The sequence below is a fragment of the Jatropha curcas genome, chromosome 8 (genome assembly GCF_041381405.1).
Source record: "Jatropha curcas cultivar XTBG-Jc1 chromosome 8, XTBG_Jcur_1.0, whole genome shotgun sequence".
NCBI classification, from domain to species: Eukaryota; Viridiplantae; Streptophyta; class Magnoliopsida; order Malpighiales; family Euphorbiaceae; genus Jatropha; species Jatropha curcas.
The window spans coordinates 9184639-9256727 of NC_143158.1; the positions used below are offsets into that span (position 1 = coordinate 9184639).

The 72089-nt window shown below is 31.3% G+C and overlaps 3 protein-coding genes and 2 long non-coding RNA genes across 6 annotated transcripts; 3 read left to right on the plus strand and 2 right to left on the minus strand.

Annotated features, from left to right (window-relative positions):
- Positions 1-13113: 13113 nt before the first annotated feature.
- Positions 13114-30492, plus strand: TOC64-III (translocon at the outer membrane of chloroplasts 64-III). The gene is made up of 13 exons (XM_012233165.4): positions 13114-13501; positions 14314-14466; positions 14757-14881; positions 15563-15688; positions 18190-18372; positions 18500-18644; positions 22539-22707; positions 23936-24070; positions 24209-24409; positions 25106-25233; positions 25315-25366; positions 27934-28003; positions 29936-30492. The coding sequence occupies exons 1-13, from the start codon at positions 13299-13301 to the stop codon at positions 30016-30018; spliced, it is 1773 nt and encodes a 590-aa protein (XP_012088555.1). The 5' UTR covers positions 13114-13298; the 3' UTR covers positions 30019-30492.
- A 2746-nt stretch (positions 30493-33238) lies between these two features.
- On the plus strand, positions 33239-36022 carry LOC119370143 (uncharacterized). Its single transcript, XR_005177716.2, has 2 exons — positions 33239-33567; positions 35501-36022. It is a non-coding gene; the product is annotated as an uncharacterized LOC119370143 (long non-coding RNA).
- Positions 36023-36169: 147 nt separating this feature from the next.
- On the minus strand, positions 36170-37908 carry LOC105645346 (hypothetical protein). The gene is made up of 7 exons (XM_089724979.1): positions 37756-37908; positions 37589-37681; positions 37285-37500; positions 37047-37199; positions 36883-36936; positions 36647-36784; positions 36170-36562 (listed from the first exon to the last, which is right to left on the minus strand). The coding sequence occupies exons 1-7, from the start codon at positions 37906-37908 to the stop codon at positions 36170-36172; spliced, it is 1200 nt and encodes a 399-aa protein (XP_089581105.1).
- Positions 37909-43869: 5961 nt separating this feature from the next.
- Positions 43870-49623, minus strand: LOC119370167 (uncharacterized). 2 transcript variants are annotated; one of them, XM_089724607.1, is made up of 4 exons: positions 48817-49623; positions 47963-48047; positions 44199-44493; positions 43870-44109 (listed from the first exon to the last, which is right to left on the minus strand). In XM_089724607.1, the coding sequence occupies exons 1-3, from the start codon at positions 48957-48959 to the stop codon at positions 44407-44409; spliced, it is 315 nt and encodes a 104-aa protein (XP_089580733.1). In that variant the 5' UTR covers positions 48960-49623; the 3' UTR covers positions 43870-44109; positions 44199-44406. The 2 variants fall into 2 exon arrangements, 1 of the variants encoding a protein (XP_089580733.1); XR_005177743.2 differs by lacking the exon at positions 47963-48047 and having other exon boundaries at positions 43896-44109; positions 48817-49619.
- A 16584-nt stretch (positions 49624-66207) lies between these two features.
- On the plus strand, positions 66208-67220 carry LOC105647167 (uncharacterized). Its single transcript, XR_001047516.4, has 2 exons — positions 66208-66782; positions 66918-67220. It is a non-coding gene; the product is annotated as an uncharacterized LOC105647167 (long non-coding RNA).
- Positions 67221-72089: the final 4869 nt, after the last annotated feature.

A 72089-nucleotide genomic window follows, 5' to 3' on the forward strand; every position in this document is an offset into this window, starting at 1 on the left:
TTGGTTAGATGTGGAAAGGACCTAAAACTATGGGATAGAATTGAGTTCGGCCATGTCAATAATACTTTGATGGATTTTTAGTCTCAACTTAAGATTTTACAGGAGAGTGCCCAATCTATTGAGAATGTTGCTAAACAGAGGGAGATAGAGTTGCAGATGAAAGAGTTGCTTGCACGAGAGGAGATTATATGGTCTCAACGGTCTAGGGTTCAGTGGTTATAGGAGGGCGATAAGAATATTGCCTTCTTTTATTCGAAGGCTGACTTCTGTCAGAAAAAGAATGTCATTGAAAAAATAAAAGATGATGATGGGAGAGCTTTTGAAGAGGAAGTGGACATGGCTAGGGTCATAACTGAGTATTTTGTTTAGCTATTTTCTTTAGCAGAATCACAGGATTACCAGGACGTGCTAAACACTGTCAATTGCAAGGTCTCAGAGGAGACAAATAATCAACTAACGAAGCCCTTCACTCATGAAGAAGTCAGGTATGCCCTTAAACAAATGCTTCCGTCTAAATCTCCTGGTCCTGATGGTATGTCTATTTTATTGTTTCAAACTTTTTGAAATACTGTCGGGTATGATGTTGAGAATAAAGTCCTTATCATCCTGAATAATAATGCTTCTCCTGAGTCTATTTATCATACATATATTGCTCTTATTCCAAAAATTAAAAATCATGAACTTACTAAAGATTTTAGACCTATTAGTCTTTGTAATGTAATTTACTCCGTCATATTATTAGCCCTACTCAGTCTGCCTTTATCCCAGGTCAGCTCATTACGGATAACACCTAGTTGCTTTTGAAATATTCCATCATATGAAAATTAAATCTAGGGGTTGTGGTCAGTTTACACTTAAACTTGATATGAGTCAGGTTTATGACAAAGTGGAGTGGAAATTTTTTAGGGGAGTTATGCTTCATATGGGTTTTAAAGTTGCTTGGGTGGAGCTTATTATGAGATGTATTACTACAATTTCTTATTCCTTGTTAATCAATGGTGAGCCTAAGGAAAAATTTTTTCCAAGCGAGGTCTTCGCCAATGAAACCTGTTATCTCCTTATCTGTTTCTTTTTTGTGCTGAAGTTTTTTCAGGTTTGATTTCTAAAGCAGGGAGGGAGGGCAAGTTGCATGGTATAAAAATTTGTTGATGAACACTAGTTATTTCTCACTTATTTTTTGTGGATGACAGTTTGATTTTTGTTAGAGCTATGCTTCTGGAGGCTAAAATAATCTAGATAATTCTTTAAGATTATGAACGAGCTTCTGGCCCAAAATTAATTTTGACAAGTCCGAAATTTCATTCAGCAAGAATACGACTCCTGATCACTGTGATGATATAATGCATTATTTAGGAGTCTGCGGAATTCAGCAACAGTTAAAATATCTTGGTCTTCCTGCAGTAATTAGTCGAAGTAAGAAGATTGTTTTTTAGAGTATTTGTGACAGGGTGAGCATAAGCTGAAGGGATGGAAGGAAAGAACTTTGTCAAAAGGTGGAAAGGAGGTTTTAATAAAAGCTGTAGCACAGGCCATTCCAAATTATACCATGAGTCGCTTCCTCCTTCCTTTAAATATTTGTAACAAAATTGATTCTCTTGTTGCAAATTTTTGGTGGGGGCAACAACGTGATGAGAAGAAAATTCATTGGTGCTCGTGGCATAAATTATGTGCGGTAAAGTAGATGGGGAGTATTGGCTTTCCGGATACTCATGCCTTTAATCTTGCCCTTCTTGCCAACCAATGCTGGCGTTTGATTAAAAACCCTAAATCTCTCTTATCTAGGTGCCTTAAAGCGAGACACTTTTCGCGGACATCTTTTTTGCAAGCACAAAAGGGGTTCAGGCCAAGCTATGCATGGCATAGCCTAATGGAGTTGAGGTGGTTGATTGAGCAAGCGTCTCGTTGCTTGATAAGGAATGGGGAACTGGTTGAGGTGTGGTGTGATAGGTGGATTGCTGGTAATAATGGTTTTAGAGTATGTTCTTCAGTGAATCGGCTTGCTGCGAATGCTCGGGTGAGTGAATTGATTAATGTCGATTTATGTAGTTAGAATGATGAGCCGATTGATGATATCTTTGTTCCTGCTAAAGTCAGTTTAATCAAAGCCACCCCGCTCAATCGTTGTCGCTGTAATGACGTTTTTATTTGGCATTACACTAGGAATGGGCTGTATTCAATTAAAAGTGGGTATCATGTGGCATTCACTACTATTAATTCCCAAGCTCGTCCATCAGGTTCCCAAAGGATTGATGAGTCTCTATGGAAGAAAGTTTGGAATCTCCAGGTTCAACCAAAGTTGAAGCACTTCCTTTTCAGGGCTCTAAAAAATTTACTGATGGTCTCTCTTTCTTGATTAAAAGGGGGATTGTTGTTGACCATATTTGTGAGTTGTGTGGCGAAATTGGTGAATCTGTGATTCATGTGATTAAGCAGTGTTCGATGGCGATGCAAGTCTGGAAACTCAGCCCCTTCTGGATTGATACAAATTTATTTATTGCTGATGATTTTTTTGACTGGTTTAAAGCCATTCTGACAGGTTTTGAGGATGCTCAGCTCCAAATGTTTACAGCAGTTGCTTGGGCAATCTGGAAGGCATATAACTTGCTTAATTTTCAGCGCAGAAGGTTTTTGTTCCTCAAGTTTTGCAAATGGGGCTAACTGTGCTTTTTTATTTTCAGTCAACGTGCCAACTAAGCCATACTGCCAATGTTGTTAATATTTTAGCCCTGATCAATGATAGGTGGATGGCCCCTCTTATTAGCGTGGTTAAGATGAATACAGATGCGTTAACTTCAAACACGTTAGGGGATGGTTGGGGTTTTGTGATCAGAAATGACAAAGGTGAGGTTATGGGAGCTGGGTGTTGTGCTAGTCCGTTGCAGGTTGCTGCTGAACAAGCTGAGGTTGTAGCAGCTTACTTTGGTCTATTAAAGGCGTTGGAGATGGCTTTACTCATATTATTTTGGAATCTGATTCTTTGATCATGATTTAGCACTTCCATCGCAAGCTCTTCCTTGACAATGAACTTGGTACCAGATTGCTTGAGCTTGAGTTTGTTTCTATAAGCTTTGTTTCTTTTTCTTGCTTTCATGTTAAAAGGGTCCTTAATGTTGTAGCTCATGCTTTGAGTAAATTAGCTTTTGCTTTTCCTTTAGAACAGATGTGGATTGAGGAGGTTCTACATTTCATCAATCATTTTGTTTTGTCTGATATTGTTTCAAATCCTTAATGCAATTGATTTTTTCCCCTCAGAAAGAGACCAAATATTTTCTTACAAATAAGAATCACATTCAAACTTATCAATTAATTCTTATTATCCTACAAAAATTAATTCTCGCCTCTTAAATTCAATTATTTCTAAATCTTGTAAAATCCAATCGTGAAGTTCAAATTGAAGTTATGTCTATTTATTTTTTGAAAAAAAAATGAATAAATAAATAGAATACTAAATTTTCATAATGAAGTAATTTATATACACAATACTTTTTATATGCTTTTGACTTAATATATAGAAATATAGATTCTTTCAAAAAATATATATAGAAATATAGTAGATGTAGAGTATAAAGAGATACAATTAGATATTGCATCTATTTATATTTTTAATTTTATATAAACTTAAAAAAATAGATATGATTAGAGAAAACAATTTATATTATAGATGATATTATTTAAAGATAAATAAAAAACAAAACACAGAAAATATATTCCATTTGAAAAATAGAAAAGTAATCCTGAAATTCACATAATTCTTCATAATATCTATTAATTTTAAATTAAATAAATTAGAGAAGATGTATATATAGATAAGGTAATATAGATAAATTTACCAACGGAATATAGATAAAATTAAAAAAGCCGTAAAATTAAAAATATGTTAAAACAAACAGGATATATATATATATAATATATTTCATCACATTCATCATAATTATAAAATTATATTTTTATGACAATAATAGAAATAATTTAATCTTAAAAAAAATAGAAAGCTTACTAATATTATATCTCAATTCGGTATTTTTTGTTACCCTTGCTTGCTGTTGACATTATTCCAAAAAGCGAGGTGTTCAAAGTTATTAATTCTATGTCTCGAATGGTTTTGGTTCTATGAATAAACACGTGTAAATATAAATGGCGGAATACATAAATTGGAGAAATTCTTAGATGAACCTAGTCTATCACGTCAGCCACAAACTAAGCCAATCAATTAATGTCATATCATCTCTTTTATTTAAGTCATTCCACGTCAACAATTCTTAAACCATTCTAACTGGATTTTCTAATTTGTAACCAAACAGGAGATTATGAAACAAGATTAATAAGAAATAAAAAATTTCCTGAAAAAGTTGAGCAAGGAATAAAACAGAAAAAAAAAATGATGATTAAAGTCTCTTTTTTATTATTGCTTAGGATTTTTTTTGTGAGTGATCCCCAATTAAATCTAATTTTTATTTCTTACTGGAAGAAAGTTCAAAGACCAAAGACTAAATACCAGTTCACGCCTTGAAGGAATAGAGACCAGTTCAAGCCCTGAACGAATAGAGCTCATCAGCGACTCTGTGTGTAATTCTTTGAAGCTTTCCTTACCATTCTCAACCCAAAAAAAAAAAGAAAAAAAAACAAAAAACAAAAAGATATGGAGATGAGAGACACATGAGATCAAAGTAAGATATAGAGTAGGATAAGAGATTCAATGTCGATGATTTAAGAATATGAAAGAGGGGGTGAGAGATAAGAATTTCTCCGTAAAAACGTGTTCAGCAGTTCATAATCTCTTGTTTGGTTATAGATTAGAAAATCCAGTTGGAATGGTTTAAAAATTGCTGACGTGAAATGGATTAATAAAATGGATGATGTGGCATTAATTGATTGGCCCAGTCTATGGCTGACGTGGTAGACTGGGTTCACTTAAGAATTCCTAATTGGGATATAAATGGTTTTGGTTCTATGTCTCAAATGGTTCTAGTTCCATGAATAAAGACATGTAAATATAAATAGCGGAATACATAAATTGCCTTTTGAATTTTCACCAAAAAGCCTTGTGGCCCCCTCTATTTCCAAAGTGTACTTGTGGCACCTTAAACTTACAAAATTGCTAACATTACACCCTCATTAATCCAGTCAGCTATGCATGTGAATTCCAATTCTTTGTGTGTGTGTGTGTAAAAATATTCCTAATTGGGATTTTAAAACATTAAAAAATATTTTTTATTGCTAAATTAATTCATATACCATTACAACTTAATTTTTCTCTCTCATCCAATTTCATCTCCACAAATTCATATTAAATTTAGATACTTCGAAATGAAGCCAAACTTATCCCTCCTCTTATCTAAACAATTAGTTTCAAATGTAGAAACATTGAAGTTGCAGGTTTGGAATATTAAACAACATGAATAACCAAATATGGAGATCTAGACAAAAAGAAATCAAATATGAGCAATGTAACAAATCAAAAAAACTAAAAATCAGAAATATTGAATTAACACATAGAAGAAAGCTATATATAAATGAAACAAAACTAAAAAAAAATAAAGAATTTACAAATCTGTAAAATAGCAAACCCATATATCAGAATTTTTCAAATATAAAAGATAAACCCATATATCATAAAATAAAGATCAAATGAATAAAAACTTCAGTTGATGCAACATATAGAAGCCAAAATTGCCTCAATTCCATAAATTCAAAATGTAACAACAAGAAATTTTTCAAAATAATTAATTAGAACTTCTAAAATTGAAACCCATTGCAATAGCTAGAAACTAAAATCATATAAAATATCTCAAAAACTAAAATTTTTTAATGGGTATGGTAGATAATCTTTTGTGGCTTAGAATTGAGAAAAAAAATTAACGTATTAATAAGAAAAAGAAGAAAGTGAAGCTAACTAGCGTACTTTAACTCCTCTCCCCGTGGTCAAAGATTGAAACAAGAAAGAGGTGATGGCAATGATCGAATTAGATTATAATTCATTTGAAGCACATTGATCATAGGAGAAATGAAGGAGGTGGTAGGAAAAGTGGAGGAGATGATGTTGGGGCTGACAAAAGTTGAATGATGAAGGGATTCTTTTAGCACACAAGAAATATCTGCAAATGAAAAAGAAAATTTAAAAAACTTCAAATGAAAAAAAAAAAAAAGTCTTCTCTTTTTCCCGCATGAGATCCAACGCAGCAAAATTATTTGCCACTTTGAAAGCTAATTTTCCACATCACCTGCGTGTGTTGCGCACAACTTGTTTATCACTCTGATCAGGGGTGCAATTGTTACTATAACACAAGTTCAGGAGGCCATAAGATATTTCTAAAGTATAGGGGCCACAAGACTTTCTTGTGCAAATTCAGAAGCAAATGATGTATTCAGCCAAATATAAATAGATAAATAAATATAAACCGGTAAAGATGGGAAGATAAAAGAGTTAATATTACCTTTAAAGAGACTGAAAGGAGAGAGAAAGAAAGAAGAAGAGGGCCAAAAACTTATAATACTAAAACTTAACACCAACATTAATAATTAAAAACTAAATAAACAAAGAAGCATTAGCAATCATGGATTGAGATATTTGAACTTGAAACTTTGTTACTTCCTTTGTTTATTTTGTTTTCTTCTACAATTAAGCCTTACTTATATGCCTTACTTATATGCTCAATTTGTTTTCTTCTGCAGTTGTGCCTTACTTATCTAAGTTCTTTTCTAGTATTGAAACCGTGCATAATGTATATAATGCAGTAGCTAAAATATTTAAGAATTTTATATGTAGATATAAAATGAATAATGATTAGATTTCAAATTTTAATTTAAGTAATTTGTTTGCATTTAAGTTTCAAATATTATCATGATTATTAAATATATATTAATTAATTATTATTTGAAAACATTTGGAAGGATGATCCAATGAAAATAAAATTCTGAAAAAAGAAAAAAATACTTAAAAATTAGAAAATTTATAAAAAAAGAAAAAAGGGAAAGCTCAAAGAACAGAGTGCCAAGTTAGCTTTGCATTGATTTTTTTTTTCTTTAGGATTATATGTATATAATATACTAGTCCTAAACCCCCGAGATGTGCGAATTATATAATTTTCTATTTTTTTAATTAAATTGAATGTAATTTTCAAGAAAATTATTTTAATTTATATTTGTGTTGCTTTAATTTAAATAATTTATTTATGTACTTTTGATTAAATGATGGAAGGTAAAATTATAAGTTCTTTTTTAAATTCTGAAATATTGAACTGAAATACTAATTAGCAAATTATTGTCATTCAATTGATATATTTAGTTAATTATTTATTTTTTCTTTGAAATTCTCATATATTCAAATTAAATGAAGTATAAGAAAATTTAATCTTAATGAAATAAATTTTAGGGAATTAAAATTAATATTTTAATTCTATTTATTAATCTAATTATATTATTTAATTAATTTTTATTAACTATGACTCGGTTATAACTCCATTAGTTTTTTTAATAGAATAAAATTATTTAATAAAAAAACTTTATATTTATTATAGATTAATTAGAATGAAATCTTATTAGTTAATTGTAAGTCCATTATTTAATAAAGAACATTTATTTTTTATTTAAATATAAAAGATATTAATTATAATGAAAGAATAAAATGTCATGTCATCACTTTCATATTCTAATATGTTGCCATATAAACATTTAGGCCTTAGAAATTATATTTACATAGATAGATAAGTAGATAGATAGATTAGCCTTTTTATAATGTGCGTTACACGTTGATTATACTCGTTATTTGTACTCATTCAATTTTTTATGTCATTGCTCACTTTTACTTATTATTTATACTCATTTTTATTTTTTAATATTAAATATTGATTATAATTTTTGTCTTATATTATTTAGATTTTTTATAATGTGAACAAAATTTCATTTGAGATTAATGTGAATATAATGGTTTATTAATAAAATAAATGTATATAAATATACACACTTAAGTTCAATTTATATCGTAATTTATCTTAACTTCATAACTGTATATGTAAAATTCTATAATATACCTAATAAATACGTTTATATATATATAGCATATTATATTTTTTCAATTTAAAGTTTTTAACTGTTCGTCATTCTACACACATATGTTCATTTTTTTTAAAATAAATTTTAAAAAGTAAAATTTAAAATTTTAAAGGCTTAATTATGTGTATTCTATTTGAAAATTTATTTTTTAAAAAATATATCCAATCAAATTATGCAAACACAAAGGAAAAAATATTATACAAAAATAATCTTTATCTTTTATCTCTCTCCTAATAAAATATTTTAAATTATAATAAATAGAATCAAATATTTAAAATAAGTAAATTTTCAAATGTCTCGTTATCTTATTATTAAAAAATAAATCAAAAAAATAAAACTTAAAATTTTGAAATGCTTAATTATCTATATGTATTTATTTAAAAAATAATTTTAATAAATTATATCCAATTAATTAATAAAATATAATTTTATAATTGGTCATAACTAAGGTTATTTTAGGATATTCAAATTTCATTATGGGCGCTATCGAAAATCTTATCATTCCCTTCTATTCTGACATTTATATATAGTACTAGTCTTTTTATGACGTGTGTTGCATATTAAATATACTCATTATTTGTACTCATTCAATTTTTTTATGTCATTGCTCACTTTTATTTATTATTTATATTCATTTTTTAATATTAAATATTGATTATAATTTTTATCTTATATTATTTATATTTTTATAACGTTAAAACAAAATTTCATATGAGTTTAATGTGAATATAATGCTTAATTAATAAAACAACAATGTTTATACATACACGCATACTTCAGTTCAATTTATATTATCATTTATCAAAAATTTATTATAATTGTACATGTACAATTCTACAATATCATTTAATAAATACATTTCAATATATATAGATACATAGATATAATAATATAACTTTAAAATTAAAACTTTAAATTGTATCCTCATCCCATGCATACATATGTTCATTTTATTTAAAAATAAAATTTAAAATGTAAAAAACTTAAAAATTTTGAATGAGTTAATTATGTATATTCTATTCCAAAATTTATTTTTTAAAAAAGATATCCAATCAAATTATACAAACATAAAGAAAAAAATATTATAAAAAAAATATAATTTTTTATTTTTTATCTCTCTCCTAAATAAAATATTTTAAATTATAATAAAAAGAGAATCAAATATTTAAAAAATAAAATGTGAAAATTTTCAAATATCTCGTCATCATATATAGAAATAAATTTTAAAAGATAAAACTTAAAATTTTGAAAAGCTTAATCATCTATATGTATTTATTTAGAAAATAATTTTAGTAAATTATATTTAATCAACTAATAAAATATAATTTTTTAATTGATTATAATTAAGGTTATTTTAGGATATTCAAATTTGATTATGGACATAATTTGATTATGAACACTATCGAAAATCTCATTATTTCCACATTTATATATAGTATAGATAGATAGATAAATAAGTGGTTATTTTTAATTCATAAATAGATTTTAATGATGTTGACAATTATTCTTTACATTAATTTCAAAATATTTGAAGATAAATACAATTACAATTGTTCATTTGCTGAATTAAGTTGTGTTAAATACAACTAATCTATATTTATATTTATATATCTATATATAATCTTAAAAAAAAAAACTTTACAAGCTGACTTGGTACTCCAATGTTTGAGTATTTAATTTTCTCTTTTGTTATAAATTTTCTAAATTTTTTGTAATTTTTGAGCATTTCTATTTTCGTATCTATATATACCTATATCTAAAATCTAAAATTTTGAATAATTAACATTTTAAAACTTTTGAATTATTGAATTTAAATCTTTAAAAGTTTTAAAGTTTTGAATTAAGAACTTTAAAAACTTTTGAATTTTTGTCTTATCTACATACCTATGTATCTATGTATATCTCTTCCAATGATTATTTTCACAATGGTTTTCTTCTTATATTTTTGTTGTTTCTTTCGATTATTTTGTTTTTAATTTTATAAGTTTCGATTGTTTTTTTTATTTTCATGTGTATATTATTGTTGTTTTTCAGATTTTGATTAGCAAAAGGACGACAATAAGAACTCCAATCCATATATTTTACACATCTTTTTTTCTGACTAAAGTAATGTTAATTTAATTCGCTGATCTCTTTTTTCCTTCTTTTTCTTTTTTAGAATTTTTTAACTTTTATGAAATGATATGTATGCAGAAAGAAGTGGATATAGAGACAACGATAGGAACATAGAAAGGAAAGAGATAAATAATTCTTATTATTTTGATAACTTTTTTTTTTTTTTTTTTTATCTTTGTGCAATTAGTTGTATGGTGTTGAGTATGTTTATTAGGAGTTTTTTTCAATTTGTTTGTATAGTTTTTATGCTTATGAATGAAAGGTCAGTTTTTATGTATTATTATTATTATTTTGCTATTTCTTTTATTTGTTTTACTTGCTAGGATATGAGGTAAAGAGAAATATTAAACATTTACATCATTGATTTAATAAATACATGTAACACCCGCACTAGATGACGTGCTAGCTTGAGATGTTAGCTTACCTTAGGCAAATATCACATTGGCTAAGTACAAGGTGAAAGTGATGTATATAAGAATGGGCAAACGACCTGTTGGGCTATTGAGTTGGTTCTAGCCCAGGAACAAAGCCGTGCGGACCTGAGTTGGTTTGGCTCAAAGCAGACAATATCTTGCTAGGTCTAGACTGCCACAGACTTGGTATCAGAGCCAAGCATTGTCCCTCTGGCTAGTGGTGGGGCAAACCTTAGCGAGAGAGCTGAGTCCCTAAAGGGGTGAATGTAACACCCTAGGCGAATCCCACATCGGCTAAGCACAAGGTGAAAATGAAGTATAAGAAAAGGCGAGCCTTAGACTAGAGAAAGGCCTTTTGGGCTATTGAGTTGCTCTAGCCTAAAACAAAACCGTGCGGGCTTGAGTTAGTTCAGCCTAAAGCGGATAATATATTGCTAGGCCTAGGCTACCATAGACTTGGTATCAGAGCCAAGCCTTGTCTCTCTAGCTGGTGGTAGGGCAATCCTCAACGAGGATGCTAAGTCCCTAAGGGGGGTGAAGTATAACATCTGCACCAGATGAGGTGCTAACTTGAGATGTTAGCTTACCTTAGGCGAATCCCACATCGCTAAGCACAAGGTGAAAGTGACCTTTTGGGCTATTGAGTTGGTTTTAGCCTGGGAATAAAATCGTGCGGGCCTGAGTTAGTTCGGTCTAAAGCGGACAATATCTTGCTAGGTCTAGGCTGCCACAGATTTGGTATTAGAGTCAAGCCTTGTCCCTTTAGCTAGTGGTGGGGCAAACCTCAGTGAGGACACTGAGTCCCTTAAGGGGGTGAAGTGTAACATCTGCACCGGATGAGGTGCTAGCTTGAAATGTTAGCTTGCCTTAGGGGAATCCCACATCGACCAAGCACAAGGTGAAAGTGATGTATATAAGAATAGGCAAAGCTTAGACTAGCAAGAGGTCTTTTGGGTTGAGTTGGTTCTAGCTCAGGAACAAAACCGTGCGGGCCTAAGTTGGTTCAGCCCAAAGCAGACAATATCTTGCTAGGTCTGGGCTGCCACATATTTGGTACCAAAGCCAAGCCTTATCACTCTGGCTAGTGGTGGGGCAAACCTCAGTGAGGACCTTAAGTCCCTAAGAGGGTGAATGTAACACTCTAAGCGAATTCCATATCGGCTAAGCACAAGGTGTACAGTGAAGTACATAAGAAAGGGCAAGCCTTAAACTAGAAAGAGGCCTTTTGGGCTATTGAGTTGGTTCTAGCCCATGAATAAAACCGTGTGGGCCTGAGTTGGTTCTGACCGAAGCGGACAATATCTTGCTAGACTTGAGCTGCTACAATTCATTTAAAATAACAAAGGGAGGAAGCCTATAAGATAACATTTGATAAATTAAAAAAAATAAATATATTTAATAAATTAAAAAGAAATTGGGATACCTAATATTCTTATCATTTAAATTTTAATTTTATTATCTAAATATTAGAAAATTATATCGAATGATTATATTTTAAAATTAATATTTGTTTACAATAATTATCTATATCTATATTCAATCTTGAAACTTTTTATTAGATCATTTAAGATATTTTTTTAAGTTTAAAAATTAGTAGTTATTTAAAATCATTATCTATATTGATATTTGAATTTTTGATTCTTTTAGTTTTAGATTCAAATGTTTATTTTTTTTTGTCCATTTATTATAATAATTTTATATTTTATATCTATATATCTTTATTATTGTCTTAGCTTATTTGCAAAAATCCTAGAGGTAGATGAAACTTTTGTACTTTTGTGTATGTCTTTCAAATTTATAGTTTTGCAAAACAATTTAACTAAAATGCATTGTATGTGTAATATGTTTACTCTATATATCTTTTATAATATTTTTATTTGCTTTTTTTATTTTTCTCAAGTTGTAGTATTTATTTTTTCTATAAATATTTATGTTATATGTACAACAAAAAAACAATATCTAATACAATGTACGATAATAAACAACCTACAGAACTTGGTTATAACGTTAGATAATTAATAACACGTTCAATGACACTTCATATAGCTTTTAAAGATATAAATAAATTACTTAATTCATGAATTTTAATAATATGATGTGGTTATTTTTTTTATTGATAATAAATTTAATCAATGTAATGAATTTACTTGTTACCATTCATTTCACTTTTCTTTTTTTTTTTTCCAATCTCTATAAATTCTACCATTTCTAATTCACATTTTCATACATACGATGCTCATCCTCACATTCAAAAATTATGGATGTATTCTCTACTACACATTTCTTTTTGTTCATTTCTTTTATTAGCATAATATACATATATATATATATATATATATTAAAAATTTTTCAAGCAAAATATTTGAATTTTTTTCTGAAGGGACAGTCTTAGAATTTTATTAAACGTGATAGTTCAAATATTAATTCAGGAAGAAGATGGAAATATGTGGATATTGTACAGGAATGATGATGCAAGATACGCGTAATGGAAGGACCAAAACTTAAATAACATAAAACGAACCATTTCCTTAACCCCTAAATTTTTTTCTTAAAAAGAAAAAGAAAAAATCGGAGTTTCCGTCTACTCTTGAATCCGCCAACGTTTCTCTTGCATTATCTATAAGCTTCCTCTCTCTAGAACTCAGATTCTAGGGTTTGGCACTGGTTTTTTACACCCACAAAAATTATTGTCTCCATTAGCGAGGCAAGTAGCCAAACATGGCCGCTAATCCCGCTAATCTATGGGTGTTACTGGGTCTCGGTATTGCTGGAATTTTGTTAATGACGAGAAAGTTGAAGAAAACTATTCGGGAGGATTTTGGTGCTTTTGTGGAGAAGCTTCAGCTCCTTCCTCCGCCACAGCCCGCCCCTCCAAAAGCTCCTCATCCCCTAACTGGCCTCACTTTCGCCGTCTCCGATGTGTAAGTCCTTGTTACACTTATCTTTTTCGTATATATGGTTCAACTATTGTTATTCGTTAATAAAATTATGAGAATACTGTTTAGTTAATTATATATGAGCACATATAGCTGCCAGTTGGCGTTAATTCTTTGGTCTCGGGTTCTGAAGTAATCACTTCTCAAGCTCGAAATGGTGTCTTGTTTTTAATTTGAAGAAAAATGGAAATGAAAAATGTGAATTTTGATTTCTTAGACCATGCTTTTGCTGCCACCGTATTTAGTGAGCAAGCAAGTTGAAGTTTGTCCCTGTTGAATCCATAAACGGATTAGATAGCGGAATTCTGTGGAGTTTTATATTGCTTGTAAACTTTATGACCACTTGCAAAACTTGTTAGCTCAAAGTATTAATAAATTTAGCACTTTTTTATTTACAAGAATCGTAAAAGAAGAGAAAAAGCTGAAGAATTGGTCTTAGAATCTTTTTCTCACCATCTTCACTAAAGGAATTTGAGCTAGGACGTTATTTCTTATTATTATTTATTATTTATTTATTTTTTTTGGCACTGAATGCAATTGAAGAGTTGGACCTTTACGACTCAATGTTTGAGTGAAAATGTCCCTTCATTGGGTTGTAATAAACTGAAAACTTATATTATTGGAACAAATATTTGTTGCAAGCATTGAGTTGGAGTTGTGTAGAAACAGCATGTTGGTGAAAAGGGTATTATTTCTTTTGTTTAATTCATGAACGAGTACATGGTTCTGCTGAATGTGGTGCTATCTCTTTATAATCGTCATTGTTCCTTCTAAATTGACTTTGTTGTGATTCTCAGATTTGATATTGAAGGATATGTGACTGGATTTGGTCATCCAGATTGGGCAAGGACACATGAGGTAGCTTCTAGGACATCTTCTGTAGTTTCGGTACTTGTTGAAGGAGGTGCCACTTGCATTGGGAAAACTGTCGTGGATGAACTGGCGTATAGGTATTTGATTGGCTTGTCTTCATTTCTGAGCATGGGTCACTATTGTCAATATGCACTCATTAATTGACTGCAGATAATAGTTCACCTCTGTGGTTCATTAGTTAACTTGTACTTGGAGAAATATTTTCATAGGATACCTTTTGGTGGACATGCATAAATACTTTTCTATTTCTGCTTTTCCCTGGTTGTGGTGAAATAGTAGCTTCACTAATACCTATGAGTTTACTTTTGTGTTTGCTTTTTTGTTTTAATGTACGTCCTTTTCTTTTTCTGTAAATGCTTTATTTCAGTATCAACGGAGAAAATAAGCATTATGGTACACCCACCAATCCTGCAGCACCAGCACGTGTACCTGGTGGTTCCTCAAGTGGAGCTGCTGTTGCTGTAGCTGCTAATCTAGTTGACTTCTCTCTAGGTGAGCTTCTTATTTGATGTTTGAGAGCTTAAAAGATAAAGTCTTACAGTATAATTTACTTTGTTATTCTGCATTTTGATGTATACACATTTAAAATCATTAAACGTGGATATCCAACCTTTGTCTGCTTAAAACTAAGTCTTATGGCATTTGTTTTTTCTTGTTCTATTGTTTTATTTACAGACCTATAAATTCATTAAACTTAGATATCCAAATTCCAAATATTATCTTGGGTTTATTACAGCTTTGAACCTTAATCCCAACTTTCTTTTCTGCTGTTCACTTGCCATACAGTCATTAGACTTGTATATCCTTGATGGATTTGCTCTAGCAACTTCAGCCTATGATGTAACTTTGAAGCTGGTCCAGCTGTCTTTGTTGTTTTTAAATTTATTTAGAGCGGGTCAATTATTTAATGAGTTCTATTTTTTATCCTTTCATAAAATCTGAGTGGATAGCTGGAAAGCATAAGCCACCATATAATGTTTGTTTGGTTGAACTGTAAGTTGCCTGATACAATCTTTTCCTCTTTGTATATTTGGCTAGATTGAAAACGAAATCTGAAATCATTAGCATCGCCATAATTTTACTGGTCATTTCAGTGTGAAGTTTCTATTCTTTAATAAAGATATTATTCATTTGGGCTTGTTTTGTATACCTCATACAAAAATTTTATGCCAGGCGTTGATACTGTTGGTGGTGTGAGAATACCTGCTGGATTCTGTGGCATTATGGGATTCCGACCTTCACATGGCATAATTCCACACTGGGGAATTATACCTGCCTCTGCAAGTCTCGACACTGTTGGTATGTACGGATAATAGTTTTTGTACTATATATGCTAAAGTGCAAACATATGACTGCCCAAGTGAAAGTTGGGATGAAGAATTTTGCATGCTTGAATGGATTTGGTTGAGTTTATAGAGAGCATTATTGGCTGTCCTATCCATGTTTCTCATTATAATACCAAATATCATGCAAATTTTACTGTTAATTGAAAATTATAAAAATTTTCACTTTGAAGAAGAAAGGTAAATTGATTCTTAATTTGCTTGATATGGTGTATGCTCATATAGCATCCCAAGTGAAAATACAATATAAAATAAAGATCCATGTTGAGCATTGCTTTTGGTTCTGGTATCCTAGGGGAAAGCAGGAAAGGACAATTCAGATAACCTATACATTTAACACTCTAATTTGAGCTTTTCTTGGGATTGATGAACTGAAGTCCTGTACTGTCCATCTGGATTGATATGCATTTGAATGCTGGTGGTTTTAATTTGTGTTTAAAGTGAAAATCTATAAAAAATTAACATGATATGAAATTAAAATTCATGTTCATTTCAAATGACCACCAATCAAATTGGACCCACAGGTTGTTTTTGGATTTGAAGTTTGATGTCCTAGAACAATTATTTTTTGAAATAATTTTCTTTGGCTATTATCCTTAAGAATATTTTTAAAATGGCTCATATTTTGTATGTATTTCAAATTATCCTTTAAGCACATTGAATCCATATATCCATGCACCTAATCTCCTATCAATAATTCTACCAAACTAAAGAAAATGTATTCACATGTTTGGTTTGAACATGCATGTTTACTGGGAATATACTAAGAAATTATTTATTAGGATTTGTTTCATAAGTTTTTTATTGGAACTGCGACATTTTATGTTTGGTGCAGCTACCAAGTTTCTGGGAAGTATATTGTGGATGCAATAATGTCTTAGTAATATCTCCATTGCCTTTGTACTTCCTGATGAATCAGATACAATATTTTATTCCCTGGAAGCTGGAGTTCGTTGGCCTATTTTCTGTATAAAGAGTCCTTTATAAGAAACATTGAGATTAACATAAATTCAGTCACCTTAACTTCAAATCCAACTTGTCAAACATACTTTATATTGATGGTTATTTATTCTACTGTCCTGCTGCCAACAGTAACTATAACTTCTTTTTTAAAAGAAAAATTTCTGTGAAGTTTCATTTAATGGTGATCATCAGTACCGGTATCAGTGTGTTAGGTGTCCCGGTTTTAGGATCAAGTTGAAGGTCTGTAAAGTGTGAAATCAAGAATAGGATTGGTTTTTTATTTGATTTTCTGCTTTTTTTTTTTTTTTTTTAACCTATATTGAACAATTAAAAGTTCAAGAGCTCGATATGATATATTTCTTCAATATCACAAAAGAACTGATTCTTGAGGAATTAATGTTGCGGAGATGCTAATGGTTTGATGGATGTGTGGTTAGACAAGGTTAGATAAGATTAGGAATGATCACATTAAACAAAAGGTGCAAGTAGCAAAAGTTGGAGATAAAATGAGAGGACACCTGAGATGGTACGATCATGTATTACGTAGACCCTCCATATACCACAGTTCATAAATTAATACTTTAGTAGTGAAGGGTGCTAAAAAGGAAACGAGTTGACGTAAAACTGCTTGGAGGGAAGTTGTCGCAAAGGATTTACGGTCTTTTGATATTAGTTAGGATATAGCTAAGAATAAAACAGAATGGAGACAAAAGATTTATGTAGTAGATCCTAGTTAGTTGTTGTTGCCCATTTTATGCTTTGTTCTATTTATTAATTTATCAAATGATTTTAAAATTTCCTTTAAAAATTTTTTTATACAAAAAGTATTTTCAAAATTCTTTTTTTGACTTATACTTTGCTTTGCATTGATATTAATTTGATTAGAGCAGATATTGGAAACTAAGGATTCATGTAGCCAACCCCAACTAACTTGGAACTAAGGCTCCGTTTTGTAATGCTTAACGTCTCATTCCATTTTCAAAAATATATTTGCACTCTTAACAAGCAGTAACTAGTCTACTTCCCCATTACTAAATACATAACAAAAGAAAAAAAAACTAAATAGTAACTTTAACAACTGATTCTGTAAGAAAAGATGAATGAACTGTGCTGCTGCTCTACTTTGGCTGAAACCCCTTCCTTTACTTGTGCCCATCTGTGCAACTGTTGATAAATTTGCTTAATTAGGCTACACTTGGGTGGGTTGCCTGCAACAGACCTAACACTCTCACTTAACGTATATCGGGAATTTTGTTTACATTATGAAGTCTGAGTTCAATACAGATTGGAGTAACAACATGCATTAACCTATGAGATAATTCTATGAAATGGATCATCACCATGGTTTTGTGTAAGATCAAATTATTTATGAACATTGTTGTTTCTCTTTTGACTTTTTAGTTTGTCCATCTTTACTTGGATACTTAACAATGCCTGCATTATGCTGATCCGTTGTGCTTGTATTTTATTGACTGTCTGAAATAATTATTGCAGGATGGTTTGCTAAGGATCCAAATGTTTTGCGTCGTGTTGGACATTTGCTCTTGCAAGTGCCTTTTGGAGTTCAACGAAATCCAAGGCAAATTATAATAGCTGATGATTTTTTTCAATTACTAAAGATTCCTGTAGACAGGGTCGCCCAGGTGGTGATTAGATCCACTGAAAAGCTTTTTGGAAGTATGCCTTACTCCTATGTGTTTTGGTTATTCAGTTTTGTGCGAATCATTATTTTCTTGTTGTTGTTTTATACAAAATTTTCAAAAATATGTAATTTGGCTGAATTGTATCTCGTGGAATTTTTCAGGACAAGTATTAAGGCATGAAATTCTAGAGGAGATTCTCTTCTCTAAAGTTCCAAGCTTGAAACAGTTGCATGACAAGAAAAGCAATGGTGAAGGTAGACCTTCTTCAGTAAGATTGCTTGCAAATATTATGCAGCTTTTGCAGAGGTGAGCATCGTTCTTTCATGACCAAGTTATCTCTAGAAAACAGTGATTTGCAATAGCTATGAAACTCTCTTGCTAAGTTTTTTGCTTTGATGGGAATGATAACGTTCTATCACTGCTTGTGGCTTTGTTGTGTGTGGGATAGGAATTCCATTGACTAGGAATTGAACATTGTTAGGTAGGAATGACAGTGGGTCAAGCATGGGGTGGGAATGCCATGTCTAAGGGAATGGCAAAGGCCGGACATAGTCAAGGAGCCATTCCTCATCCCCATCCCTCCCCTTAATAAGGGGGGTATCTAGCCCATCTCTGTCCCTCTATGAGTTATATAAACAATCCTAGTTGACATATGAGTTATGGGGTATCTTCGTATAGAGTTTCCATATTTCATATGGAATGGGAGTCACAGAAAGCAAGGTTTAGGGCTGCTTCTAAATCTATATGCCTGTGCTTGTAGAGCATTATAGTTCAGTCTTTCAGTCGACAAAATTCTAGCTATTTCTGCTCTTGGTTTTGAGTTGTATTGTGCAATTCTAACTCCAAGAACTGAAGCTTTCTTAAAGGAATGAATTCTGTATCTTGCCTGTGCGAGGCTGGCAGTTTATTTTTGTTTGCTTAGTGTGCTTGTTTTTCTGATAAATTAAAAATTGGATTCATTGAATAGTATTTTAGAATGATATAGAATAGCTAAGGTTTGATATTAAAGTTTTGAAAGATCAAATTGAATGAGATTTTTATCATATTGGTTGCAGAAATAAATGGGAAAACAAGATTCAATTTCATTCCTATTCTTCTTTATGTATCATAGCTAAGGTTGTGTCAGCTTCATAGTTCACACTAGAATTACACCATGAAATTTCAGAGACGGCTAAAAGCTTCTATAATTATAATGAAATTAATAATTCATTTTTTTATTGAATATCAAGCCTCAAAAATATATATTTGTACAAAAAAATCAAAGTAATCCTATAAAGGACATAGACTCTCAAAGTAAAACAAAAATTTACTGCTTTGATTAGATGAGCTATAAAAGTCACTTATAATGTATTTCTTCACACAAGATTTGGACACTTGATCTCGCCCATTTGTAGCAAGCCCAAAAATTGCATAAATATCCCTGTATGGTCAACGAAAATGTGATTTAGTTGCTTACATGTGATCATTGTGTACTTTGGTTTGTACCATACATAAAAAGCAAGGGTGTGGCCAGAGACAATTTTAAACAGGGCATTACAAACAAAAGAAAAATAGCAATGCATAGTTGAATTAGAGGAGCTTGGCTATATTTATATGATCATACTGCTTTTGTTATGTTAAAGGGTGAAATTAAAAGTATAATCAGACTAGCAGTTTACTATAACGCACAAAAATTTTTTTGATAGAATAAGAGTATTACTTGAATGATAATTGATGGACGTGTAGAAACATGGAATGGATTGGATAAGAAATGAGTGTGCAACCATTGGCAAGATGTTTTCATATCCAGTATAGACCCATGTTTCAACTGGTGTTGAAAAGTGAGAGCTTGAGTGGTACGAGTAAAAGTGGAAGAGTAGACAGAAAATGGTATTGATTAATTTAAGGTATTGGCCTTGAGTAGATTTAAGAACAGAAGTAAGTTGAATAGCATATAACAATTGAACTGAGATTGAAATTTGACTTGCTTTGTATGTAGCTAACAGCAGTAGAATACTAATGTTTGGTGAGTTTATGGTTAGATGTTCCTGTTAAATGTAAACTGATGAATATAACAACTAAACCTTAATGCCAAACTAGTTGTGGCTATACAAATCCTTTCCTTCCCTTCCGTTTTATTCATAATTAAGTCCACACAAATGTTAGGAAGTATTCGAGCTTTTGAGACAACTTTTCTACATGTGACACTAGGTATACCTCTTCTCAGTTTAGCAGTATCCACCATTGATGCATGGCGCTTACAAACTGTAATACATAGGAAGTCTATATAGGATATGGCCAAACAATCATAGACAGACTTATCTCATTTTATCCTCAACTTGCGCCACTTGCATTTTTTGCAAGCTTATGTTGAATATCTATCATAAAATCCTTATTTCTGCAACATTTATCTTACTCCTGTGTAATATCACAGGTCTTACGTCCTTTTACAAAACTTGCCTTTCACTATGTTAGATATTTTCTTATCACATAGCACACCTGTAACAATTTTCCATTCATCTATCCTATTTTAGTTCTATGGGTTACATCTTCATCTATCCTATTTTAGCTCTAGTGGTTACATCTTCATCTATCATGCCATCCTTTTGAAATAAAAGTCTAGATATTTGAATTAAATGAACTTTAAAAAATACGTTTATTGTTTAAATTACTTTATTCAGTACAGAGGCTACATTTGTTATATATATTTGTTTAATTACTTTATTAGATAAATAAAATTCAATACATTTTTTTTAAATGAAAAATAATGACATATTTTAATAAAATAATAATTTATGTCTATAATATACATAAGCCAATATTATTGTAAATTATCCTATATTTTTATTGTTACGTGATTATAATTTAATTATATTTTAATAAACATGCTAAAGTAACAAAAAAGGGGCAACCTAGTGCAGGAAACATCCCAAATGTATGTGCTCTGGGGAGGGTTGGTGGTTGGTGGTTGGTGAATGCATCCTTTCCCCCAGCCTTTTTTAACATAATATTAATTGCTAAGACATGGTTTCTGATGCATCTGTCTCAATTAAAAATTGAAATACTTTCTCCGTCCCAAAATAATATTCTCACTTCTTTTTCACACAGATTAAGAATGGGTAGTTAAGTTCAACCATAAAATTTATCCTTCTTTTTCCATATATACCTCTATATTAATCATTTTTTGATGATTTAAATTTTGGAATTGTTTATAGACTTTTTCAATAAAAAATTAATATCCTAGCACTTGTTTTAATTACTTTATATTTATGTTCATTACGTTATGACGGAAAATAGGAAGAATATGATATGAAATGTTTCTTCTCATTTTTAAAACATAAATAAGGAATAGGAGCATTAAATGGGGTGATGGTTAGGATATCAAAGTTTTAGTATAATTACTTATAGTTAGACTATTTGACTAAATGTTTCGTAATTCTATGTACATTTGTTATTGGCACAAATTATATAGGGTACTATAGGAAAGTTAACAAAAAGACCATTTCCGAAAATGGAAATGGGACTATTATTTTGGGACACTCATTATAGAAAGTGAGACTATTTTTTTGGGACGGAGGGAGTAATAAAGTTGTGTCCCAAAAAGGCCTAATCTACCATATAACAACAATAACAACCAAGCCCTAGTTCCAACCAAGCCTAATCTACCATATATGTTAATAATTTTTTCCTTTAGAAATTTGGATGAGAGCAACATACTCAAGGTGATATGTGACTTTTAAAAAGGTCAAATTTGTCTGATTATATAAAACTGATCAACCATTCGTAATCTTTATTGAACTACGAAGCTGAAAGAAGCAAAAGCTAATTAGGATTTCTATCAGCTATTAGCTACTGATTGTAAAATTCTATTGAATAGTTCTATTTCATTGCGTGGTACAAAATAGCTATCAACTATATCCAATAGTTAAACCAAACATCCACTTAGATTCAAGAATCAGATCCACTTATCCTGGTTGGTTAAAAGCTATTAGGATTAAAATTGATAAACCAAATAGCTTTTACCCCCTTCTACCCACATGCTATGGTTATTTGAACTAATGCTATGGCCTAGAGGTAGTCTTGGAATTTAATTTCTAGATGATGAATTTCTTTTGATGTATGATGTGGGGTTTTTATGAACATCATAAAATAAAGCTCTGATTCTTGATTTTTAACTTGATGTTAATTTTGGATGATGTGTTTGTCTTGATCTTGTGACAGGTACGAATTTAGATATAATCATGGGGAATGGATTAGTGCAGAGAAGCTCAATCTTGATCATGATATCTGTGCTCTAGTAAATGAAGTCATGGAGATACCAGATGCAGAGATGGAAATCTATATATCCATCAGAAATGAAATGCGTGCAGCCATCAATTCACTTCTGAAGGTAATGCTTGTGGTTAGTTGTGGACATTGTATTTGAGACACAGTTTTGATTTGTTAATAACATTTTATTTGTAAACGCACGACAAAAAAGGGGTGGAAAACATGCACCCTAATTATTAGGAACCATTGTTTGCACAGTTATACGTTGGTCCAGCATTTAATGCAACTACATGTCAAAAGTTTGTTGACAAATTCTAGCCCTCTTTCTGCTGAATGTCTAAGACAAGGGGAAAGGGGAGAGTTTGAAGGAAATTGTGCAAGAGATACAAATTATATAAAAGAAACGTATATGATCTCGGATAAAGAATAGATCATATTTTCTTGGGGAAACATCTTTTAATCTCGAGTAGAAAAAGATATAAAGTCATCATACTGTTAGGTGTTCTGAAAATTTAAAATTCCTATTGCTCTGCCAGGGTTGTTAGAGACACATGTTATCTTCATTTTCTTTCCAGAGATAAAGAACATACATATTATGCAGTGCATGAGGGTGACTCTCTATGATGAGGTTGCATGATTGTGGTTTGGAGTCATTGGTTTAGCCATGGAAACAACCTCTCTGGAACAGGAAACTTCACGAATCTAATGCTCCTTTGAGCATGCATTGCGTGGGGCTATGTTGTATGGAAATGTGGAAGCGTGGAAATGCAGAAGCAGACACGGGAAAACGGTATTTTTAAAAATATAGGAAACAGAAATGTGGGGGAAACACGTAAATATGAGAAATATAAGGTTATATTTATAAATATAAGAAATAAATTATTATAAACCATTAAATATATTCAACAACAAATCAAGTCCAATCAACAATTAATCACATGTAAAAGAATTACAAGTTCCATACTCATAAAAAATACATGTTCTGTGAATTTGTATTTACTTATATATTTATTGTAATTTGAGAAATGAGTTTTTTAGAGTTTCCGATTTGAGGAAATGTATTTCCAAGAGGGGAAATGTGTTTTCAAATTACTCATTTTTCGGAAATGGCCCCCAAAAATTTCCGAGGAGTTTCCACGGAAAAGTTTCTGAAATCCGGAAACGGCAACCAAAGAAAGTTTCTGTGCAACAGGTGTGGAGTCTGTACATTGACATGCCCAGTGTTGTATGTTGCACCCTACATTGCCATCTGAATTGGTTTGGTTTTCTGGAAGTGGAATGTTGATTATGTTTGTTAACCTGCATAATATAGTTTTTTTTTTTTTTTTGTTAAATTTTATTGGTTTCAGGATGATGGAATTCTGGTGATTCCTACAACTGCTTATCTTCCTCCAAAACTTGGTGGCAAAGAGTTGCTATCGGAGGACTACCAAATTCGTTCATTTAGTCTATTGAGTATTGCAAGCCTATCAGGTTGCTGTCAGGTGAAGTGCTCTCTGTTTCATGCTCTCAACTGCACAGAGAAGAGAATGTTATTTCCTATATCTCTGATATTTGTTTTTTAAGCAAACATAAGTTTGAGTTTCATCTTATATTTTGTATATATTTTCTTGATGCTCCAGGTCACTATTCCACTTGGACATTATGAGAAGTGTCCTGTTTCAGTTTCCTTCATAGCCAGGCATGGGGGTGATCGCTTTTTGCTGGATACTGTACAGAACATGTATACATCACTCCAAGAGCAAGCTGATTTACTTGTGAACTCCAAATCTCCTCATAAGACTGACAGTCAGGAGCGATCTGCTGAGATGGCTAAAGAAAAGGTATACTATCCATTTCTGATGTGCTCATCAAATATGCTGAAGATTTCCAGCTCTCAGGAAGTGATTTTTGGCTGAGGATTGTTTTTAGATAGCCTGCCAATCTTTATTTTGTTATGTCTGATCTATTATATCCTCGAATTGTTCTCAAGTATCAATAGTTTGCTGTGCTATTTAACTTAACAGGGTGTTTCTTAATTGAAAATTTACTCTTTTAACTTCAACACGAAGTTTACTTTTCCACCGAGTGCAAATGTAATTCACCTCGTAGCATGAAGCCTACCATATCAAGGGGCACCATTATCTTGTAACCTTTTTTCAAACAGAGCACACCTGTTTTGATTTGTTTAATCTATTTGTGGAATTTTATGGGTAGTAGTTAACACTTAACTGTTCAGATTGAATAACTAGTTTGAAAACAATATTGTCCAACCTGACAAAATTATCTGGTGACACTCAGGACATGGCTTATGCGAACAATTAGTTTATATGGTGAAATTTGGTGACTTGTCCTTGAATTATGTTTTATCTAATTCAGAAGTTTTTAGATTAGTAAAACGAAAGTTGATTTTATTATATTGAGGGATTTGTGCTATTTGTTTTATGTTGCATATTTCGTGGTGTTCTACCAAATTTGGGATGAGTTATTCTTTGTTTTTTTTCTCAATAACTTTATATGTTTCAAATTCTATGATTTAGGGCAACCAAGCATTCAAAGATAAGCAGTGGCAGAAAGCTATTAGCTATTATACTGATGCTATTAAACTCAACGGCAAAAATGCTACATATTACAGTAACAGAGCTGCAGCACATCTTGAATTAGCAAGGTATACTTATATTCTTGAAGACTATTTCTTTAGTTAATAAATGTCATTGATGCCTGACGAATTGTCTATTTGAACTTCCAGTTTCCTTCAAGCTGAGGCTGATTGTACCAAAGCCATAGACCTTGATAAGAAGGTGACTTCTTACTGGAAAGAAAATCAATTTGATTTTACAAATTTTGTGATGCTAGTGCTTCAAGAATCTTGATGTGTTAATCCTAATTAAGTTTTGGTAATGATATTACTTGATAATGTATAATGTTTCTTGGTTTTCACTAATAATAAAATTTCTGAAGTTTTTCTCCATCACCCTCATTCATAATTTTTGTCATCAGTAAGCATTGACTCAAATAATGGCCACAACATGATGGGTGGATGCTACTTAATGAGTTTTGGCCTATCCATTATTTCACTAGTATTTTAAAGATGTATATATATGTTATGGCTGACTAACTGACCTGGGACAAGGCCAAATTTGTAACAACTATTTTACAGAATGGTCTTATACCCCCTCCCTTGGGTAAAACATTCTACCATCATTCATGTTGTAAGTTATGTGCTTCTCTTGCAGTTATTTTTGTAAGAAACATTAGATTGCTTATGACTTTATAGGTTCAACTTGGTTAGGCTTGATAATGGGTATGCATTAGGTCAGAGAACTATACTTGACTTGCCATTTGAACCTGATTAGTAGATGAAGTGTTTTCTCCTCTTCTGCTTCTATTTTTCAAATTAATTAGTTGATACCCTCTATCATGCCATGCAATTGCCTCAATCAGCAGCATTGACTGTTTTAATAAAAATTGCTGTCCCAGTTTGTGGATATTATAATGGCTGCCTAATTTCCTGTTTATCACTCATATGTCACATATTAGCTGGTATTCAAGACTTGGCTTAAATAAGTCATATCTGCAGCTTCCTCTTCCCTATGAAGGAAGTTGTTTTCATGGTTTAAGCCCCTGGCCCCCCGGGTAACATTGGAATAATTTAACTATTGAATCGTTACTTGTTGAACTGGATTAATGTAGCATTTTCAATATATGAATTTTATTCTTTTATATTTGGAGCATTTATCAAATTTCAATCTTATCATTTCAATCAAATTATGCATTTGATGCAATTTTATTGTCATGAAAAAGAATACACTGGTGGTGCCAAGCAGCAGTATTGTGTTTGCAATGGCCTCCTGATTTAGAAAATGAAGATACAGTAGTTGGGATCACCTTCCTTAAAAGAAAATCAAGCATGAAGTGTTTTGTTATTCAGATTTCTTGTCAAGATTGAAGTGTTCATATTTCTGTATTGGCAAAATGTTTGATGACTTGGATGTGTTTCACCAAGACCATCTGTGAACCTAGAAGTAATTTTATTTCTGCATGTTGGAATTGCAGAACTTTGCATCGAAGAAAAATCTTTCCTTCAGATGCATTTTGTAGCTAATCTGCTGCAAATGTATCTCCAATTTGAATTTTCATTAAACCCCTTTGCAAATTGATTAATAAAATGGAGTCAAAGCCTAAGAAATAACTTTTATGCAACTGTAGTTTTGCTCCTGTGCGATTGGGATGTCTAGGATTTGAGTCATGGATATAGCCTCATGGGAAAGATTATGTAAAATAGATGACTTTTCTCTAACCCTCGCAAGGCTAGCCTGGTGCAAAGTTCCCTACAGTGGATTCTGGGAAGAAGTGTTCTTTAATTTATTACCGATAACTATCTCATTTTACTGGATGAATCTGTTGTGTCCATTTGTAGAGATCATTGCAATGCCGGTATACAGAACTGAGTTTTCAGAAGCTCTCTAGTGAATACTAGAATACGGGCATTATACTCAGACAAGGGAGTAGGTGTCTCCATAGAGGATGAGCTCTGTGGACACTATAGGGCCAAGGGCTTATAGTGCTTGTCTCCATGGTGTGTTGTTTTATATAGGGGGCGAACCATGCAGCAGGACGTGCCTGAAGGGCTAAGGTTGGGCCAGGACAATGTGGTGTCCCTTATTCTAATGTGTGGGAAGCGTTATTATGATAAGACCCTTGGTAGGAGCTTGGCTGGCCTAGATCATAGGGAAATCTTGGTGCCACACAGGGCCTCAAGGCTTGCAAGAGCCTGGCCCTTTTTTCTTTATGGAATATATCAATGGAGGTGCGCAATAATTTGGGAGAATATGCAGAATCAATTGCAACGAAGACCAATGATAGCTGAACTCACTAGATAGCTAGCCATGTGATTTGGATTATTTGATCTTTGCTTGTGAAATATATGTGCTTCCCTTTTGGTTTTGAATGTGAATGCAATTTTGGATTTGTCTCTTACATCCATATTTGTTTTTCTTTTGCCCACTAAGTATACTGTTGTGTTATTTTTGGAATATAGACTTTTGCATCATCTAGTTGCACACTTTACTCTGGTTGCTTTGGGTTCAAATGCAACCTATCTTTGTGAATTCCATTGATAGATCTACTGGTTTGTGTACAGCTTATGATATAATATTTTGGCTCATTAAATGTGTACATCTACTAAATCTGTTAGGACATACAGCTTTATTGTGAATACTTCACTGAAAATCTGTTTATGTTTCCTCCTTTTTCTCTTTCTTTTTCCTCTTTTTTTTTTTTGGTGTTCTAGAGTTCTGAATGGTTGATTTTGCAAATTGTATTCTAACTATTGTAGCATCATTTCCTGCCTTTTTACTTGTTGCAGAATGTAAAGGCCTATCTGCGAAGAGGCACAGCAAGAGAGATGCTTGGTTATTATAAGGAGGCAATTGAAGGTGAGATATTTCCTCATAGATTTTCTGTTTAATGCAATTGATTGAAGTAGTCCATTCCATTCAATAGTCTATCATATTTAATAACAATTAACATGCATCCCAGTAGAAATACGTAGTTTCTATGTTGTTTATTACGCGCATATGCAATCACAAAATGAAATTGGTACGTTTATTTGTTCTTAAAATCTTTGGTTTTTAATAAATTTTAGTTGAGACGAGGTTTTACTTTACAGGCATATTTGCTTAACATGAAAGTTGCCCAAGTACCTCTAACCTCTAGATTTAAAAACATAGCTTGTGTTCTTGGTATTGGCCATGATTCATGAGAGCATTACAGTCTTTAAAGATGGATGGGTTAAGTGACGTATTCAATTCCAAAAAGTAGCCAACTTCGAATTTCTTTGCTTACTCCTGCCTGTATAATGAAATTAGAACGAGTCCTGTGTCTTTGTTGGTGAAAGATTTCTGTTTTAACATTTCCCAAATGTAAAAGTATTGTGGTGCTCCATGAATTAGTAAATGGAAGGAATTAATTGTTTCTAGTGAATAATGAAGGGCACTTGTATAACAGAATCAAGTCTGTTGGGGGTGGTGATAGATTAGATCCTACATGAACAAAATGCTTATAACCAGCAAGAGTTTGAGAGGGAAAGTGCATCAGAGAGCTCTTAGTCATTGTTTGAGAGTGTTTAGTTGGATTGAGCAAGGGGGAGGGAATGGCAAAGGAAGAAGGAAAATGGGGTGAAATTTTTAACTTGGGCCTGGATAGCGCAATCTCGCAAATGTGGGGAAATGAAGAGAAAGACTATTGGGAGTGGAGTTTAATAGTATATTTAATGTTCAGGTCCATTCAAGTTTATAATAATTTTTTCTAACTTGTTTTTGGAGAACTTTCTAAAATGTTTTGCTTGATTAATTGTTGGGGATGAATTCTTTGTTTTTAATCTTGTATGACCTAAAAGATATATGACATGATTAAAAAATATGAATGTAAGGAAAAAATAAACACTTCTTTTGTCACTGTTAAACGAAATTCATTGTTTCATTACATCAACTGTATTTTGTAAAAATGATTAGAGGGTTCTTATTTATTATATGATGCATTAATTTTTCTAATTTTGACGTATAAGATACAAATATTACTCTATAAATATATGTAGATGATCGTAAATCAAATGCATTTTAGGCTCCATTTGTTTCCGTAAAATAACTTGCAGGAAAATATTTTCCACAACTTTCAGTTATTTGGAGCATTCAGAAAAAAAAATCAACGGAAAATATTTTTCTGGTTAAAGGGAAACTAAATCATTTTTAAGGAAATTTGATATTAATATTTTTCTGATATTAAAAAATTTTTTGTAATTTTATAAATGCACACTTTTTAATTTATTAATAATCATCGGTAGTCATTATAACTAGGTCACTATTGACCACCAGCTACCACCATTGGCCACCAGTAATTGTCGGCCACCACTGCTGGTCACTGACAATTTTATAATGTCATTTTTTTTTTTAAATTTCTCATATTTAACGATAAATTTTTTAAAATACAAAATTTCTATTATTATAAATATTGTCTTATAAATTACATATTATATATTTTTGACTAATTTTCAATATTGTAACCAAATAATGGAAAATAAGTTATTTGGAAAATACTTTTCGAGGAAAACATTTTACTTGGAAAATATTCTCTAGAGGTAAGTAATTTTCTGGAAACAAACAGAGGCTTAGCTTCTAAATTAAGTGAAGCAAAGAATTGTACTTTAAACTTCAAAATTTTCTTTTACAGCCCATGCAAAAACAGCCCAGGCAAAATTTTCTTTCCTCCATTTCTATTCTCTGCTTATTTCCCAAATAAGTTTAAATTTTAATCATACATGATCACATTGTTTGATATCATAGAAGCAAAATGACCTTGTTGCCCTGCAGATTTTAAACATGCCTTGGTGCTTGAGCCAACTAATAAAAGAGCAGCTATTTCTGCGGAAAGATTACGGAAGATGTTTCAGTAGGCGATTGAAGTGAAAGGTCTGTCTAGATATGATGAAATTTTGGAAATTGTTATTTTTTCGTGAAAGCCTCGTTGATTTCTCTGTGGAAGACCAGCCAATTAAACAATTTGATGATTGCTACCCCAAAAGAATCCCACACAAGAATTCCTTGAAGATTGCTTTGAAAGTAGAGCCAGGAGAGTAGTAGTCCTTTATGAAGGTATAAAGTTCTCAGTTTTTTTTTTTTTTTTTTTTTTTTTTTTTTTTTTGTTCATTAGTTCGTTTGATCTGATGTAAGTTTAGCATGACTGAATATCACAATTGTTAGGGTCGTATGACTCAATTTTGTTTATTTTTAATATTTTTACACAAGGGCTGTAATTTTAGTTTTGAGGTGGTTATATGGTTATGATCTTGTTGATTATGTAGGTTATAATTCCCCCTCATCTGCCTCTGCGAACAATTTATCGTAATAAGAAATTTGTAAGTTGGTTACTTTGTGAGTCAGCTGAGATAAACGAGGGAGGGAAGGACTTTGGGAAAGAACATTTCCATTAAGTTTAATTGATAGTTCAAGATAATGAATAAAATTAGTTGAAATTATAGTGGCTTTTGGATTAATATTTTAGCTCTCAGCTTCACTAGTGAGAATGCCATTTTGAAATGAGTTGCTACTTGCTAAGCATTAATATGTTCCTTGCTATCCTGGTATGTATAGTTCAGTTAAATGTACAAATTTGGATTTTCTGGACTGGAAGCTTGACATCCCGTTTATGGCGTAATGCTTCATCTTCGGATCAATTCTTCAATGCCATTGCTTCAATCTGATTCTGTATTTTTAGAAATGTGTTCCTTTTTTGCCAGAACATTTATAACATGTGGGGCCAGCTAGACACCGACTAGTTGATGTGGCATGCTGAGTCTGGCATTCGCCTAAGAGAGGTGAACTCTGCCCACGTCTGGTTCTTTTTTAGGTATAGCTTTAATACTGAGATTCTTTTATCGTTGATCTGGCAAATATGCGGTTTAGAAGAGTGCATCCTTTAATGGATTTTGTATTGGATTAGGGATTCTAATGTGGTTTAGATATAAATTTGTTAATGATTATTAAATAATAATATTTTTTTTTATGATTACAAATGATATGCTCATTGATGATACTGATCGTTAATTTATAATTTGATTGTGATAATTTGTTATTTAAATTAACTATTAACTACAATTAATAGAAAATTAAAAGAGGCAATTCTACTTGGCACTGCCTAATCGAACTGATCTCGTACAACTTTGAGTAAACGAGTTGAATTTTTACAATAAAATCAAGATGATTTATCCAAATATTTATCTGGCCTGAGGGAACATTTCTCCCTTCTTTCTTTTAATTTTGATAAAAAATAAATTAATCCATACAATTAAAGACAATTCGATAATAGCTTTTAATAGTTAAAATAATGTTTTATGAAAATTTAACTTTTATAATGTTTAGTTTTTAATTTTTCATAAAAAGCTAAGCAAACAATTAAATGCTGTTAAAACAATTAATTTCTGTTAAAACAACTAATTTTGCTGAACAGATCGAAATTAACATGTGAGAAAATCATATAAAAACAATAATTAGACTTCAGGATTTTTATTTCAAAAATATTATTTATAAAAACAATAAAGATCATCACAGGAATTTAAATCAAGAAACTTAAAGCCATTGATTGTCTTAACAGTTGCTGAAATTATCACTACTAAATATTCTTATTTCAATAAAACACTAAAGAAAAAAAAAAGATAAGATTAAATTTAATTTTTTTTTTAAATGAGCTATTCGCATCATTGCTATTATTATCATCAATAATTTTGTTCCTACTCTTGGCATTTGTTTCTTCAAAGTGACATGGTAAAAAAGGCAAGTATACTGTAAAACTCAATGCTACATAATGGAAATTTTATATTTCATAAATCATCCCAAAATAAGTTGCAATTTGAAATTATAATTTCTCATGTAATTCTAAATTATTAATATTATTCAAACATCACTTTATAATTTCAACTCCAATATTCTGTTATCCAAATTTAATTTAGTAGAAAATTTACATTTGAAATGAATAAAAAACTTGAATTTAAATTTTATTATATACATAAAATTAAAAATAAAAGAAAATACTAATATAAATGTGAAAAATTATTCTGTTTAATTATTTTTATTCTTTCATCTAAATAATACAAAAGTAAGAATAGTACAAAAGTAAATTCTTAAATAAGTAGGTTAACCACAAAAATAGCAAGAGTAATCCTGATGTGATGAGTTGATCCGTGATTCTCCAAGTATATACACTAATAGTAAGTTCCTCTTTATCCAACATAAATGTTTTATGCTTATTTTAGACATTAAAAAGAGTTGACTTCGTGATTATTGGTTAAGGTTAATAATTGTCAATTTTAATTTTTGTCACCATCTATCTATTTAATTACAATACTGAATTACTCACGTTCAAATCAAATCTTGTCTTTCTTTATTTTATTTTCTTTCTAACCAAATCACCGTCTGATTGCCATTACCATTTCAATTTTTTAATAGTCTTCTTTCCTTTTGAGAAAATAAAAATAACCTTCTTAAACCTTTGCCTTTTTATTAATTTAATTTTCATCCAATTTTTAGGAGATATAAAAACTAATGTTCTAATTCAAAATATAAAACTACGTATTAAAAACTATTAATATTTTAAAAAGAAAATTTTCAGCACATTGAATTATTTGTTAAACACATTTGAATCTGAACAACATAAAATCCACAGTATAATGTTATCTTTGTTTCTCTATACCTATGCTTAGCTCTTAGGGTTTTGATCATTCTTGCATTAACTGTGTTTCTAATTTTGTTCCCCAAGTTTGAAAAAAGTTGTAGCAGCAAAACTTATATTAATTATAGGTTTTTCTCAGGGATCATTTTAGGAGTTTAGAGTTGTAATGTAGCTATATATAGTTTTTTAAGCAAATGGTTTCTATTATATTAAACATAGAACTTCCTTGAATGAACTGATTTTTTGTTCTGAAATATGTTTAAGTGGAATCAGTTTATTAATTTCTGTAGTTCTGCAAGCAAAAGCATGACACAGTCAAAGGAAACCAAGTAATTACTACTTTAAATGAAGACATGCAATAAAAGAAATCCTATAAAAAGAAAAATTTGATAACAGTGACTGATAACTTGGGATACTCCACGCCTGTAACTTCAAAGGCATATCGATATCCCAGAATGTTATTTGCAAGGGAAGCCACAGTTTGAGAGTGCCAGAAAAAAAATACCTTATTTCTGTACTCCCACAAAAAAAATCATCTTGATCCCAGAAACTAGCCTTGCTTCTATTTTCTGTTTAGTTTTAGCTGTTTGCTATTAAAATCTTTACTCTTATAATATCAACTTTACTCCTAGTTTTAGCTGTTTAGTTTTACTCTTATAACGTTGTCCTTAAACTCCCCATTACAGCTTCCTTTTAAATCTTCTCAGAAATCTCAGAAACCTCAGATCTCTCTCATTCATCTGAAGCAAAACCCAGACAGCAACAGCCTCAACTCAAGGTACAAACTCTTTTCATTTTTTGTTTATTTGTTTGGATCAAATAAACATTATTTCTGCAAATTTTTGGGTGGTTTTGTTTTGTTTGATGGGTTTTCATTTTTTGTTTCTTTGTTTGGATCAAAGTTATAATGGAATGGTTAAATTTAGATACATCGCTTGTCATCTGTTATATATATACACTGAGCTATAGCCCTTGTGTCTGTATATATATTTTATCATGTCATATTTCTTGTCAAGATGAATAGATTTTACAGCTAGAGGAATACAGCTTTTAGCTGAAGAGGCTTTTAGCTGAATGGTAGTCTGCAGTTTTGCTTAGTCAAGCAAGAGAGAGATCTGATGATAATTCCTGACAAAAAATGCTAAATAAATCAAGTTTACAGTCTGAATTGGAAGTGATAAAAGAAAATCAACTCATAAAATTTGATGAACTCGTTGAAGTTTCAAAAGTAAATATTATTAACAGAATTGCCAAGAAATAGGCACGCATTAATGCAGCCACCAACCACGAGTGTATTTACTGTCAGAATGTGTTATATAGTTAGTTTTTATGTTTAATATTTGGATTAGTGCTTAAAACTATTTTCAACCCGGAAACTTCATTATTTCGAGAAACTAGAGTTTTGAATCTTTTTCATGTAGATAAAGAAGGAGACAAACTATAATTTATATTTACTCTTTTTATTTTTTATGTGGGTTTCTGAAATTTGATTTACACACATATATAAGGTGTAATTTTATTGGGTAATTCAAATTGTTGTAGTTTGATGTGAGTTATGGAATTATTATATAAAATCATAGTATTTTGTTTAAAACCTAAAACCCAAACCCAAATCTAACCTGATCATTTATCATTTCAATTTTTTTAACAGCCTTCCTTTCTTTTTAAAAAATAAAAATAACCTTCTTAAAACTTTCCCTTTCTAAATAGTTGTAAACTTGATTTTTTTTTTTTCCTTCCAATTGACTTAGTTGAAAAGAGCATGAACTCCAACCACAGGATTGCCCCAAATCTCAGTTGCTAAAATCCTTGAAGAGCTAGAGCATGCACATAGGAACTCTATATGCACAAGATTATTTCTAAAATTTAAGGTTACAAATTTGCTATCATATTTCACATTTAAATATATGAACCAAAGCTAGAAATAGTTACTCAATACTTCATAGGATGCACAAGTATAGAAATCTGTAAAATGAGTATTTGCTCAATAGGATTTCTATTATAGCTTTGAAAGACTTTATTACACTTGAAATGGAAAGGAAAAAAAAAAAAAGAAAAAGAAAAAAGAAGCCCATTTTAGGCGGGCTATGATAGGTATAATAATTATTTATTACTATGGACCAACTACTGTTTTTAATAAAGCTTGTCTAAAATGAGCTTTTTTTTTTTAATTTTTTTTTTAAAAAAATAAGCCCATTTCACAGTAGAGTGAGATAATTTTTTGTGAGGCGACATTTCTCCGTGAGATATGAAGATTCATATTCACATTTTCATAGTAGTGTGAGATAATGTTTCTTAATTATTATTTATAGTCCAAGTTATAAATTAAGCTCTTAGCTATTAAAAATATAACTTAATACATCAATGTAAAAGTTAAAGATTATTACTAAATTATTTATAAAATTTAGGTGTCTCTTTATGCATTTGGCCTTATAGTAATAGTTTATGGCTGTTTATTTTATCTTAAAAAAGAATAATTGGAAGGTAGAATATTGCTAATATTAAAAATTCAAATAAATATTTTATTAGAAGCTGATTGTCTTGTCATAATCTAGCTAGGTGTAATCTTGCTTAACACCCTCATTCATCTAGTTTTTGTTCCAAATGTATTCTTATATAAAATTTTTCCTCGCATAACATAAAATAAGCTGCAATTTATATAGTTTGTGATTTTTATTTAAGCTAATTTTTATGTGATTTCTTTCAAACAGTATGAAACTGAAATATTTGGTGCTCGCATGGAGTTTATTAGTTATAATTACAGCACGAGCTAAAGACTTTAACGCACTAGAATCAAAACAACGGGGGAATCCAATTATTTGGATTGGCATTACCGTAGGTCTTTTTATAGGGTTATCTTTAGTTATATCATATTTTTTGATTAGGCATTGTTTCACTAACCATGGTAACAACCCCATTATCCAACCTAACATAGAACTTGTGCAAGTAAATGTATTTGAAAGATATCCTACTCATCCCTTTCACGAAGAAGGAGACCAAATAGATTGTTCAATTTGCCTGTACCCATTAGAGGAAGGGCAAGATGTAGAAACACTTCCAGTGTGTCAGCATGTGTACCATTCACACTGTATAAGAGATCACGGAAGAAGGGGTGTGGCAGCTACTAGATGTCCAGAGTGTCGTGAAGACTATACAAATGTTATGAATTAGCTAACTAAATTCAATGTATAATACTCTTAAATATTTTTAATTATAAGGTCATCTATTTTTAATTCTCCAATGTTTTTTAATGCCAACAATGGCTATTGAAATATGTGAAATTAACATGGCAAGCAATTTCCATTACAATTTTTAAGTAAGACTTCATTAAATTTAATATTTATTTATTTATTTAATAATACTACAATTATTATTGGAGATCAATTTCCCTTATAACCTCCTGGACCACCAAACCACATTACATGTTTGAAATCCGATCTAGCGTATCCCGAGTCATAAGCTCGATAATATATAATCGGAGTATCTGTATATGTCTCAACTTTTGGAGCGTTGACAGTTTGATGATGTTCATCAACAATTACCATTTCTGCACAAAATGAATTATATAGTGAGTTCATATGCTCACCTGGAATATTACCAGAGCCCATTTGAGGACTCGGAATATTTGGAGGACTATATACTTCTCCACCCCATTCTATGTATGTAGCTGAATTTGCCAATCCTGTGAAAATTTTTTGCGGCCACCATCCAACTTGGGTACTGAACTCTGATCCGAATTCAATTTGAAAAATCCAATCTCCATTAGCTGCATCCTATACATAATAGAAAAAAAATTGTGTAATGTTAGGCTAAAATACTTTGAAAATGTAAGATTGAAGTTCAAGACAATAGCTTACTTTGTAAACAAAGAAGTGTTCGCCAACTGTTGGTCCACCTATTGCAGATAGTCTAGGGAAAGCAAAATCAAGAGGTATGTCTGGTCTATTAAGTATAAATCCACTGCAAAAAGTATTGAAGCAGTGACTGTTTCCAGCCTATTATGAGACAAAATAATACAAAAATAGTTGTTAATACGGAATAATTAGAATTAAGATAATTTAAAGTTATAAGACATAAAACACATAAGGCTTACATTTGTGTATAAAAATAGGCGAGTACGAGTATCTCTATACACTATAGGATTGACCTGAAATTAATATAATATTATAATAAATTGATGGTGATAGTTTAAAACTAGTTGAACAAGATAAAATGAAATTTATATTTAGAAAAAGAAATGGAATCTGGTTAACTTACGGTCCACCCAAATATAAGACTATCAGGACCATTTTGGATTTTAATTTGACTTGAACTGTACTGGGATTTAATATCAACCAATTTCGGATTATACAAGCTACTACTCATTCCAGCTCCATAGTACTTCCCATTTGACAAACGACCACCTGCAAACTGTTTGATGGATTAATTACTAGACTAATCAGATTTCAGCAAATTCTGATTTGGTAACAATGCAAATATGTGTACGTAACCTTACATGAACACCAGGTTTATCAGCATTTTGAGGATTCAAATTGGAAGCATATAGTTCTGCAGCTAATTTGGCTCTGATGAGATCGTCTTTAGTAACTCTCTTGATTGGAACTGTACCAGTTGGACAACCTTTACCGTTTTGCCATATGTCTAATTTAGGTTTCAAGACTGACGAAGAATTGCTTTGCCTCCTTCTTGTTGGATAGGAAGTAGGTTTCATCTGCAATGTTTCAATCCTAAAATGTTACTGAATATTTAATTTAAATTAAAGAATGAAGAAGATTTAAAAGGAAAAAAAAAAAAAAAACCTGAAAATGATAGGAGTGATTCTTGAGTAAAGGATGATCAAAAGCAGGTTGTTTGTAGAAATCCACACAATCATATGTATCTCCATATGTTGTCTGCATGTATGAAAATATCAATAAGACAGAACATTATGAGATAAATCAATTATAAAAAAGGGTTAATTTCTGACGAGAATGGTTTCCACTGCTGGCTTAGTAAGATGTTTAAGCTGCTCCTCCAATTCTAAATCCTCTTCTGCTGATAGTCTTCTGGCTATGACTGCGTTCCATTTTTGTGATAGACACCACAAAAACAAAATTATTAGAGCAACCTTCAGAGCCATAATTATAAGAAACTAGATGGTTTATGTTATTTGCTGATGAAGATGAATGATAATGATTTATATATATATAGATGTAGAATAGGTTCATTTTTGGTAGGAAAAAAAGAAGATCCGAACATAATATTTGCTAAAGCTAAAGCAATAGAATTGAATAAATGCAAATAAGTGATAATGCCAACTATTGTTATAAAGTTTAATTTTGCATCAATGGAATTTGGATTTTGTCATATAATGACAAGATTCAATTCCTTTTTCAGTTGTGCATAAAAGGAATGAGAATCATATGAGTAATAGTATGAGATAATTACTCCATCCGTTCCAAAATTACTTGTGGCATTTCAAGATACAAGCTAGCATGTAGAAAGTTTCTTAGTTTTTTGACGTTTAGGTAATCTGATCAAGATATATGCATAATCAAAGTAGATTTGATCTCGTTAATTATGCCTAGAAAGGAAAACTGGGAAATTGTTTAAATCTACAAAGGATTTCTTACTCAATCCATGAAGCATCCTTTGTCTCCCGCTGATCATTTCCTTATCCTATATTTTGTCGTGACTAACATTGGCAAATATTTTGATTACAATTAGAGTGAGACGCTCTTTTTATCACCTTAATTTAGGTTGCATGGCTGTGTTTTGCATCACAGAATCAATGAAAATTCTCATATAACGATAAACTTTTTATTCACTTTGTCATATTGATTTCAGTTTCATGTTTTAAAATTGTGAATTTGTGAACCTTTGCGAAATTTCCCATCTTTTATTTCTCATTCTCTCTTTCTTCTTTTCCATGAAAAAGATTCAAAACTCTAGTTTCTTGAAATAATGAAAATAGTTTTAAGCACTAATCCAAATATTAAACAAAAAAACTAATTATAGAACACATGTTGGTGATGAGTACCATGATGAATACCATAAAAAACAAAATTACTAGTGCAACCTTTAAAGCCATGAATTCTAAGGAACTAGATGCTGTGTTTATGTGTTGACAGACATAAAAGGTAATGATTTTATATGAATGTAGAATAGATAATTTTTGGCAGGGAGACACGTTTTGTTAGCTATTTCTTAATTTGCTAATTAATAATAATGTTCAATTTTTCTAAAAGGGTCATAATATTTAATAAATGGAAACGAGAATGGTAATCATTGTGGATAAATTTGATTTTTGCATTAATGTAATTTGGATAAGCTTTTTTTTAGGGGAAATTTGGATAAGTTTTTGCCGATTAATAAATTGCAACTTAGGGTGTAAAGGCTTGAAGAAATTGAAACATTGTAATTTTTAATAATTAAGAAAATTGATACACTCGCGTTTGGTGGCTGGATTAATGCTGTTAATAATACTTGGCAATTCTGTTAATAATATTTACTTTTGAAACTTCAACTAGTTCATCAAATTTTATGAGTCGATTTTTTTTTTTTTTTTATCACTTACAATTCAGGCAGTAAACTTGGTTTATTTTGCAGTTTTTGTCAGGAATTATCATCAGATCTCTCTCTTGCTTGACTAAGCAAAACTGCAGACTACCCTGTGCTCAAAATTAAAAGCCTCTTCAGCTAAAAGCTGTAGTCCTCTAGCTGTAAAATCTTGTAGATTAATTTAATTTATACTTGCTATTCATCTTGACAAGAAATTATTGACATGATAAAATATATATAAAGACACGAGGGCTATAGCTCAGTGTATATATATAACATGATGACAAGTGATGTATCTAAATTTAACCATTCCATTATAACTTTGAAGGAAGATGATTAAATTTACGCTTTTATTTATTTGATAATGCTACAATAATTATTGGAGATTAATTTTAAGTTGTAGCCGTAGAAAGTTGCAATTAATATAAAAATTATTTCTAAGCTTAATAATGATATTGTCTATGTCATTTTCCTTTATAGGTCCCTCGACCACCAAACCACATCACATGTTTGTAATCCTTTCTAAGACATCCGGAGTCATAAGCATCATAATATGTACCTGGGATATCTCTATATATCCCTACTCTTGGAGCGGTCACGGTTTGATGACGTTCATTAACAATTGGTATTTCTGAAGACCGTAGCCTTACGATCCTATAGGAAGAGAGCAGTGTCTCCCATCAATGCTCTGGAGTTGGTGCGCCCTATGGGGTGTCTTAAATCTGGACTAGTCCCTTTTTTTTGTTCAAAAAAATATTAGAATTAAGATAATTTAAAGTTATAAGACATGAAAAACATGACCCTTATATTTGTGTATATAAAAAGGTGAGTACCAGTATCTCGATACACTGCACGATTGGCCTAACAATAACATAACATCACAATAAGTTGTTGATGATTGTTTAAATGCAACTGCATAAGAGAAAATGAAGAATAGAATATAGTTAACTTACATCCACCCAAACATAAGACCCTCAGGGCCATTTTGGAATTTAATTTTTGAACTGTACTGAGTTTTATTATCGAACAATTTTGGATTGTACAAGCTAGTAAACATTCCAGCTTCATAGTACTTTCCATTTGACAAACGACCTGTTTTATGTATTAATTACTAGATTAGTCAGATTTCTGCAAATTCTTATTGAGTTTATGCAATGTTAAGAGGGTAATAATGCAAATATGTGGACATTGATAAACTTACATGAAGCATATATTTCTGCAGCTAATTTTGCTTTAATGAGATCATCTTTAGTAACTCTCTTGATTGGAACCGTACCAGTTGGACAACTTTTGCCATTTAGCCGTATGTTTTTAGGTCTTAAAGCTGATGTAAGTTAGATTAAAGAAATCCTAAAATATTACTATATATATAATTTAGATTAAAGAAAAGAAACTGATTCAAAAGAAAGGGAAAGAGAAAAAAAAACTGAAAATGATAAGAGTGATTCTTGAGTAAAGGATGATCAAAAGTAGGTTGTTTATAAAAGTCCACACAATCATATGTTGTCTGCATGTATCAAAATATATTAATAAGACCAAATATTAAGAAATAAATTGATTACAAAAAAAAAAAAAAAAAAAATTCTGATGAGAATGGGTTCCACTCCTAGCTTAGTAAGACGTTTAAGCTCCTTCTCTAATTTTAAGTCCTCTTCTGTCGATAACGTTCTTCCTATACACGTTGGTGATGAATACCATAAAAACAAAATTACTAGTGCAACCTTTAAAGCCATGAATTCTAAGGAACTAGATGCTATGTTTATGTGTTGACGGACATAAAAGGTAATGATTTTATATGAATGTAGAATAGATAATTTGGCAGGGAGACACGTTTTGCTAGCTATTTCTTAATTTGCTAATTAATAATAATGTTCAATTCTTCTAAAAGGGTAATAATATTTAATAAATGGAAACTAGAATGAGACGAGCTCCAACCTATCAGGCTCGAAGAAATTGAAACATTATAACTTTTAATAATTAAGGAAATTGATGATATCATTAATATTTTCAAAAAAATAGGTAATTCATTAATATTTTTAAATTTTATTTTCCAGTTTTAAAAATTTCCTTTTCATCTATATCTATATAAATTTTTATATCCATATGTATATTTAACATTATATCTATAAATTTAAAGGCAATATCATTAATTTAAAACTAATACAAGCATTAATATCTCTAGTGATATTTTGCTTTTATATCTTTAATGAATGAAATAATACATATATTTTCCGTCATTTTGATACATTTTGACGTTTTTCTTTTTGTTACGACACTTTTAGAAAATTAAAATACTATTAAGTATTTTATTTCAACTTTACTCTGGTCCATATATCTCCACTACACTTTATCAATTTTAATTACAAAGAATCTAAGTAAAAAGTAATTTGGTTAAGGGTAATTTATTATTTAGTCCCTCAGGTTTTACAAAATTAACCAACTAATCTAAGATTTTGCCAAAATATCTAGCTAGTCCCTCAGGTTTAACTTCGTCTAACTAAAAGGTCCTTCCGACCGAAAAGTTGGTTTTTTTCCGTTAATTATAGACTAAAAGACTAAAACATCCCTCCCTAGCTGACGTTGACCATAAGGAAAAATTATTATCTAGTCCCTCAAGTTTTACATAATTATCTAACTAATCCCAAGTTTTGCGCAAATATCTAACTAGTCCCTCAGGTTTAACTTCGTCTAATTGAAAGGTCCTTCCGTCCTAAAAGTTAGTTTTTTTCCGTTAATTGAAGACTAAAAGACTAAAACACCCCTCCCTAGCTGACGTGGACCAGTATGAAGCGATAATGATATACCTAGTTTGTTTCCCTTTTGTTCTTTTCATGCCATAATGATATACCTAGTTTATCTTTTGCACAGATAACCTTGCATTAAATATTAATATTCATATTCAAAGTTATGAAATTATAATAATATAGGTGGCAATAATAATTACTTTTTTTTATCTATAAATAACTATTATTTTAGAGCCGGTGTTTTCTTTCTCAAATATCTTTTTTTTTTAGAATATTAATGAGTAATTTTTTTTTTCAATTTTATCCTTATTTATATTAAATTTAATAATTATTTTTATAATTTTCCAAAATCATATAACATCTCCTCTCTTACTTAAGATTACGTAATAAAATTAATTAATATTTTGTTATAATTTATAAGAATAAATTTACTTACTTAATTACCATAAAAACTTTAAAAGTATTTATGAATAGATGGAATACTTTGTTTTTTTTTTTTTAGATTTTATCAATGATAATAGTAATGTTTCTTGATAAAATTTGCATATTAAATATGAATAAAATAGAAAATTATGTTTATTACTTTTTTTCTAAAAAAGAAACTATGATGATAATTTGGGGTAAAAAGAAAAATGAAGTATTTACTTTTTTGAAGAGGTATTTACTTTTCGGAAACTTAAGTAATTAAAAGGTCGCTTCATACTGGTCCACGTCAGCTAGGGAGAGGTGTTTTAGTCTTTTAGTCTTCAATTGACGGAAAAAAACTAACTTTTCGGACGGAAGGGCCTTTCAATTAGACAGAGTTAAACCTGAGGGACTAGTTAGATATTTGCGCAAAACTTAAGATTAGTTAGATAATTATGTAAAACCTGAGGGATTAGATAATAATTTTCCCTTATGGTCCACGTCAGCTAGGGAGGGGTGTTTTAGTCTTTTAGTATATAATTAACGGAAAAAAACCAACTTTTCGGACGGAAAGACCTTTTAATTAGACGGAGTTAAATCTGAAGGACTAGCTAGATATTTTGACAAAACCTTGGATTAGTTGATTAATTTTGTAAAACCCGAGTGACTAAATAATAAATTTCCCTTTGGTTAATTGTCTTTATTTTTTCTAGAATTGAGATAGTTCAATCATTTTTTTAATTCGTCAGGTAGAAAGTAATAAAATTAAGAGAACAAAGACAATAATATTGAATAAATAGATAACGGTAGAGTTTGCAAATTTAAATTTATGATAAAATGAAAAACAAAAACATTCTTTTGCTAATTGTGCATAAAAGCAAGGAGAATCAAATTGATAGTATAATTTACTTAATTATCTAACATAGTCTGATTTTGAAAACTAAGTCTACATAATAACATGATAATATAATTTAATTAAAAAAGCCAAATATTTACAACTAATATTGCGCTGCGATGATTTTGCTCATAACCACCTACTCTAATTAATAGGCTAAGCTTAATTTAGCTATGGAAATTCTCATGCTATTTCACATTTATAAAATGGACTATATCCTATATTAGTCGCGAATCTGCGCTTCGCATGCAGTATTTATATGTTGTTACTTAAATATCTGAAACCTACAATTTGAATTAGTATGAAGGAGATCAAAAAAATACCTTTAGTGGAAGAGTTACTTAAATAACTCATACCGTGTTTTGGATAGATAAATATATACAACACGGTATAGTTATTGACCTTCTGGATATTCCTTTCTAAATAATTGGCTTCTAAGTTCTGGATATTGCTCCTGAGAAGCATTATGTAAAAAACAAAAATTGCATGTAGGCAGTTTTCATCCACATTACAAAAGGCAAATTGTACTATTAAAACAGATAAATTATAAGACTTAAGGCAAATTGTACAATGTTCAATTGAACATGACATGGAAGGAGGAACAAACAGAAAAGGAGATGAAAAAGAAGATATATCACAAATTTGACAATTATACCTCTAATGGAAAAACATAAATTACCGGGTATGGGTATGATGGATCTTGCACCGCCATTGTGACATTAGATCCAAAAAGAATCTGTCATAAAATTAATCAAGAAAGTTAACCAAATCAAACAAAATATGAAACCAAACAAAGCAAAAACTTCCAAAACAAAAAAAACGAACCTGCAGGCAGGATATGTCACATTTTGCACCATCAAAGACAAATATATCATCTTCCTGAATGCCAAGGTCTCCATAAAATGTTGAAGCAATTGCAGCATGTGCTATGTTGTTTTTTCTGCCTCTATAAGAATGCTTGGTTGTAGTTGGACTTCCAATCTAGAAATTATCAAACACCTGAAGGTTTATAAAGCAGCTAGTTCTCAAGATTTCAACGTACTTTTTCACCTTGTTCAGCTCCATAACCACTGTAATCCTCAAGAGCGTAACCCTCGAGAGTGGACAATGATTCTGATCTCTGTAGAAAGGGAAATCAATTTATTAGTGAAAAAAAATGCAGGAGAACAAAATTTTTAGTTATAAGCTGCAACTATAGATGAAAAAAAGAAACGTATAGATATATAGAGAGACAGAGGCAAATATATTTATATTTATATAAATATAGATAACAAAGCTACGCTTTAGACCTTCTCTTTGTTTCAGCTATATATATATATATATATATATATATATATATAGCCGCAACTTGATAATCTGTAAATTTAATAATTTTTTCACTAGTAAAATTTTGGATTTATAATAAATGACAACATAACATTCTATGTGAGGTGTACATAAAAGGAATATATATCATTGATGAATTTGGCATTTCGTCAAATATTCATCTTGATTTTTTTCCAAATTCATTCATGCATAAAACTTTTCCTCGTGAAACAGTTGGACCAAAGAATTTTAATGGAAAAAATGCAAATTTTTAGACAGAATTTTAGCCATTCATGCTACTTATTCATTCATGCATAAAACATTGCATAAAAGAATTTTAGTCTTTTTATGTAAAATTAACGGAAAGAATCCAACTTTTTAGACGAAATGACTATATAGTCAGATAGAACCATACCTCAAGGACATCATAATAATTTTACCAAAATACATAAACGAAATCATTAATTTGGTCAAATATTAGAGATTAAATAGTAATTTTCCCTTTATCTTATGCATTATTTAGTACAATTATTTTACTTTAAAATGGTTCCATAATGTTTTATAAAAACTAGTATGTCAATTAGAAAATTTATACAACAATTATATTGTCTATAATTACATGGGAGTCACACTTAGTTCCAATAATAAATTTTTTTTTTTCTTCAAAAAAAATTACATATTTTCAATTTAGCTTAGAACTAAATTTTTATTCTTTTTCACAACTAAACACAATCTTTTTATAACTATGTATTATTTTAATATATATCAAAAAAAACAACTATAATATTTTATTTATTAAATTAGAATTCAATTATTATACCATTGCAATAATTAACCACTATAATTTATTATCATAATTCTATTGAACCTTTATATTTTTGTATCCATATATATATATTGTTGCATAGAAAAGTTGATATTAATCTAATTTATTTAGTTTGTATTTAAGCTGCTATTCATTTGATTTTTTTCCCCACAGTATGGGTTGCATACGCATAGTGATCATATGGAGTTTATTACTAGTGATAGGAGTACAAAAAGAACAACTTCTATAAGTATCTTCACCAAAACTATTGCTAGTATCTATGTAGTGTTTATCTCAGTAATATTGTATATTTTTATCAGAAATTATTTAATTAACAATTTTTTACGCAACAAAATGATATTGAGCTTGTACACTTAGTATCCGTTTTTGAATAATTTTCCATTCATCCCTTTCACAACGAGAAAAACTATACAAATTGATCCATCAACTTAGAAGATTACACAGAAGGGGAAGATGTAAAAACTCTTCCCACACATATATATTATTGATGAATTTGACATTACACAAAATATTCATCTTGTTTTTTTTTTTTTTTTTCCAAATTCATTCATACGTAAAACTTTTCCTTGCATAACATAGAATAAGCTGAAATTCATATAGTTCATTTGGTTTTCGTTTAAACTGTTTTTCATATGATTTTTTTTCCAAACAGTATGAAGTTAAAACATTGATGATCGCATGAAGTTCATTAGTCATAGTTGGTGCACAAACTCAGGAATTTCTTACTGCAACAAAATCAGAAGGTTCGGTGAATCCAACTACTGTAGAATTTTTAATAGCGAAAGATTTATTTGTGTTATGTTTTTTGATTAGGCATTATTTAACTATAAAAGGTAACAACCCTCCTATCCAACCAAATGGCAACTCACCTATCCAACCTGATCTAGAGTTTGTACCCATATAAGTTCTTGAAAGATATCCTATTCATCCCTCACAGAGAGGGAAATCAAGTAGATTTGTTATATTTGCCTGGACCCATCAAAGGAAGAGCAAGATGTAGAAACTCTTCCTAAATGTGAGCATATGTACCATTATATATGTATACCTATGTGTGTGTGTGTGTGTGTGTGTGTGTGTGTGTGTATATATATTGAAATGAATTTCTTTTAATGGAGAAATTTTTATTGTGCTAATTATTTATTTACTCATTTATTTAGTCAAATGATTATTATTTCTTATATGATTGATTATTATGTCTTGTATTATATTTCGAATCCTTGAAATCCTGCAAGGAACTACGAAATTTTAGCAATCCACCTGACACTCTCTAGGAAAAAAATGTTTACTCTATATATATATATATATATATATATATATATATATATTCAAAAATCACTAAATTTGATTTATTTTGGAATTAATTATCTTTATTATCATTATTATCCATTAAAAATACCGAAAAAATAAAAATGCACTCAAAAATTTTATGTATCTAAATTGTTGCTGTTTTTTATGATCAGTATTATTATGTAATTAAGAAAGTTTTGTTGCTATTAATTTTATTATTATTGTTCCTATTAATTTTAGGAAAAAGGTTCAAGTTGCACCCTGGACTTTTTGCAAATATATAAAAAACTCACAAATGAACTTTTGAATCAAAAAACTCATGAACTTAGTATTTTATTATCACTTACCCAATTCTTCACTAGGTCAACGCACATGGAAAGCAAACCAAAATTAAAGCAATTGAAAGCTAATTTTATGACTTGAAAGAAAGTGGCTATGGCTTTGAGAAATACAACATCTCTTTGCTAGATTTTGAGAGAGAAAATATGATAAACTTTCCAACTACAACTCTAGGTTAACCGACTTTAACCAGCGGCTAATTGCAAGTTTATACGAAATTAAATTGAGGAAAAATTTAAAGATTGGTTCAATGCATTTAGGGGATTGCAGCAATCAAGGTAAGCCATTAGATTTTTTTTTTTTTAAAATTTTAAATAATGTATAATCACCAATGTTGCATTGATTCGTCCACTAAAATTAGATTTTTTATTTTAAAGATTAATAGATGATTTTAATGTATTAATTGAAGAAAGTGTTTTTAAGTTGTTGTACTGTTGAATATAAGTGGTTCAACGTATTTCATTTTTTGTCAAGGCATATCATTGCAGTAGATGGCTTTCATCTTAAATGTGTTATTTGTATAAGATATAGTAACATTTAACTTTTTTAGTATAAAACAATTAAATATAGTATATGGGTTTGATAATAGTATTTTTATTTGGATAATTCAATGGTGAACCACTTCATTCCAATTCTACACAATCAAGGCACACGTATTTAGCAAGCCACAACAAATTAATCAGAGTATATTAACAACAAGTAACGTAACACAAATATCAGTTTCATAACTAATGCATTTATACCTAGATGGCATTTATCTATCATGTGCAAATGCATAAAATTTATCCATGTATGCATATGCAATGGCAGTAAGGTATCCAACACTACTCACAGCTTTATAGCTTATCAAGAGGTTATATTCTTTTTTCCGGCATTCTGCCATCTGACACTTGGTTCTTTGTGACCCGCAATCATATCTAAAGAAAGAATTACAATAAACTTTATCATTAATAAAGTCCAACTATTATCTTTAGAATTTTAAATTTTTTTTTTTTTAGTATTGTACCTATCTCTTCCTAATTGTTTAACATGTATATTCAAGATTATCATGTCCCTTATTTTGACTTTCCTAATCCTAAATCACTTATCCTAATATCATATGTGTTACATATGTTAATTTAAGTTCATTACAAGTCTTTTGCTAAGCAATTCCCATAAATTCTAGTCACCGAAAATAAGGCTAGTTAATCTCATCATTTAGGTTTGTAATACCGAAAATCTGGCAACATATCCCCTAAAAATAGAGTTATCTATATGCTTAAATAATAGCAACATTCAATATTATCTAATCAATTTACACAACCCATTCGTCGGGCGAAATAACTCAATAAGCCCATCCTCTATCGTTTCAACATCAAACAATCTCACCTTTGTCATTTGTTAATTGCAGTTACATCAAAATTATGCACATAAAATTATATATATGTATATTTGTATATTTACACTTACACTTATACATATATGTACATATATATATTACTTATCGATCATACCCATAGTCTGTAATCATAATATTCACTTACACATTAGTAAAATGTATTCATTAAAGTTCAACTAATTAATATGGCAGTCTGTATCATTTAATTTGGCTAGATTAAACTACACTACTTATAGTTTAGTTAATTTAACTGGATAAATCCATTTGAACATAATAGTAAAAATGCAAGATCGAAGCCCAGGACTCACCGATAAAAATTGGATTGCAGGATCGCGATCGTCACAAGAAGGAAGAAATCCTGCCTCTCAAGGCCTCGCCGGAGTCTCACCGGCCGGTCACTGAACCTCCGCCGCCGTCCGCCGTGCGCGGTGACCGGGTAGTCATGCCTCATTGAAACTGAGCGATTTTTACATCCCAGCCTCGGAATTCCATGAATAGCGCAAATCCAGTGTCGATTTATGGAGGCACTGGATCAGTTTTCCGGAAATAGCTCCGATGTTCAAAAATCCGTTACTGTAGGCGGTAACTCGGCCGAAACTGATGAGGATGGTGGCCGGTGAAGCTACTAGGGACGATGGAAGGGTGTAACCGGCCGGCCTTTAGCTGGCCTCCTCGAAGAATGAAACGGAAACGGATAGCGGGACTGTCCCAATCGTGAGCCATAATCGCAGCTCACCATTGCTGCGCTAGCCGAAACAGAAGGGGGGACAGAGAGAGAGAGAGAGACTGAGCGCCGGTGCCATGAGAACAGAGTTGGGGACGACCAGTTGAGCAGGAGTGGCCGAAAAAACGAAAAAAGAAAATCGAAGGTGACTGTCCGATCGGAAAAAGCTTTTCCCTTGCTGCCACGCTATAAACCGACCAGAACTGAAGAAGGAGGGTGACAGAAGGAACGACAGCGATGAGAAGGAGCTTTTGTCGGCGAAGCTTGAGCTCCGGTGGCCGGGAAATGAAAGAGGATAAGTGAGGGGGCTGAGGTCGGCACTAGCAGGCAGGGGAGAATTTGGGTTAGGAGAAAATGGGTAATCCCATGTTCTAGGGCTTTCTAATTGGTTAATTGTCGGTTTGGGTTCAAATCTGGTATGGTTTCATCCGATTCCTGAGGTTTACTTGGTTTCCTTAATTGATTTATTGATTTCCAATTGGTTTATGGATTTTTCAACGGGTTTAATTTTAATTTAAGGGTTTGGTTTAAAAAATATAAATATATTTACCTAAAATTTGATTCGATTTAACTAGTTTGAACACTAGTTTTTCAATGATTTAAACGGTTTAAATCATGGTTAAGTTCTAGATCATTCTACAGTGTACTTAATAATAATAATATTGTTGTGTTTAATAATTGTAATAATAATATAACAATATAGTATGATAGTGATAATTGAGTTTAGGATAATTAATCTAAATAATAGTCATATATATATTTTAATAATTAGTTTAATAATTCTAATTCTTGAAAAATTTAGAAGATTCTCGACTAGATAGTTTGATTACACGTTTTTGGGTTGAGTCCAATCTGCGAATTTGGATTTAGATTAAAATTGTTTGGTATTTGATGCTCATACAATCGAAAATTTAGATTTTTGATTTAATTGAAATTCGAAAGTTTTGAAAATAAAATTGTGAGTTATTTCAGTCTCCCCCTCTTAAAATAATTCATCCTCGAATTAAAATTTAGTAAGGAAGAGTAGGAATGGACACATAGGTGATTTCAAGATCATAAGAGATACTTCAAATACAAAAAAGATAGCTTAAGAGCGAATAATATAGACTGAGCAAAGGAAGGAGGTGAGGTATTCTGAGTTTACTTCTATCACAAACTATCGTGTTTCTTTTCTACCAAAGATTCCTCTAATGAGCTCGAGAGGACAATCAAGATTTCTAATGTTATGTTATACATATAAGATCAATTTATAGTGCCACTCAATTTAATATTACATAGATTGAGGAGGCAATATTTGTGCAAACTCCTCATTATATTACTTAAGTTCTCTATATCTTGCCATACCCATACACTATTTGCTTACTTCCTAATCACGTTTCATCAACATCTATATTAGACTCTACGTTAGACGTCTAGATACTATTTAGCTATTACTAACATTAAGTGATTTCAAAGTTCTTGAGACAGTGTTGGGGTCATTGCACTGGCCTAGCTTGACAATGAAGGTTTTAAAGATGGGTTAACTGCTCCTTTGCCTCTAGATGGAATAAGAAAAACTGGAGATCTTGATGACACAATCAAGGTGCTTGGGGCCATAAATACTATGTTATCAAACCCAGTAAGTCTGCAAAATTCATCTCGAAGGAACAATCTCATCAAGTCTGTAGACAAAATCCTTAGCTTACTATTCATTCAATTACCTCAACCTTATTGCGTAGACCATGGCTACGGTCTATGAAAAATGAATATTAAGATAATAGCTTAAGCGCGTTCAGGATCTATTCACAACTTCTCCCTTTCAATGATCTCATGTTGTTTAATCCTCCACTAATGAGTGGTCGAAACTATTCTAAAAAAGTCCAAAGGAAGAAGTCATGATTGTTTGGTTCATTTAGAAAATTGAACAATTCTAGAGTGGAAATTTCAAGAGAAATAGAGGAGATAGTGATGGTGCTCCAAAGGAACTGGAGTTTTAGCTTCATCAAACTATTTGGAGGTTTTAAGTAGTAGTTGAACATGGGGGTTTGACTCCTAAATAAGACAATTTTCCCTGCTATTTCTCTTAGATACAAGATTTCATAGAAACCAAAGTTCTTCTTTTCTTAAACCCTTGGAAGGCTTTAGAGTAAATGTGACCATAAAAGGATATTCCTTAAAAAAAGAAAGCAGGTCCTTCCACTACTCCTCTGAGTTATAAATCCTAAACAAGGTAAAATGTGACATGATCTGTTGCATACTCCTAAATCTGTCAAACATTCAAATTTACTGGAGGACACATCTTTCTTTAAAAAGCTCTAGAAATAGGAGGGGAAGATGAACTGGCATGATCATTGAGAGAGCAACAAAAGCAATTTGATAGTAAAGAAATTATATACAAAATCCCGCTAAGATAGTGGTCAATTTACAGGTGGAGCTATGCTAAGAATTGTAAAGATTTGCATCCTCCCACTTTGGTGTTTGTGCTACCTTACTGATTAAGTATCATATTTTATGTTTGCTTGCCTTCGAGATGTGATGACAATTATCACATCCGCTAAAGCAACGTAATATTTGCTAAAGCAATAAAATTGAATAAAATGCAAATAAGTGATAATGGCAACTATTGTTATAAAGTTTAGTTTTGCATCAATGAAATTTGGATTTGTCATATAATGACAAGATACAATTCCTAATGAAGTGACCAATACCATAGAAACAAAGTAAGTATACTGTAAAACTCAATGCTCCATAAATGGAAATTTTATATTTCACAAAATCATCCCAAAATAAGTTGCAATTTTAAATTATAATTTCTCATGTAATTCTAAATTATAATATTATCCAAACATCACTTTATAATTTCAACTCCAATATTCTGTTATCTAAATTTAATTTAGTAGAAAATTTACATTCGAAATGAATTAAAAACTTGAATTTAAATTTTATTATATACATAAAATTAAAAATATAAGAAAATACTAATATAAATGTGAAAAATTATTCTGTTTAATTATTTTTATTCTTTCATCTAAATAATACAAAAGTAAGAATAGTACAAAAGTAAATTCTTAAATAAGTATGTTAACCACAAAATTAGCAAGAATATATACACTAATAGTAAGTGTATACACTAATAGTAAGTGTATACACTAATAGTAAGTTCTTCTTAAATAAGTATGATTCTCCAAGTATATACACTAATAGTAAGTTCTTCTTTATCCAACATAAATGTTTTATGCTTATTTTAGATATTAAAAAGAGTTGACTTTGTGATTATTGGTTAAGGTTAATAATTGTCAATTTTAATTTTTGTCATCATCTATCTATTTAATTACAATACTGAATTACTGACGTTCAAATCAAATCTTATCTTTTTTATTTTATTTTCTATCCAACCAAATCACCATCTGATTGCCACTACCATTTCAATTTTTTAATAGTTTCTTTCCTTTTGAGAAAATAAAAATAACCTTCTTAAACCTTTGCCTTTTTATTAATTTAATTTTTATCCAATTTTTAGGAGATATAAAAACTAATATTCTAATTCAAAATACAAAACTACATATTAAAAACTATTAATATTTTAAAATCATGGTTTAAAAAGAAAATTTTCAGCACATTGAATTATTAGTTAAACTCATTTGAATCTGAACAACATAAAATCCACAATATGATGTTCTCTCTATTTCTCTATACCTATGCTTAGCTCTTAGGGTTTTGATAACTATTGCATTAACTGTGTTTCTAATTTTGTTTTCCCCAAGTTTGAAAACAGTTTTAGCAAAAAAACTTATATTAACTATAGGTTTTCCTCAGGGATCATTTTAGGAGTTTAGAGTTGTATTGTAGCTATATATAGTTTTTTAAGTAAATGATTTGTATTATATTAAACATAGAATTTCCTTGAATGAACTGATATTTTGTTCTAAAATATGTTTAAGTGGAATCAGTTTATTAATTTCTGTAGTTCTGCGAGCAAAAGCATGACACAGTCAAAAGAAACCAAGTAATTACTACTTTAAATAAACATTTACTCTTATAATATCTTTACTCTTATAATATCAACTTTTCAGCTTTTGGATCTTTGCTACCGAAGGAATAAGTTGTCCTTAAACTCTCCATTACAGCCTTTCTTTCAAATCTTCTCCCAAATCTCATGCAACAGAAACCTCAGATCTCTCTCATCTGAAGTAAAACTCAGACTGTTATAACCAGCAACAGCCTCAACTCGTTTTTCTTCCTCCTCAAGGTACAAACTCTTTTCATTTTTTGTTTCTTTGTTTGGATCAAATAAACATTATTTCTGCAAATTTTTGGGTTTGGTTTTGTTTTGATTGATGGGATCAACTTAATTAGATATGGTGTTTTCATTTTTTGTTCTTTGTTTGGATCAAATAAACATTAATTTTGCAAATTTTTGGGTTTGGTTTCGTTTTGTTTCATGGGATCAACTTAGTTAGATATAGTGGTATTGATAAGGTTTTGTGTTTAGAATTTTATTAAATGAAGAGTTTAACAAGCTCGTTGAATTTTGCATATGTAGATAAAGAAGGAGACAAACAAGTTCATTATCCGTTTTCAGGTTCTTCTTGCAATCACTATTTCATTTTTAATTGTTTGACATGCATACGGTTGATATGTATTATTTATATTTACTCTTTATTTTTCATGTGGGTTTCTGAAATTTGATTTACACACATATATAGGGTGTAATTTTATTGGGTAATTCAATTTGTTGTAGTTTGATGTGAGTTATGGAATTAATATATTCGATACTTTTCACTTGATATAAAATCATAGTATTTTGTTTAAATCTAAACCTAATTCCAAATCTAACCTAATCACTTATCATTTCAATTTTTTAATAGCCTTCTTCTTTTTAGAAAATAATAAAAAAAAACCTTCTTAAAACGTTCCCTTCCTTAATAGTTGTAAACTTTGATTTTTTTTTCTTCCAATTGAATTACTTGAAAAGAGCATGAACTCGAACCATTTAAGAGCTAGAGCATGCACATGGGAACCTATATGCACAAGATTATTTTTGAAATTTAAGGTTGCAAATTTGCTATTGTATGGAATAGTTATTTCACATTTAAATATATGAACCAAAGTTAGAAATAGTTACTCAATACTTCACATGATGCCAGTCAGGCGACCACAAGTATAGAAATCTGTAAAATGAGTGTTTGCTCAATAGGATTTCTATTATAGCTTTGAAAGACTTTATCACATTGAAATGGAAAGAAAAAAAAAAGAGCCTATTTTAGGTAGGCTATGATGGGTATAACAATTATTTATCACTATGGACCAACTATTATTTTAATAAAGCTTGTCTGAAATTAGCTTTTTAGTTTTTTTTTTTTTTAATAAGCCTATGCACAGTGGTGTGAGATAATTTTTCTTGGGGTGACATTTCTTTGTGACGTATGAAGATTCATATTCACATTTTCATAGTAGTGTGAGATAATGTTTCTTAATTATTATTTATAGTCCAAGTTATAAATTAAGCTCTTAGCTATTAAAAATATAACTTAATAAATGAATGTAAAAGTTAAAAGTTATACTAAAGATAACCCTATAAAAAGACCTACAGTGATACCAATCGAAATAATTGGATTCCCCCATTTTTCTAATTCTAGTGCATTAAAGTCTTTAGCTCGTGCTGTAATTATAACCAATAAACTCCATACGAGCACCAAATGTTTCAATTTCATACTATTTGAAAGAAATCACATAAAAATCAGCTTAAATAAAAACCACATAAACTATATAAATTGCAGCTTATTTTATGTTATGCGAGGAAAAATTTTATATAAGAATGCATTTGGAACAAAAACTAGATGAATGAGGGTGTTAAGCAAGATTACACCCAGTCAGATTATGACAAGACGATCTAACTTCCAATAAAATATTTATTTGAATTTTTAATATTAGCAATATTTTACCTTCCAATTATTCTTTTTTAAGATAAAATAAACAGCCATAAACTATTACTATAAGGCCAAATGCATAAAGAGACACCTAAATTTTATAAATAATTTAGTAATAATTTTTAACTTTTACATTCATCTATTAAGTTATATTTTTAATAGCTAAGAGCTTAATTTATAACTTGGACTATAAATAATAATTAAGAAACATTATCTCATACTACTATGAAAATGTGAATGTGAATCTTCATACGTCACAAAGAAATGTCGCCCCAAGATAAATTATCTCACACCACTGTGCATAGGCTTATTAAAAAAAAAAAAAAAAGCTAATTTCAAACAAGCTTTATTAAAACAATAGTTGGTCCATAGTGATAAATAATTGTTATACCCATCATAGCCTGCCTAAAATAGGCTTTTTTTTTTTCTTTCCATTTCAATGTGATAACGTCTTTTAAAGCTATAATAGAAATCCTATTGAGCAAACTCTCATTTTACAGATTTCTATACTTGTGGTCGCCTGACTGGCATCCTATGAAGTATTCAGTAACTATTTCTAACTTTGGTTCATATATTTAAATATGAAATAACTATTCCATACAATAGCAAATTTGTAACCTTAAATTTCAGAAATAATCTTGTGCATATAGGTTCCCATGTGCATGCTCTAGCTCTTAAATGGTTCGAGTTCATGCTCTTTTCAAGTAATACAATTTGAAGAAAAAAAATTCAAAGTTTACAACTATTTAGGAAGGGAAAGTTTTAAGAAGGTTTTTTTTTTTCTAAAAAGAAGAAGGCTATTAAAAAATTGAAATGATAAGTGATTAGGTTAGATTTGGGTTTAGGTTTTAGATCTAAACAAAATATTATGATTTTATATCAAGTGAAAAGTATCGAATATAATAATTCCATAACTCACATCAAACTACAACAAATTGAATTACCCAATAAAATTACACCCTAGATATGTGTGTAAATCAAATTTCAGAAACCCACATGAAAAATAAAAAGAGTAAATATAAATAATATATATCAACCGTAAGCATGTCAAACAATTAAAAAGGAAATAGTGATTGCAAGAAGAACCTGAAAACGGATAATGAACTTGTTTGTCTCCTTCTTTATCTACATATGCAAAATTCAACGAGCTTGTCAAACTCTTCATTTAATAAAATTCTAAACACAAAACCTTATCAATAACACTATATCTAATTAAGTTGATCCCATCAAACAAAACGAAACCAAACCCAAAAATTTGCAGAATTAATGTTTATTTGATCCAAACAAAGAACAAAAAATGAAAACACAATATCTAATTAAGTCGATCCCATCAAACAAAACAAAACCAAACCCAAAAATTTGCAGAAATAATGTTTATTTGATCCAAACAAAGAAACAAAAAATGAAAAGAGTTTATCCCTTGAGGAGGAAGAAAACCGAGTTGAGGCTGTTGCTGGTTATAACAGTCTGGGTTTTGCTTTAGATGAGAGAGATCTGAGGTTTCTGTTGCATGAGATTTGGGAGAAGATTTGAAAGAAAGGCTGTAATGGAGAGTTTAAGGACAACTTATTCCTTCGGTAGCAAAGATCCAAAAGCTGAAAAGTTGATATTATAAGAGTAAAGATTTTAATGGCAAACAGCTAAAACAAAACAGAAAATAAAAGTAAGGCTAGTTTCTGGGATCAAGATGATTTTTTCTGTGGGAGTACAGAAATAAGGTAATTTTTTCTTGGCACTCTCAAACTGTGGCTTCCTTTGCAAATAGCATTTTGGGATATCGATATGCCTTAGAAGTTACATGCGTGGAGCAACCCAAGTTGTCAGTCACTATTGTCAAATTTTTCTTTTTATAGCATATCTTCATTTAAAGTAGTAATTACTTGGTTTCTTTTGACTATGTCATGCTTTTGCTTGTAGAACTACAGAAATTAATAAACTGATTCCACTTAAACATATTTCAGAACAAAATATCAGTTCATTCAAGGAAATTCTATGTTTAATATAATAGAAATCATTTACTTTAAAAACTATATATAGCTACTTTACAACTCTAAACTCCTAAAATGATCCTTGAAAAAAACCTATAGTTAATATAAGTTTTGCTGCTAAAACTTTTTTCAAACTTGGGGAAAACAAAATTAGAAACACAGTTAATGCAAGAGTTATCAAAACACAACCTTATCAATGACACCATATCTAATTAAGTTGTGTTGGTTTAGAAGAGCAGAAAATTAAGGAAGAAAAGGAAAATTCTGTAGAGAAGGAAAAATCTGCAGATTTTGTAAGTGTGGAGAAATAAATATTCACATCTCATTATTTCCATTATAGCATAATGAAGACATTTATACTAAAGCTATTTTAAAATTTGTTCACCAACCTTCCATAAGTCAAGGAAGTTTGTTCACCAAACTTCTATAAGTCAAGGAAGGTTATTCATCAAACCTACCTAAAAGCAAGGTAGTTCAACTATTTCTTGACTTCAACAAAGTACAAAAAAATCTAAATGACTTTAACAAAATTTCTCCAAAAACTGTCAACAACACTTGCATCAATTTTAGCTTCAATGGAGCTGTAGCTGTAACTTTAACATTCCTCCTTGATGCAAGAGTTGAGACAAACACCAAGTCTATTCCTAAGAAATTCAAATCTTGGTTTTTGCAATGCCTTGGTGAAAATATCTGTTGTTTGGTCTTCAGAACTGCAATGAACAATCTGAATTTTATTTTCCTTTTCAGCTTCATGCATTGCATGGTACTTGATTTTTGTATGCTTGGTTTTTCTATGGAAGATTGGATTCTTAACCATAGTAACAACTGATTTGTTGTCACAAAGTATTTTAGTTGGATTCTCTTGATGAAAATTCATAATCATCTTCAACTCCTCCTCCATGGCAGCTCTCCACTCAGACAATTTTAAGGCTTCATCCACTTGAGTTGGTTCAAGTGAGAAAACATTACATCTATTGTAAATTTCTTCTAGGGATCTTGTTCCTTTAATTGCATAATCATCTTCATTTGATTCATCTTCATTGTCAACTGGAAGTTCTTGCTCTTGCTGAAAATGATCTTGTTCAAGAACTGATTTAGAATTTTTCGGTTCCATTTTACTCCAATTCCATTCACCTTTCTCATCGAATTTCACACTCTTGCAGACATACACCTGTTTAGTAACAGGATTCAAAATTCTGTAGGCTTTGGATTCATTGTTGTTTTCAACTACAGATGGCAAATTAGCAACTAACTTCTTGGATTGTAGCAATTTTAATGAATTGAGATTAGTGTGACCAAGTCTCTTATGCCACAAATCAAATTCTTCTTTATGACTCAAGCAAGATTCTTCTTCGAATCTTCTTAAATTTAGAGGAAAGCTTCTTCGTTTCATTTTGACAGCAAATAACTTTGAGCCAGAAGGATCACTTATTTCACAAGTTTTATCTTTAAATAGCAAACTATAATTCTTATCCAGCAATTGACCCACTGAAAATAAGCTTTGATTTAGTTCCGACACGTAAAGAACATTGGAAACACGCTTTGTACCTGAAGGAGTTTGTACAATCTCATCTCCTTTGCCTTTGACATCAACAAGCCTACCATCTCCAAGTCTGACTTTTGAAGAATAGTTTGTATCCAAGCTATCGAAATTCACCAAGTTTGGTGTCATGTGGTTAGTGTAGCAACTATCAACAAGCCATGCTTCTTTAGCTTCAATTGAGACACCACATTTTTCAATTTCATTTACAGTAAATAGTTGTTCTTCATACTTTTCAGAATTTTCGGTGACTTGTGCATGACGGGCTTGTGTTTGTTGATTCTAGTTTGTAGAGCAAACTTTCTCGATGCGACAAATTGCTTACAAACCTTACATTGAGCTCCAGGTCTGAACCAGCGGTATTTCTCAGTGTGGTTTGTTTTTTTTGCAATATGGACAAGGTGAAAATCTGTCCTTCCTCCAATTTTTTCTGAAATTCTTCTTCATTTTTGGTTTTCTGTCAGTTTGCTGGCCTCTTGAACCTCCTTCTTGCATTTTTGTTTTATGAGTCACAACAAGAGCCTTCTCTCCAATGGTTTCTTCTTCCCTATAAGCTTTTCTTTATTCTAGAGCTTGTAGAGCATTTGAAAGCACATTCACTGATATTTGTGACATGTCCCAAGTATCTTCAAGAAAAGAAATCTTGGCTTCAAATTTTTAAAGGAGAGTCACCGTAACTTTCTCCACAATTCTCTTCTCTTCTAACTCTTCTCCCAACAATTGAATTTGGTTTACAATTTTCATAACTCTATCAACATAATCTTTCACCTTTTCATTGTCCTTCATTTTCAACATTTCAAATTCTTTTCTTAAATTAAATACCTGCATCTGTCTAGTTTTTTCAGATCCATGATACTCAATTTTTAACTTCTCCCAAGCTTCATGTGCTGTCCACATGTCATAATCTTGGTGAAGATAGGATCTGCAACAGTTGCATGGATATAGGACAGAGCTTTTGGAGCCTTAGCAACCTCTTCTTCATGTTGTCTAATATGCTGAAGGGTTAGATTTTGATTAAGAGGTGGAGGTACTCTGTTTTCCTCCACATACTGCCATAATCCAAGCCCCTTGAAATAAGCTCTCATCTTCACAGCCCAAACATGGTAGTTTTCCCCATTAAAATGAGGTGGTGAAAGAGACATGCTGCTGGAAGCCATTTGAGGAAAAGCAAATAAACAGAAAATTTCACAAATTTTGGTTTATTTGGTGGCTTTCTCTATGATTTTCACTCAAACACACACAGCCCTTCGAGATCAAGATTGCTCTGATACCACTTACTGGTTTGAAAGAGCAGAAAATTAAGTAATAGAAGGAAAATTCTGCAGAGAAGGAAAAATCTGCAAATTTTGTAAGTGTGGAGAAACAAATATTCACATCTCATTATTTTCATTATAGCATAATGAAGACATTTATACTAAAGCTATTCTAAAGTTTGTTCACAACCTTCCATAAGTCAAAAAAGTTTGTTCACCAAACTTCTATAAGTCAAGGAAGGTTATTCACCGAACCTACCTAAAAGCAAGGTAGTTCAACTACTTCTTGACTTCAACAAAGTACAAAAAATTCTAAATGACTTTAACAAAATTTCTCCAAAAACTGTCAACAACACTTGCATCAATTTTAGCTTCAATGGAGCTGTAGCTGTAACTTTAACAAGTTGATCCCATCAAACAAAACAAAACCAAACCCAAAAATTTGCAAAAATAATGTTTATTTGATCCAAACAAAGAAAAAAAAATGAAAAGAGTTTGTACCTTGAGGAGGAAGAAAAACCTAGTTGAGGCTATTGCTGGTTATAACAGTCTGGGTTTTGCTTCAGATGAGAGAGATCTGAGGCTTCTGTTGCATGAGATTTTGGAGAAGATTTGAAAGAAAGGCTGTAATGGAGAGTTTAAGGACAACATATTCCTTCGGTAGCAAATATCCAAAAGCTGAAAAGTTGATATTATAAGAGTAAAGAGTTTAATAGCAAACAGCTAAAACTAAATAGAAAATAAAAGCAAGGCTAGTTTCCGGGATCAAGATGATTTTTCAAGGAAGTTCTATGTTTCAATAATAGAAATCATTTACTTAAAAAACTATATATAGCTACAGTACAACTCTAAACTCCTAAATGATCCCTGAGAAAATGTAGCAGCAACCCAAGTTGTCAGTCACTGTTATCAAATTTTTCTTTTTATAGGATTTCTTTTATTGCATATCTTCATTTAAAGTAGTAATTACTTGGTTTCCTTTGACTGTGTCATGCTTTTGCTTGCAGAACTACAGAAATTAATAAACTGATTTCACTTAAACATATTTCAGAACAAAATCTCAATTCATTCAAGGAAGTTCTATGTTTAAATAATAGAAATCATTTACTTAAAAAACTATATATAGCTACAGGAGAACTCTAAACTCCTAAATGATCCCTAAGAAAAACCTATAATTAATATAAGTTTTCCTTTCCTTTACACACAAAACCACTGCACCCCTTGTTTTCTAATTTCTATATTCTCATCACCATTTTCGTATATAGATATAGAACGTGCACTCTAATGCTTCTGCTATACCAGTTTCACTCGATAATAAGCACTCAAGTGCTAAAATGTTAGCCGCCCACTACCTCAATACATGGATACCACACACCCACCACCACCGTCTAACCGTAAAAAACCGCCGTCTACCATCTATCACCGCCGTGGCTGCTCCACCACCACCTCTATTAAAGCACCAAAAGACCCATTCAATGCCGCCTGACAAGATTGAAATATTTAAATCCTTAGAAACTTGGGCCAAAGAGAATGTGCTTCCACTTCTTAAACCAGTAGAAAATTGCTGGCAACCACAAAACTGGCTGCCTGACCCCACAGTACCATGTGATGAATTCATTGATCAAATGTGGGCCCTACGTGATCGGACGGCTTAGCTTCCTGATGATTACATTGTAGTGCGGGTGGGTGATATGATCCAAACAAAGAAACAATGTTTATTTCTACAGAAATAATGTTTATTTGATCCAAACAAAGAAACAAAAAATGAAAAGAGTTTGTACCTTTAAGGAGGAAGAAAAATGAGTTGAGGTTGTTGCTCGCTATAACAGTCTGGGTTTTGCTTTAGATGAGAGAGATCTGAGATTTCTGTTGCATGAGATTTGGGAGAAGATTTGAAAGAAAAGCTGTATTTAGATGAGAGAGACTGAGAGACTGAGAGCCGTTGCCATGAGAAGAGAGTTGGGGACGACCAGTTGAGCAGGAGTCGCCGAAAAAAAGAAAGAAGAAAATCGAAGGTGACTGTCCGATCGGAAAAAGCTTTTCCCTTCCTGCCACGCTATAAACCGACCAAAACTGAAGAAGGAGGGTGACAGAAGGAACGACAGCGATGAGAAGGAGCTTTTGTAGGCGAAGCTTGAGCTCCGGTGGCCGGGAAATGAAAGAGGATAAGGGAGGGGCCTGAGGTCGGCACTAGCAGGCAGGGGAGAATTTGGGTTAGGACAAAATGGGTAATCCCATGTTCTAGGGCTTTCTAATTGGTTAATTGTCGGTTTGGGTTCAAATCAGGCATGGTTTCGTCCGATTCCTGAGGTTTAGTTGGTTTCCTTAATTGATTTATTGATTTCCAATTGGTTTATGGATTTTTCAATGGGTTTAATTTTAATTTAAGGGTTCGGTTTAAAAAATATAAACATATTTACCTAAAATTTGATTCGATTTAACTAGTTTGATCACTAGTTTTTCAATGATTTAAACGGTTTAAATCATGGTTAAGTTCTAGATCATTCTATAGTGTAGTTAATAATAACAATGTTGTTGTGTTTAATAATTGTAATAATAATATAACGATATAATATGATAGTGATAATTGAGTTTAGGATAATTAATTTAAATAATAGTCATATATATATATTTTAATAATCAGTTTAATATTTAACTTAAATTCTAATTCTTGAAAAATTTAGAAGATTCTCGACTAGATAGTTTGATAACACGTTTTTGGGTTGAGTCCAATCTGCGAATTTGGATTTAGATTAAAATTTTTTGGTATTTGCTGCTCATATAATCGAAAATTTAGATTTTTGATTTAATTGAAATTCGAAAGTTTTGAAAATAAATTTGTGGGTTATTTCAGTCTCCCCCTCTTAAAATAATTCATCCTCGAATTAAAATTTAGTAAGGAAGAGTAGGAATGGATACATAGGTGATTTCAAGATCATAAGAGATACTTCAAATACAAAAAAGATAGCTTAAGAGCGAATAATATAAACTGAGCAAAGGAAGGAGGTGAGGTATTCTGAGTTTATTTCTATCACCAACTATCGTGTTTCTTTTCTACAAAAGATTCCTCTAATGACCTCGAGAGGACAATCAAGGTTTCTAATGTTATGTTATACATATAAGATCAATTTATAGTGCCACTCAATTTAATATTACATAGATTGAGGAGGCAATATTTGCGCAAACTCCTCATTATATTACTTAAGTTCTCTATATCTTGCCATACCCATACACTATTTGCTTACTTCCTAATCACGTTTCATCAACATCTATATTAGACTCTACGTTAGATGTCTAGATACTATTTAGCTATTACTAACATTAAGTGATTTCAAAGTTCTTGAGACGGTGTTGGGGTCATTGCACTGGCCTAGCTTGACAATGAAGGTTTTAGAGATGGCTTAACTGCTCCTTTGCCTCTAGATGGAATAAGAAAAAGTGGAGATCTTGATGACACAATCAAGGTGCTTGGGGCCATAAATACTATGTTATCAAACCCAGTAAGTCTGCAAAATTCATCTCGAAGGAACAGTCTCATCAAGTCTGTAGACAAAATCCTTAGCTTGCTATTCATCCAATTACCTCAACCTTATTACGTAGACCATGGCTACGGTCTATGAAAAATGAATATTAAGATAATAGCTTAAGTGCATTCAGGATCTATTCACAACTTCTCCCTTTCAATTATCTCATGTTGTTTAATCCTCCACTAATGAGTGATCGAAACTATTCTAAAAAAGTCCAAAGGAAGAAGTCATGATTGTTTGGTTCATTTAGAAAGTTGAACAATTCTAGAGTGGAAATTTCGAGAGAAATAGAGGAGATAGTGATGGTGCTCCAAAGGAACTGGAGTTTTAGCTTCATCAAACTATTTGGAGGTTTTAAGTAGTAGTTGAACATGGGGGTTTGACTCCTAAATAAAACAATTTTCCATGCTATTTCTCTTAGATACAAGAATTCATAGAAACCAAAGTTCTTGTTTTCTTAAACCCTTGGAAGGGTTTAGAGTAAACGTGACCATAAAAGGATATTCCTTAAAAAAGAAAGCAGGTCCTTCCACTACTCCTCTGAGTTATAAATCCTAAACAAGGTAAAATGTGACATGATCTGTTGCATACTCCTAAATCTGTCAAACATTCAAATTTACTGGAGGACGCATCTTTCTTTAAAAAGCTCTAGAAATAGGAGGGGAAGATGAACTGGCATGATCATTGAGAGAGCAACAAAAGCAGTTTGATAGTAAAGAAATTAGATACAAAATCCCGCTAAGATAGTGGTCAATTTACAGGTGGAGCTATGCTAAGAATTGTAAAGATTTGCATCCTCCCACTTTGGTGTTTGTGCTACCTTACCGATTAAGTATCATATTTTATGTTTGCTTGCCTTCGAGATGTGATGACAATTATCACATCCGCTAAAGCAACTACCCATACCATTCACTAATTAATGATAGTTCATAGGTTTTCCCTATCTGTTGAAATACAATGTCATTTCCTCTAATTGAAGAGAGAATTAAAAATACTAGACCCAAGGTCTAATTGCTAATACTGCCATATGCTAGAAAATATTTTATCATGATGTTACTTAAATAATCCTTTGAAAAGTCCCTTTTTAAAATTCTACAAGAGATAATTGCAAAAATCTATTGCCATTACAAATTTCTCAATAATATTGGTTCACGAATCATCTAGCTTATTTGGTACGAATCCTCCCTTGAGCTTTGGATTTCGCCTGCTATCATCATACTCATTTTGGGATTCACTGGTCATTATGTCCTAACTCACCACATATATAGCAAAAAATAGGTACCCTTTTATATTTAAACTGGGCCACAGCTTCAAGTTCCTTATCATTCTGTAATTACTTTTGTCGTTCCAAGGGCTAACGAACATCCATCATAACACAAATGCGAATGAATGATCTTTAGATCGAGGCATTATTATTAGGGTCATAGGAAATAAAGAAACAAATAAAGTGACTCATTACTGTACGACATGAAGCCGCTAGGCAATCCATGGACCTACACCCAGAATTCAATAAAAAAGAGATATGGCATCCCAGGCCTAATAAGATATTGTCCGCTTTGGGGCCGAATCCACTCAGACTTGCATGGGTTTGTTCTTGGGCTAGAACCACTTCATAGCCCAAAAGGCCTCTTGCTAGTCTAAGGCTTGCCCTTTCTTATATATATCACTTTCAACTTGTACTTAGCTGATGTGGAATTTGCCTAGCAAGTCATTAGAGAGGCACATGTCAGGAATCCATATTCAGAGAAATTTTGTCCATGACAAGGAGGTGATTATTAAAGGACCACGGTCCTCCACTCCATCTCTTTGAATGTTGATAGGGTGAAAAAACTAAAACAGAAAGATTTTAGGTGCAACCTCCGAAAAATAAATTCCACAACCTAGTTGCTAAAGGTTCGCCAAAGCGGATTTCATAACTCCTTAGTTATCTTTTTTGCTCGTTAAAATTGACCCATAAGCTAAAGATTATAGTTTGGCTTATCTCTGGCTCTAACTTTGGTGAACAATAAGCCCTTGTTTTTTATTATCAGGCAACTTAAATTTTAATAATTAAAATCATTTTAATTCTATTTAAAAGTAAGAGATTCTTCAAATTCAAGAATCAACCATATCTATATTTTCTAATTATTTTACCTAAATGATTGTAATGATAAAGCTAATATTTTTTTGAGAATAATAAAAGTTAATATTTTAAATTAACAAGAATGCAATTATAATATGATCCGGTCATTTAATTTGCTGAGTGCATGTAATTCAAAAAAAGTAATTTTTAAAATTCAATCAACAAACATGTCACATAAATAAAAAAAACGTTAATTTGACATTTTAAATAATACATTTGTCTTGCCAATCAAGTGATAGTCTAGTTGGTTTTCTTATTTATGTAAGGAGTGGGAGGTCTCGAATTGAGTCCTCTCGACCACAGCTCTTGTCATTAATTTGGTAAGCTAAGAAAAGAGTTATTTATATTATATAGTCCGCAGTGTTATTTCGGCCCATAAATCCCGAAATGAATTAAAAAAATAATACATACGCCCTGATTAATAGACAGAGAGAACCTATTTTAGCTAAGATTATATGTGCAATGATGAGCTAAGCCGTGTGGCAGGTCACGTGCAATTATAAAGACACGTGGACGCGTTGACAGCTGTAGCTGTACGTGTGCCTAACTAACCCTAACTCTAGATCATACTAATCTAAGGATAGAATTGTCAAATCATTGCGTTGCCTTTCAGTATATATAGTAACATATCCAACAATAGCAAAATAGGCCGCTCCGAAGCGCCCCAATCTGCTTGTTCCTCAGGAAGTCCGTGCCTTTTCACGCGGCTACTAGTTGATATCATCGTTTCTCTACCGCTGTATCCAGAATAGAAATCGCTTTATGCAGCGGTGGAGATTGATGATGTCAACTAGTAGCCTGGTTTTCAGGTTCATGGGCTATTGGGTGTTTTTGATTCCGCTAGTTCCATCTCTTTTGACAAAGAAATGACAGTCTCATAGTACTAAATTCTATTTAACAAATATGAGACTGTCATTTTTTGTCAAATCAGACGGAATTATCTGCACTTTTTAGTTCTCAAATGGCTACTGCTGCTGGAACTACATCTCATAACCACATCACGATGATCCGCTTGTAAATCGAAGTTTTCTGTGGTTATATATATATTTTTCTTGTTTGCTATTACTGATAACCTTGATCCAGTTTTATGTTTTGAAGGTTCCGTTTTTTCAATATATCTTATTATCTGAATTTGAGTTTGGTTATGTTTCCTGGATCTGTTGAGGCAGAACTGCAAGCTCGGTCTTAAGCTATGTAGCCAATGGCTTGCGGTTAGTATCTAAACAAAATTTCATTAAGAAAATACATATTTTTTTAATCTTTAATTGAATTGGTTTTTATTTGAAATATTAATGAGTTTGATTTTCATTTGAATAACTAACTTTTATGGGTTTTTTTTTCCTCAGAAATTATTGGATTTTGGGTATATGATGGATGGTGATTACATCTGTACCATCTGTAAGTGGAAAAAAATGATCATGAAGTGATGATGTTAAACCCAGAGATGAATCAGTATGATTCTGTTTTGGGGAAAACAATATTGATATATTGGATTTTGAATCTGCAAATTTTACATATTATTCCAATGATCTTACATTATAAACTGCCCCTTATTTAAAGGGATTTCAATCTGTAATACAAATCAAAAAATTCGAAGAGAAAGAACTCATTTGAGTTTCTGTAACAATGGAATGTTCTTTTTTTTCCAAGATCTGTATTTATATTTGTTGTTTTGATTCTCTTCTTTTCAGTCATGAAACTGATCACCTCTCCAAAAAATACTTGTCAAACAAAAACAGTAGATTTATGCTATGGCCAATGTTATTGTATCTTTCTCATATATTTTTCATTTTCCTCAATCTTGTGAAAATCATTACAAAGCCTTATTTGTGATAGCCTAATAATCCTACCATGAGAATAGATGAACAAGGCTTAATTGTATTGTCTTCAAAAAACTCCTCGCACAAGGTAATATGGTGATCTGAGGTTTAAAGGATCATAAAATAATTCTGGTTTTGTATTTTTTTTTTTTACTGGTATTTTTAAAGTTTTATGCAGTATCAGTAGTATCATTTTTAAGTTTCTACTGACATGAGTGCTGTCAACTTAGCCTTTCATTTTGCTAATATTTTATTGTAATTAAATTTTAATATTTTTTTTGACTAAAAATGATGGCAATCACGTTTTATTATTTCCTTAATGTGTGTATCTATTGATTGACTAGGTTTATAGCATTGTTTCACCTTGAACCAATTTCACTCCATTTTGATATTTACATCTATTTTGAATTTTAATTTTTTATTTCAATAAAACTCAAAATTGTAATTAAATTTAAAAATTACATTAATATGAAATATACTAGACTTTGAGTTAACTTAATTCGAATTTACTGACACAAATTTGTTAAGTTTAATTATTGTCTTGAATAAATATATTTTTTCATTCATTTTACAATTATAAATTATAATTCACTATAATTATATCTTATATTCTAGTTTGATAAAAAAAATATATTACAATTTCTAGTAGTTTGAGTCAAACAAATTCATATTAGCTTTGCTTTTAAATTTTATAATTATTTGAAAATTTATATTTAAATCAAACTATTATAGTAATTATATTCTAATTTGTCTAAAAATAAAAGCATCCATGTATTAAATAATTAATTTCTAAATGTTACTTATTATTAATTGAAATATTAAAAATAATAATGGAGATTAATTTTTATCACAACCCGTTTCCATGGGCCGGACCGGCATTAGGCTCCAGGTAAGCTTAAGGCCCCTGAGGCCCGTAGTAAGTCTGAATCACTAATAACTATTATCTCAATATAATATTTAAAACATTCAGCCTATAATTATAGAAAAATAAACCTTAAGATTCTATTAAATTTCGGCCCAAATTTATCAATTACAACATTTCCACAGTTCGGGCCCAATTAACAATACATTATATTTTTAATATAGGCTCACATAATTACATCGTCTATGTTAATACACGACTAATTGCACACAAATTCTACAACTGCGGAATTCACTAACAGATGTATACAGATAAGTCTTTAGACATTTATCTACTTAATATATCAACATTAAAATTAAAGAATCTCTTTTTAACAGTGAAGGAGTAGAGTTATAGCTGGGATTTAGAAAATGCTACTTCCTGGAAGATTTAAACAAGAGATGTGAGTTTATTAATGAATAATAATTATTGCACAATACATGCATTCACACAAATGTATGAATATATCAATCTAGTCATCCGACTAGTTATATGCTCACACAGCCAGTCACACAAATGGCATATCACCAGCACTCACAATTATTAACATCTTCATATAATCACATCACGTGGAAATTAGTCAGTGGAGTCACCGAACCCCCGATGAGCCGTCCTCCCACATGGCCCATCCTCTCACGTGTGCACCAGGGAGCCGATCCCCCATACTGGCCGACCGGTCTAATCCTCACTTGACCAGCCCTCTCATTGTTTTTCCATTCTCTCTTTTCTTTTTCATACCAACAGGAGGCAACCCGGTGGTCTCCATCCAATCTAGATCATCAAGCGCTCACAACAGGAGGCCACCCTGCGGGCTGCAATCAAATCTAGACTGTCCGGTGCGCAACGACGAGAAGCCAACCCGTGGTTAACGGTAACGGTAACGGTAGGTGCACACGGGGGCGCCGATCTCCCATTTACCCGGCTAACGGTAATGGATCCATATAACAGTAACGGTATATAACGGTAACGGTAATCAGGATCCATATAACGGTAACGGTCTCACAAACCCATGGTGACCCACTTCATCCCAATTCCACACAAGCAAAGCACAGCAATATCACAACACAATTAATCAAACATTGCGATTAAATGCAGACATATCGATCAATTACATATTGGACTGCAATGTACAATTAAACATCCATTCTCAAATGCAATTAAATAATTAAATAAATAACATTAACAATAACAGCAACGATAAAATAAATAATAATAATAATAATAAACTATGATAATGACAAGGTAGTTAAAGCACTTTATTTATTATGTATCAAATTGTAGAAATTTATCTAATAAGCTTATTTGTTATGTTATTAATTAAAATTTGTCTAAATTCTGTCAAAATTTCGGCAGCACCTCCCCTAAAAATTGGGCTATCTACCTGCTCAAATATCACAATATTATCATATCTTTATCAATCAGTGCACACAGCCCATCCGTCGGGCAATCAATCAATTTAAAATCCCATCCTCCTTCCAAAAACAACAATATCAACACTCCATCAAAAATTTACAAACTAATTCTAATAATATCCATATAAGATCATTTATTAAGTCATTAGTTAACTAAATTATTAGTTTTACCGTAACTAATTTGTTAAGCAGCTAAAACATATTTTAACAATAACTAATTATAACTACTACCTATTAAAATTCGGTTTTTATATCAATATCAACAATGGCTAGGCCTCCCAAATCTTGATTAATCAAAATTTCGGATCTAACCGTTAACCAACTAAAATTTGCCTCACTTTTCTTATGCACAATCGGTTAGTTTTAAACTAATGATTATCTAATTAACTAATTAACTAATTCTAATTTAGTTTCCCCCTCAATTCACCTATTTATAACAATAACCATTTAATTTATTTAAAAATGTTCAAAATTAATTTGTAACTACATTATATCAGTTAATTAATTTCATAGCAAGGATTATATTTGATTTCAACTTAATCAATTAATAGTTTTAAATTTGGAGTTTAAAACAAAATTTAGGAAATAGGTATTAGGGCGTACTGTTTGAGAATCGGACCTCAATTCCATGATCAACGCGAAGTGGAGATCATTCTGCCTCTTGGGGCCTCGCCGGAGTGTCGCCGGCCGGTCACCGGACCGCCGTCGCCAGCCGCCGTGCACGGTGGCCGGAAAATTTAAACCGCCCAGAAAATTGCAAGGTCACCACCATCCGACTCCAATTTTCGCGAGGAGTCCAAATCTGCTATCAGTTTGTTGAGCCGGTGGCTCGTTTGGCAGGAACAAGCCCGACAGACCCTTCCTCGCCGCCGACCATGGTGTTTTCAATTTCTTCCACCAAAACCATCGTTTCTTGGATGGAAATCGTTCACACAAGGCGGAGGAATCGATCGGAGCTCACCTGGTGGCCATCAACTGCCTGGATCAAGCTTGATCAACGGAAATCCAAACTGGGAGCTGTCGGAGTGACAGTCCCGTTTCGCGCCGATGGGGGACTCTTTCCGCGTGAAGGGAGGCCAGAATCGTGGTCGTTAAGGCTTTAGGAGGCAGTCGCCACCCACCCTGGTCGTGCAGTGATCGGAGAACGTGGAGGGAGAGGGGAGGGATCGCGCGACTGGAGAAGAAGAAGGAAAGAAAGGAAAAGAAAAAAAAGAAAGAAAAGAAAGAAGGCTAACGCTTCTAGACCATTCCGGTTCGATTCGAACCGATTCGGTCTAATTTAATGATTTGGCTCGGTTCTTGCCCAGTTTGCAGGTTTTTCACTTGGTTTTCGGATTATTCGTGTGGTTTTCTAAAAATCAATCTGAGTTTCGGGTCCGGTTCAATTTATTTTAATTATATAATTAGGTTTCATAACATTTCCTCCATTAACTAAATAAAAAAAATAAAAATATAGTTAGTAATCATATTTGATTTTTAGGATAATTGGTTTATATATATACATAATAGATTAATTGCTGGACTTTCATATTATTACTCAAAAATTTAATTGTTCTCGATTCAAAATTTCGACATTATATTTGGGCTTGGGCCTAATTTGCAAAACTTGAACTCAAATTAAAATTGTTCACTATTTACGGCCCATACTGTCAAAAATTCAAATTTTTGATTTAATAAAAATTCAAAAGTTTCGAAAATAAAAATTCAGGGTGTTTCAATCTCCCCCCCTTAAGACAATTCGTCCTCGAATTGAAATCTAGTAGGAGAGAGTAAGAATGAACACACAGAGAATTTCAAAGCTATCAGAAATTACTTCCAACACCAAGGGCACAGCTCGAGAGTAGATAATATGAACCTAGGAAAGAAAAGGGTCAAGTATTCTAATTGTAATTCTCTCGCCAACCATCTTATTTAGTGCCACCTAGCTAACACTCACAAGAGTTTGAGTTTATTACCTAAATCTCCAATCACTATCTTTAGACAGCTACTGAAATCTTTAGAAAATCTTTCTTTGAATAATATTTGACAATAAAACCAGGTTTAACAGGAAAGTACATGTCATATATCATAGATTTTTCTTAAAATTATGTAACTTCATTTGAAAATTTAAATTTTATTAGACATTCGTCTGTGGAGGCCAAACATAATTTATAGAGGCAAACAATTGTAATTATACTTTACTTACAATCATAAGAATTAACTCATTCAATTCACATGTGTTATTTAATAAAACCCTTATTAATCAAAACTTTGAAAACTGGTTGCTTTACTTCAAAACTTTAGGCAAAATCGTCTGTAACTTCTGCTATCTATTATATCACAGGCCGCTTCGAAATAACTATTTTTGTTTCTCATCTATGCAAATTCGATTGTCCCTATAATATC

What these genes read in the sequence shown, in the direction of transcription:
- LOC119370167 (XM_089724607.1), bottom strand. Translation starts at nt 48,959, where the DNA reads ATGAGGCATGACTACCCGGTCACCGCGCACGGCGGACGGCGGCGGAGG. An exon ending in CTGCAATCCAATTTTTATCG is followed by an intron (nt 48,048 to 48,816) that starts GTGAGTCCTGGG and finishes TTCTTTCTTTAG; the next exon opens with ATATGATTGCGGGTCACAAA. An exon ending in TCTTGATAAGCTATAAAGCT is followed by an intron (nt 44,494 to 47,962) that starts GTGAGTAGTGTT and finishes CCCTTTCTACAG; the next exon opens with AGATCAGAATCATTGTCCAC.
- TOC64-III (XM_012233165.4), top strand. Translation starts at nt 13,299, where the DNA reads ATGGCCGCTAATCCCGCTAATCTATGGGTGTTACTGGGTCTCGGTATT. An exon ending in GTGGATGAACTGGCGTATAG is followed by an intron (nt 14,467 to 14,756) that starts GTATTTGATTGG and finishes GCTTTATTTCAG; the next exon opens with TATCAACGGAGAAAATAAGC. An exon ending in CTGAGATGGCTAAAGAAAAG is followed by an intron (nt 24,410 to 25,105) that starts GTATACTATCCA and finishes TCTATGATTTAG; the next exon opens with GGCAACCAAGCATTCAAAGA.
- LOC105645346 (XM_089724979.1), bottom strand. Translation starts at nt 37,908, where the DNA reads ATGGCTCTGAAGGTTGCTCTAATAATTTTGTTTTTGTGGTGTCTATCA. An exon ending in ATCACTCCTATCATTTTCAG is followed by an intron (nt 37,501 to 37,588) that starts GTTTTTTTTTTT and finishes GAAACATTGCAG; the next exon opens with ATGAAACCTACTTCCTATCC. An exon ending in CTGATAAACCTGGTGTTCAT is followed by an intron (nt 37,200 to 37,284) that starts GTAAGGTTACGT and finishes TCCATCAAACAG; the next exon opens with TTTGCAGGTGGTCGTTTGTC.